This window comes from Pinus tabuliformis, chromosome 4_1 (genome assembly GCF_031772625.1).
Source record: "Pinus tabuliformis cultivar Carrire ecotype Pingquan chromosome 4_1, CPIR1, whole genome shotgun sequence".
Taxonomy (NCBI): Eukaryota; Viridiplantae; Streptophyta; class Pinopsida; order Pinales; family Pinaceae; genus Pinus; species Pinus tabuliformis.
In genome coordinates, this window is record NC_142303.1 from 401,969,235 (window position 1) to 402,041,323 (window position 72,089).

General features: G+C 37.9%; 2 protein-coding genes across 11 annotated transcripts; one reads left to right on the plus strand and one right to left on the minus strand.

Annotated features, from left to right (window-relative positions):
• Positions 1–35,294: 35,294 nt before the first annotated feature.
• On the plus strand, positions 35,295–44,127 carry LOC149176007 (uncharacterized). 9 transcript variants are annotated; one of them, XM_089419820.1, is made up of 6 exons: positions 37,077–37,783; positions 38,014–38,411; positions 41,800–42,011; positions 42,455–42,685; positions 42,785–42,999; positions 43,145–44,127. In XM_089419820.1, exons 2-4 carry the CDS (start codon positions 38,376–38,378, stop codon positions 42,537–42,539), a joined length of 333 nt encoding a protein of 110 aa, XP_089275946.1. In that variant the 5' UTR covers positions 37,077–37,783; positions 38,014–38,375; the 3' UTR covers positions 42,540–42,685; positions 42,785–42,999; positions 43,145–44,127. The 9 variants fall into 9 exon arrangements, with proteins under 9 accessions (XP_089275949.1, XP_089275946.1, XP_089275944.1 ...); XM_089419821.1 differs by lacking the exons at positions 37,077–37,783; positions 38,014–38,411 and adding exons at positions 38,432–40,617; positions 40,769–41,076; XM_089419823.1 differs by lacking the exons at positions 37,077–37,783; positions 38,014–38,411 and adding an exon at positions 35,295–37,069.
• Positions 44,128–48,566: 4,439 nt separating this feature from the next.
• LOC149176008 (17.4 kDa class III heat shock protein-like) lies at positions 48,567–50,057 on the minus strand. 2 transcript variants are annotated; one of them, XM_089423004.1, is made up of 3 exons: positions 49,906–50,057; positions 49,183–49,629; positions 48,567–49,093 (listed from the first exon to the last, which is right to left on the minus strand). In XM_089423004.1, the coding sequence occupies exons 2-3, from the start codon at positions 49,564–49,566 to the stop codon at positions 48,830–48,832; spliced, it is 648 nt and encodes a 215-aa protein (XP_089279130.1). In that variant the 5' UTR covers positions 49,567–49,629; positions 49,906–50,057; the 3' UTR covers positions 48,567–48,829. The 2 variants fall into 2 exon arrangements, with proteins under 2 accessions (XP_089279130.1, XP_089279129.1); XM_089423003.1 differs by lacking the exon at positions 49,906–50,057 and having other exon boundaries at positions 49,183–49,819.
• Between the last annotated feature and the right edge of the window lie 22,032 nt (positions 50,058–72,089).

Below are 72,089 nucleotides of genomic sequence, written 5' to 3' on the forward strand. Positions count from 1 at the left end.
CATTAGATAAATGAATAGTTTAACAACACGGTGTAATTAATAATGAAGCCTAATTTCTACCATATGTTGGGTAAAATTGACAAACAAAAAGTCTGGGAAAAGATTATTTCGTCTATTAATTAAACTTAGTTTCTTCCAAAGCAAAACTAGATGATTCAATTTGCCTATTAACCATTGTTAATTTCACATTGACCAATGCAAGTTATAATGTTTTATGTAACTTTTTCTAGAGCATAATTTCTAGCTTCTCACTAATGCGATACTTGTTTTATATGAATTGTTGATTTTACATTCAATACATTTACATATAATCAAAATTTTACCTCTTTCTTTCCAGTGCTTCCTTCCCCTGCTTAGGGGGTACGCTAGTTATCATTATGCATTAATTTTTGACAATGTGCTAGCTACTTTTTTCATGGTGAATTCATCCAAAATAAATGCCCAGGTGTGAATCTAATTTCAGTGTCATACTATGTTTTATTTTGGTTATGGGTCATTCTTTTTGTTCTCATTCAACATATACCTCAACATATTTTTTGTTTCTATCGGGAACCTGAAAACCATGTTTTTCATCTTATAACAGTTAGATTGAAACATGTTTTTCATCTTATAACAGATAGATTGAATTTTGGGGCTATGCAGATGTGGTTTTCAGAAAACCCTCCAGACAAAGCTACAATACATGAATGTTGAAAATGTCGATGATTACAAATGGCTAAACTCTTCCTATTGTCTAGTTCCTAGATAGCTTGATTTGTAGCAATGAAAGAATGTTATTTCAAGGGAGATCATCCAACCACTTTGGTAACAACTTTTCCAATTTGAAGTATCGAAATCCAAAATACTTATCTATTCTAAATCATTTTTGCTTTTATTTACCTCAATTTTACGCTAAGTTGGACAATATCCTCTCTTTTTAAATGATGATATTGTGGTACAAAAAACTTTGTTTGCACTTTGGTTTGTCAACCTCCAAGGAAAGTTAAATGGTAGTATCTCAATGCTTATGCTTGGGCATATACGATGAATGTTTTTACTTAAAAGAATGGAAGAAACGTGAGTTATTACAAGTGGCAAAGCACGGTTAGTTTTTATACAAATCTTTGTATCTCATTATCATTATATAAAATGTCTCTTTAAAAACAATAAATAATAATAAAATTCAATTATTCTTCTTTATGAGATTTCTTAATTGTAGTCATGTATACTGACTTGTGGATCTATTGCATTTTTCAAAACAAGGACATTGGTTTGTCAACCTCCAAGGAAAGTTAAATGGTAGTATCTCAATGCTTATGCTTGGGCATATACGATGAATGTTTTTTACTTAAAAGAATGGAAGAAACGTGAGTTATTACAAGTGGCAAAGCACGGTTAGTTTTTATACCAATCTTTGTATCTCATTATCATTATATAAAATGTCTCTTTAAAAACAATAAATAATAATAAAATTCAATTATTCTTCTTTATGAGCTTTCTTAATTGTAGTCATGTATACTGACTTGTGGATTTATTGCATTTTTCAAAACAAGGACATGGTATTGTTGATTTGTGGATCTATTGCATGTCTCAGAATGAAGACAGGGAGGATAGGGTATTGTGGAAGCTTGGAACATTGCCTCCCAATTTGATTACATTTTACAGCTTGACCTTCCTCTGAATAGCTCCTAGCATGTGTTCGGCCAAGGATACACAACCCAAGTGTGGAGTTTTTGGATATTGAAAATTCAATTGTTCGTCACAATAATGGGAACATGAAGCCTACCTTGGTTTGAAATAGAAATGAGAAAATATAGGTCTTATTGGACAAATTATGTAAAATTTGATCATCCATATCTATAACAATGCAATATCAATTAATTAATTAGTTGTTTATTTCCATCCCAATACCTGTTGCAGGAAGTAAATTTATATTCCTATTCATTGTGGTTTTTTATATATTTATATTCATTTATTTGTCCATTGAGTTTAGGAGATATGTATCTATTCATTTTTCCATGGAGTTTAGGATGGATCAAGTGATGGCAAAAACAATTTTTTTTTTTTTAATTGTAAAAGGAAAACACAATATGTAAAGTTCCTAGACATAGTTGCCAATATTTTCATAAATAAATTGAGATTCTATGATTTTTCTTGGATTGATGAGAGTTCCTCCTTTTTATCAAATGATTACTTAAAAGAGGAAATTTTATTTAGAGTTGCCAACATTTTGAGAAATAAATTAAGATTCTATGATTCTTCTCAAACTGATGAGAGTTCCACCTTTTAAAGTTGTAGAATTTTTTTCACAATATCATTCATAATATGTCTATTGGCAAATTTTTTCAATTTTTCTTGCAATTGTATATTTTATAAAAGTATCTAATATACTAATAAATCCTAACATTTAATTGACCCATTGAAATTCATAGGACCATCCATGCACCAATGACATTTCATTTTCACTACTAAATCTCAAATATATGTTTATTGGCAAAATTTCCTAGTTTTTCTTTCAATTATAGATTCTATAAAAAGTATCCAATATGCATGTTGGTTGGCACATATTCCTATTCACTTGTTCCTGGCATACTTCGGTATATCTTGAGAAATATAGTTGATGGTGACCTTGATTAGGATACAACATCTTTATAGGGAAAGAACTTTTGTAAATGCACCACATTGTTTAGTGAAAAAAACATTTGATTCTTTCACTACTTAAATACAAATGCATACTTTTTGACTCATAGTGTGGGGCAAGCATTAAAGGGCGAGGTTTTTTGTTTCATTTGAGGGATTTTTTAAAAGGACTTGGCCTGTGTAAATTTCTAACCTTCCACTCATGTTGAGCAAATATTTTCAAATTTTTAATATCGTTATGCAAGCTTTACACATTCTAATTAAAATTTCAGTTTACCTTGTAAAGGTTTGAAGTGTTTGAATATCATCACAAAATTGGGGCTCTCATTTACATTCATTATATATATGATCCGGGTGGATATTGGTGGCCACCTGCCAAGTCCACCTGGACCCCCACCATTGTCTTTCTCAGCATTTTCAGTTTCCTTAATTGCAGCACAACTTACTATTTTTAGCAGTTTTTCGGGTCCTGAACTTCCGGAGCCGTTTTGAGGCCCTAAACGACGTTTTTTGGGAAATCCAGGGGCAACACGAGTCCATAGAATGGACTGGTGTTTCCCGTTCCAACAATGATAGTGCTCGGATAGATCTTTCTAATGAGCTATTGTACGCGTCAAACGGAGATCATATGCCAAAGTTACGACCCCGGGAAGTTGATGTACCAACTTACCCCCAAACGGGGCCCACAGTTTGGCGTTTCATCTCCTAGGGTTAGGTTTTGGAATGTTAAGGGTTTTTCCATTGTTTCTCAACAATAAATAGGCCTTCGAGCCTCATTGTAACACAGTTCAGAGGCATGTAGCCATCACATCTCTTCTCAGAGATAAGCTACCATCGCCCTACCTAGTTTATTTCCATTTCTGTTTGTAAGCATATTTCAGTATTTTCCATTAATGAAATGAAGTATTATTTCCGCTGCATCTTTGTGTATATGGTTATCTTTGTAATTTGTTGCGTTCCTGTTTAAATCCGGATCAATATATATATATATATATATATATATATATATATATATATATATATATATGGATTAAAAGTTTAATGATATGTTTTGATAAATGATAAAACTATATTTTTTTAATAAGTAATATTGCCTTTAGTTGAATTGTAAGTTGATGGAACGTCAATATCATAAATAATATATAAATGGTAAAAGTATATCTTTTTCATGTAAATATTGGATAGTTCACAAATTGTTTAGATAATCTTCGGCAAAATCACATAATCAATCTTTTGTCAAAAGATTGATTATGTGATTTTGCCGAAGATTATCTAAACAATGTTATGGATCACAGAAGTCTAAACTCCTTAATAGTTCACAAATTAACAAGTAATATTGGTTTTGGTTGATATGTCTAAACAATGTTGTTCTCTATTTTGTTCTTTCTTTTTTAATAATTGTCTTCTTTTTCTTTTTCTTTTTCTTTTGTTATTTATTTCATTTTTGTCTTGTATTCACATTTATATTTTATTACAATGTTTCTTTGTTGATTTGAAAGAGGAAGCCACAAATGTAAATGAATTTATAATAATATATTTTTGGATTTACAATTTGTGTTTTATTAATCAAACGTTTTTTGAATATTTTTGTCTCTAATATTTGTATATCTAGACTCTTATACACCAATTTAAATTCATAATCTATGTATAGGTTTGAGGATTCCTCTCACGTCTTCCTTATCGTTCTTATGCTTCACCCCTTCTAACAAAAGTAGATTACAACCATAATAGACATTTTGTGGCCTCAACCTGCCCATCGGGAAACTAGGTATGTTTTCCATCGGAATGCATTATATGCCATCCAAAATTTGAAGTTCTTAAGTCTGTCAAACTTAGCTTTATAGGCCTAAATGTCTAGAACTGAGTTCACTATTAACCTACTAATAGCAGTGCTACTTAAAGACATATACAACATCAAAATTTAACAACAGTCACAAAAACAAAACAAAAAACATCTAGAGCTAGTCCTTTGAGGACTCCATTGGAGTTGGGTCCTTTGCACTGGAACCCAGAATATCTGTCTGAGGCGGGCACCTGATGTGTCGTTCAATACGACCCAACTGAACATTTTGTTGTTGAATTTGAAATTGGACAAGTTGGAATTCCTTTTGGATTTCTTGAAATCTTGGATCAGTTTTAATGAAACTTGTGTTCATAATTTCTCTGGCCACTATATTCCTCATCATCCAATAGAAATGAATTTATTTTTTATACTATGTAAGCTTGTTGCGGGTATTGTCGGGATGCAGAACCAACATCCTTCATTCTTCCTCCTGTATCTCCTGCTCGGCTCGTTGGTTGAGGTCTGCCTCCCAACCTGCAATCATCTGTCTCACCTGGGCAGGGTTGCCTGTGACATAAGCTTGAGTCGCAGCACTGATATGTCGAGCTTGTGATTTCTGGCCAGTTTGCCTTGGCAGTTGCGAGGAGGAAGCTCATCTTCCCTCCCTAGGTGTTGCATTTCGGAGACGTCTGCACCCTCTTGTATTATTTTGTTTTTTCATTGCGGTTGACCAAGCCATATTCACCAAACTCACACTAAACAACAGAACAATCTTTGATCCAAACTGCCAGTCGACCAGATGCCCATGACTCGCAAAATAGGCGGGCTTTCAACCTATTAACACTTGGTGCATTAACAAAGAACAAAAAGAGGGGACATATAAAATTAGGTTTATTTCTAATAAAAATACAACAGAACTGGGCGTCCCCCTTCCATTGGTACCCTTCTCCATCTGCTAGCACCTTGTGCCCTAGCACCACATTGAAACAATACAAACCATGGTGAGTCGATCTCCTTCCGAGGAAGGGATTGTCAGCACGCTACTCGGGCCATTTCCCACATCGAAATTCAGAGTAACAGTGAACCAAAACCGACATCCTACAGGTCCTAATTGTAACCCAATTCGACCAAATATAGAAACAATCATGTCAACCATGACAGATACAGTTCTCGCAAAGAGAGAAGGTCCGTACTATGCCATACATTCCTATGTGAAGTAATAAATACTATACAGGACTAAAACCGGTTTAAAAACAACGGATTCAACCATATTCCCATCTAACGAACATACCATATCGAATCTCAAAGTCACCCATTCGTGGGAGGGAACTAAGATTGTATGAAATATTGTCACATTTTCGATATGTCTCTGGAAAGGGTCAAAGGGAAGAGATACCACATACCCTATAACCATTTCCATGAAGCCTGCGCCGATACTCTTCCACAATTGAGGCATGTCGTCCAAACTTGTCGCAGGAAAGGAGCTCGATCAGTGATCATCAGCTCCCAGAACTGCAATACACCACAACCAAATTGCATGCAAAGAACTGGCGATATCCTCCACCACCTGGTTGTTTAATTCTCAGCACGAATTTACACCCAACTTGCTCTCTCCCATGCCTCCTCGCATCACCTCATATATGTCATACATGTCGCACACCTGCCACGACCGCCCTCCCACATTAATAACCATCAAATCATTCATGGCTTGGGTCCCAAGTGGACAATTCTCTTGCATGCACCCCGATCAGGGGATCACCAAAATTATGTTAATCAACATAGTACTTTAGAATATTGTTACCTATCTTTGTTCCTCTCATGCTTTCTATTATTGGTATGTGAGACCAATATCAAATCATTCCCTTGAATGGAGTTACCATGTTTTGACTTTTTAATTAGTCAAGGATTTTGAGTTGTTAGAATTTTTTTTTAATTGATGGCAAAGAATGGAAAAGGATGGAAAAGGTGTCAAAGGTTTTAATGATGATGACACTAGCGATCAGGATATAGGTATAAGGAGAAGAATGAAAAATAATAGGAAAGGTGAGAAGGTACAGTGACTTCGAAGCCATTTTTAGAGTAGAAGATCACTTAAATAGTAGGTGGAACCCACTTGGATGGAAAGATCCTTCCAATTATATGTGGAAGTCAGAAAATGGCCTCCTGGATCAGAAGATATGGGCAATGTAAGGCAAGACCGAAAAAAGTAAGTTTGTAGAGCTATTATTGGTAGTGATGTAGAGTAGGTCTATTTTGGTGCATTACCAATTTGGCGGAAGGACGACGGAGCATGACCATTAAAAGACAAGCATGTATGTGGGTGGATTTGTTGCCATGCGCCCCCATCCACATATCGTCAGTCATGTGCAAGCTCGAGCGCTTTTGAGCATTAATGTGCAGGGGGGTGTGCAATGTCCAATTTTCCCAAACTGTTGATCACAAGATTGACGATGGAGGATGACTGCACCCACCCGCCCTCTATGCCACAAACCACTTGAGGGGGGTCCGAAAACCACTAGTTGATTTTGTATGGTTGTGATTGTGATCGCGATGTGACTATGACATGTGATCACAAAAGTGGAACCATAAGAAAATGGGTGACTAACTAACAGGCGATAGGGGTCCAACGAGGAGAGGGCACGTGGCAGCATTTGGTTGATTGATGATGACGTCAGCATGATGCACAAGGTGACACGTGGAAGTCATTTTTGGACTTTTCAAGTCGTTAAGTGGACCATTTCTCGGTGACATGTGGACCAATCTAAAGACACTACGTGGCAGGGATGGCACAAGCATGACATCATCCCATAAGCTTGATCCTGGAAGACTTTGAACGGAACCTGTGGGATGATTGGGCATCGGGAGTATGTGGCAGTTGTTAGAGACAACTCAATGCAGTTGCATTTGATTGGTGTGCAGGTGTACCGGGCGGACCCTTCGGGACAACTCATCTTGATCCCTTGACCCTGAAAGGTTTTAAGAGTGTGAAAATAAGAACGGCGGGATGACAAGCACCAGGACACATTGGCATGTACATTTAAGTAGTGGCGACTAATGGGAGAAGTGGAAAGGTGGCCCCTTGCAACACACAATCCTACAAGGTAGACTCCGGAAGGAAATTGAAGGCACAATAGAGGAGTGTCGGGATAAAGGAGTCGGCGGCCAAACTTTAGTGCCAAGACATGGTTCGGTGCAGCAAAAAGATAGAGGACACAGGGGTAGTGTGCCAATAAAATAAAGTTTGTGAAATTCCTACAATATTGATTCACCCCCCTCTCTCAATATTGTCTTAGTTTATAACAATTGATATTAGAGAAAAGTTTCTTCAAATCAATTTAATAGCTAGAAGAAAGATTGAGGACCATGGAAAACTAGGAAGGAGGAGTTACTAATGGGGCACCTATGTTCAATGGAACAAACTATGTATTTTGGAAAGTAAGGATGAAGAGCTATATTCAATCACTTGGAGCTTATGTATGTGATGGTGTAGAAGAAGAATATCAAAAGGCTCTAGCAGTGATTACTAAAAATCATAATATTGAGTTCACATGCAATGCTAAAGCCATGAATGCCTTGCTTGTTGGCCTACCTGAATCAGAACTTGTAAAAGTAATGGACTACACATCTGCTACATCTGTATGGGATAAGATGAGTAGCTGCAATGAAGGTGATAGTAAGCTAAAACAAGCTAAACTTCAAGGATTTATAATGAAATTCGAGTCTTTGAAGATGCATGACAATGAAGATATTGCAAAGTACTTCTTAAGAGATGATGAGGTTATGAACAACATAGGAGACCTTGATGAGAAATTAGAAGAATATGTAGTAGTTCAAAAGTTGTTGAGATCTCTTCCTGAGAGATTTAATCCCAAGGTTTCAACCATTGAAGAAATGACTAATTTGAACACTTTCACTTTGGATTAGCTAATGCACACTTACTGCTTATGAGATGAGAATTTCCAATGGCAATCCTATAACAAAGAATTCATCCTTTAAAGCAGACAACAAGCCCAAGGAAGAGCTTGATGATTCATGTTGTGAATCAAATGAAGAAGAAGCCAAGTTTGTGAGGAAACTCAAGAGAGGCTCAGGAAAATATAAAGGTAAGTTACCTTTTAAGTGCTTTAATTGTGGCAAAGTTTGTCACTATGCTTCAAAATGTCCTAAAAAAGGACTATGATCTTAGAGAAAAATTTAGGAAAATACAAAAGGATAGGAAGAAGGCTAAGATGAGGAGTCTCTATATCCAAGAAGCCAACTCATCTGAAAGTGAAGTCAGTGAATCCTCAAATGAGGACAAAGATAATGAAAGTCCAAAAGAATTCATGCTTATGGCCATAGACAAACTGAAAGTGGAAGTTATTAATTATGATGAAGAAGACACTGAAGTGGATTTAGAACGAGCGTTGGTAAGTGTTCTTGAAGAGATTTACTTATGTTATTTGATAGCTTGCAGTACCTGTAATGTGCATTGATTTACTAATTGTTGTTTGGTGATAAATGTATCCATGATGCATATAGTTTGGTACCTTAATTAGCGCTCCATTATTTCTTCCATTCCACCTCTCCAGTCTTCCATACTTCTGTCAGAACATTGTTGCTTAGGATTACGCCTTGTTTCCAACCCTATGCATTGGATTCCCTCCTCTCTTTCCTCCTCTTCATTTTACTACAAATCCAATATTAGGTTGCCTATTGTTGTGTCGGCCACCAGACCAGACATTTCTCTTTGAGATTGGCCCGATTTAATCCCTATGCATTTAGATACTTGTATTGTCTTGCACTCACCTTGATGAAAGACTATTGAACCAAGACCCCTTTGTTATCTTTTCAAAGTACGTGACAATTGGAGTGTAGTATAAATCCCTACTCATAATATCCAAAAGCACTCCTCTCTTTAAGATGTCCTAGGCATTGGTCTATAATCAACCCAGAGGTTGTCTCTAGGAAGCTTTCTATATCTCCTGAAGCACTTGTGCTACATGTGCTAGAAAAAGTGACAACATATTTCTGTCGTCATTTCCAAGGAACGAATCAGAATATTTTTCCCTGGGTACGACAATTTTTACATTCCCCATATCAAGTGAGCAAGGGAAGCGTGGGTTGAATATCTCTCACCTTGGCAACTCCATTGTCTGAATTTCATTATAAACATCTTGGCGACTCCACTGTCTATATATTTATTTGATCATCTTGGATTTCAAGAGGCCTCATACTCGCTTTGATGCTAAACAGCTAAAAATTTTCCCTACTTTGAACTTGAGATCACTCACCTAAAGGGGTTTTCAAAATGGCCATTCCTGCATTCTTCGCTAACTAATTTTCCCCAATAGATTTTTCTTCTATTGTTGGTTATCCCAAACATGTCCCTTCATTTCATGAATGGAATACCTATTTTCCTAGATTAAGTGGAAACACAGATAGAAGGTCGGACCAACACCTTAAGAATTTTCATGAATGCACAAAACAACAGGGCATTGTTTTTTAAGATGCCCAAATGAAATTGTTCATGTACTCTTTAGAAGAATATGTTAGATTTTGGTACAGAACAATACCTCGTGGCATAATATCTCCCTTAAAAAGTTTTCATATAGCATTCAATCATTATTGCAAAAGATTATATCCACTGAATGCTCTGTTTGAAGATTGTTGCGTACATTTTAATGTTGAAAATATTCCTGAGGTTAATGACCCTAATGAAGATGTTTGTGAGACTACATTCCAAGAAGATATCTACTCACATCAAGAAGAATTTCCCAGTGATCAAGAAAGAAAAGAAGGAAACACCATTGAGCTACAAATAAACCCCCAGAGATCTTATTCAGCCAAATTTAATGACTCTCCTTCCTATGATGAGTATGAATCCGATGGGAAGTCGAGTGATGCAGAACTGCAAGAATCCCAATCATGGGAAGATGCCCAGAAAGAAGAGGCTCTAGTTTATGAGTCACATCCTTCACCTGGAGAACAAGTTAAAGAACCCCCTCCGATTTGTGATTCATATGATTCTCAGGAGCATGAGATGGTCGTGGATTGTCAAAGGGATCTACTTACAAACAAGTGGAGAGAGGGCTTTCAGAGACAAATTTTTCAAGAAGAGCCAAAAGTTGAAGAGCCAAGCAAAGTCTGTGGCTACCTGTTGCAGAAAGTTTCCTCCCTGAAAACTGTTCAAGAAATGGAGACAACTACAAATTTTCCTCATCAGTTCCATGATCCAGTAGCTGACTACATGGTATCTTTCATTGGCCTACAATAATATACATCTATTCCAACGTATGTGTCAAACCTTTGGTCTGAAGATCTTATAGGGTGTATGCACATGTTAACCAGTGATTATTAAGAACATAGCCCCATTAGAATGTTCATGGAGGAGATTAAAAGAGTTGAGCATCAACTACTGAAATTGGGGCACATATCAAAAATTTTGTCCAAAGCTTTTATGTGGTACATGCCTATTTTAATTGTTGAATTCCTAGAGAACGATGGCATAAGGTCCAGTGCCCTGATGTTGAGATGGTATCATTGGAAGGTTGACTTCACTTGGGTGAACTGAGCCTTGTACATAAGTAGGAGTTGTACATAAATAAGCTCACTAGCTGAGCATTTAATTTCCAGTTGTTAGAATTTATTTTTCTGCATTTTAGTTTGATGAGGAAATGACTCCCTACGAAAAATGTTCCATGGAGATTTTCTGGTTATATAAGTCTCTTATATTTTCAACTCCATTCCTAAGGGTGAAGGCTATTGGTCTGCAGGTTCTCAGCACCTTGCCAGCAATGAACTGTCCCCAATTGGAGCCAATGTTGTCACCTACTGCAAAATGTGTTTTCAGCTGCCCAAAGTGTGCAAAAGAGTAGAGATGTTTGCAGTCATATTCCAATCAACAGAAGCACTCAAAGCTAAATCGTACCCTCTCAATTGGATAGTGCTTGGAATAAGATTTCCAACAGTACGTGGAAGTCCAAATGTGGACTTCTGGATCAGAAGATATGATCCGTTGAAGTTAAGGGGTTTTGTTCCCTTTGAAAGGAAAGAAAGAAGAGCATATCGGAGGTCCAGGAGACATCGACAATCGCAATATCAGAGGTCTCACAAATCAGAGGTACCGACACAGTGGTGATCGCAATATCAGAGGTCATAGCATATCGATGCATCAAATATCAGAGCTTTGATATATTGGAGGTCCAACAGTGGAGCAAAGCCAATCAGCGATCAACGATTGTCGATATCGCAAATCAACAATCGAAGGTTCCAAAGCACATCGCAACATCAAATCAATATCGTCGATCAGCGACCAGTGATCAGTCATATCAGCAAATCGATGCGTTAGCGAGGTGACAACTCTAAAATGTTACAATATTGTGAGTTGTGATATGTTAGTGTTAAAGCGTCGGGGAGGGCCAATTATGACTAACAAAGAAATTCAACGCAAAACCAAGGGCAGATGACCTTTTCTCTCTCCTCTAGAGGGCCACATGGTGGAATACCATTGGTCCCGATAAATCCATGTGGCATCTGATGTCATCATGACATGGTTGTATGTAAGACACGTCGCTGGAAGGTTCAACTTTTTGAGGGTTCATAAGGGGCAAAAACAGGGTGAAACAAGTCACCATTCACAAGGCGCTACATGGCATTGATTACATCGCAGTCAAAGGTCACTAATTGACATTTTGTAACACTGGAAAAAGAAAAACCTATGATTGAAGACTTCCAATTAGGGGGCTTCGATAGTGGAGCTAGCCCCATAGTCACAAAGGGAACGAGGGACCAAGGGTGGAGCCAGAGGCCGAGTACCAAATGCCTATCACAATATAAGATTGCAAACATGTAGCGGCTCCAATGTAAAAGCCCTGACTGGAAACCTCTGATGTAGAGGAGCTCCGATATAGGGTGTGTGGTTGCTAGAGCAACGCAAAGGAATTGGACATTAATCTATTTACAAAGGAAAAAGGCCCCCTCGATAGGAGAAAAAGACCCTAGCGCCTTAGGACTATGCATCGAGTCATAGCCCACAGTCATATGATGAAGAAATAAAAGGGGGCTAAAACAAAGGGGGCTAAAGATCCCGAAACTTGCCTATTTTGTAAGGTTTCTAAGTATAATGTTCCAATAATGAGAACCTCTGAAATAAGAATTACAACAGTGTTACTGGGAATTTCATGGCTTTGATAGTGTTATATAGGAAGTATAGAGGGATGGATGAGTCAAAAGCTACGGTTCACGAGCAACACAGAGACCACCATTATTAATCGCTCCTAGCTCTAGAAAGTGGGAAGTTCATTGAATTCACATGGTTAAAGAGGAGAGTGACAGGCGGACAGCCTGAATCATTAAGGCAGAGAGATGGCTTAAGCAGAGGCCATAATAGGAATGACGTAGAGATATTTTCCTCCCATCATCATTTAGATTTTCCTTTTTCTTTCATTCTGCAATTTTTGTATTTCAAGAAGGGAATCAAATCTATTGTAATCAGTTGGTAAGTTGATCTATCACACCCCGAGATAGCTAGTCGATCAGATATTTGGAGCTCTAGTTGAGATATTTTGTAATATATTTTCAAAGTGGCTCCAATGTAAAAGCCCCTACTAGAAACCTCTGATGTAGAGGAGCTTCGATATAGGGCGTGTGGTCACTAGAGAAACTCAAAGGAATTGGACGTTAATCTATTTAAAAAGGAAAAGGCCCCCTCGATAGGAGAAAAAGGCCCTTGCACCTTAGGACTAAGCATCGGGTCATAGCCCCCGGTCATATGATGAAGAAATAAAAAAAGGGGATAAAATAAAGGGGGCTAAAGATCTTGAAACTTGCATATTTTTTAAGGTTTCTAAGTATAATGTTCCAATAATTAGAACCTCTAATATCAGCTTTACGATAGTGTTACTGGGCATTTCATGGCTCTGATAGTGTTATATAGGAAGTATAGAGGGATGGATGAGTCGATAGCTACGATTCACGAGCAACACAGAGTCCACCACTATTAATCGCTCCCAACTCTAGAAAGTGGGAAGTTCATTGAATTCACATGGTTAAAGAGGAAAGCAACGGGTGGACTGGCCGAATCATTAAGGCAGAGACATGGCTTGAGCAGAGTCCATAACAGGAATGACGTGGAGATATTTTCCTCCCATCATCATTCAGTTTTTCCTTTTTCATTTATTCTGCAATTTTTTGTATTTCAAGAAGGGAATCAAATCTATTGTAATCAGTTGGGTATCCGAGCTATCACACATCGAGATAGCTAGTCGATCAGATAGTTGGAGCTCTGGCTGAGATATTTTGTAATAGATTTTCAAAGCTCTCCCTCTCCTAATAAAAAGAGGGAAGAAACACTTAATAGTGGTTCTATAATTCTACACCTGTGGGGTCCAAATTCTGTGATTCCACTTTTGGTTCTATTTTCCTGTTCATGACGGACTTGACTATGTATTTCTAAATGTAATGGACTGTTGAATTGAACTCATTTTGAGGATTAATGGAACGCTTTGGTGATTCCAATCAGATCAACGCGCAATATGTTTTTCTCCTCGGTATATCACTTCATGTATGTTCTTTCTCCCTCTGAAATAGTGTAATGAAGTTGTCAGTTTCACTCTTATTCATGGTTGTATGTTTGTTGCTAAGTAGTGAGAAGTACCTTTGTAGTTACAAATTTACTTGTTTTATTTGATAGCCTACAGTACCTGTAATGTGCACTGATTTATTAATTATTATTTGGTGATAAATGTATCCATGATGCATATAGATTGGGACCTTAATTAGTGCTCCATTGTTTCTGTCATTCCACCTCTTCAGTCTTCCATACTTCTACCTAAACATTGTTTCTTAGGATTTTGTCTTGTTTCGAGCCCTATGCATCGAATTCCCTCCTCTCTTTCCTCTTCATTTTACTACAAATTCAAGACTAAGCTGCCTATTGTTGTGTGTCATCCACCAAAACCAGAAATTTCTCTTTGAGATTGGCCCGATTTACCCCCTATGCATTTAGATCCATGTATTGGCTTGAGCTCACCTTGATGAAAGATTATTAAACCAAACCCCCTTTATTATGTTTTCAAACTACGTGACAATTGGAGTGCAGCAGAAATCCCTACTAATAATATCCAAAATCACTCCTCTCTTTAAGATGTCCTAGGCACTAGTCTACAATCAACCCAGAGGTTATCTCTAGGAAGCTTTCTATATCTCCTAAGCACGTGTGCTACAGGTGCTAGAAAAAGCGACAACAGTAAGGTTCACCGATCATGAAGAAAAACAAGTAGTTATAAACTAATGGAATTCATAGGATCATGACATAATGAAACAACAAGGAAGCAGGTCAATAGAATAAGGCTCCTTCATTCGGAGGAATTTGTTGCAGAAATTCTGAGGAAAGATGGGGTATGTATGCTCACAAGTGATATGGTTATAGACATCATGAGTCAATGTTCTATCTTAAGAAGCATGATCAGAGAAAGGATCTCCTCCTAGGATGCATAAATGCATAGATCACATATTTAATAGATGAAATTGACATAATATGTCCTCATATGAAAAATGAGTTAATTGGATACAATTGAGGAACTCTAATTGGAATATCCTAGAAAGATAGGAAGAGATCGTGGAATGAGCAACAATGGTAAATGTAGTCAACATATGAGAGACCAAGAAGATTTGAATATGGTATCTCCCAAAAAGATATGAAGACTCTGATGGAAGTGTGGAAAAGATAGAGACCCTTGATAACACATATATTTAGGTGTTGTGTCAACATGTACGCTGGATGATGATGCCTACAAGAATATGTCATGGTGAAAAACCTTCACAAACGTAATTATAATTTAAGTGTTCATTACGTATTTATAGTATTTGGGGGGGCTTATGCAGGACTATCAAAGGGAATAACTATGGATACCTTCCACGAAGGATGAAACACCCTTGCAAAGAAGAAAGCATGATGAAGGTAGCGTAACATGAAGCAATGCCAGATGTAGACTGGAAGCTCACTTTCTGATGAGAGGGGTGATTACATGACTAACTCATGGATCAAAGTGATGGATGGTCTATGTCCTATGAAGAAGTCCCCAAAAGAAAAAGACTCCTTGACAAATAAAATACATGACATCGAAGGAAGGAATTTTGATATGGGGGCACATATCAAATTTTTTGTCCAAAGCTTTTATGTGGTACATGCCTGTTTTAATTGTTGAATTCCTAGAGAACGATGGCATAAGGTCCAGTACCCTGATGTTGAGATGGTATCACTGGAAGGTTCACTTCACTTGGGTGAATTGAGCCTTGTACATAAGTAGGAGTTGTATATAAATAAGCTCACTAGCTGAGCATTTAATTTCCAATTGTTATAATTTACTTTTCTGCATTTTAGTTTGATGAGGAAATGACTCCCTACGAATAAAGTTCCATGGATATTTTATGGTTATATAAGTTCATTATATTTTTAACTCCATGCCTAAGGGTGAAGGCTATTGGTCTGCAGGTTATCAGCAGCTTGCCAGAAAGGAACTGTCCCCAGTTGGAGTCAATGTTGTCACCTACTCCAAAATGTGTTTTCAACTGCCCAAAGTGTGCAAAAGAGTAGAGATGTTTGCAGCCAGTTCCAATCCATGGAAGCACTCAAAGCTAAATCGCACCCTTTGAATTGGATAGTAATCAGAATAAGATTTCCAACAGTATGTGGAAGTCCAAATATGGACTTCTGGGTCAGAAGATACCGTCCGTTGAAGTTAAGGGGTTTTGTTCCCTTTGAAAGTAAAGAAATAAGAGCACATCGTAGGTCTGGGAGACATCGACGATCGCAATATCAAAGGTCTCACAAATCGAAGGTCCCAGCACATCGGTGACCGCAATACCAGAGGTCATGGCATTTCGACGCATCAAATATCATAACTTCGATATATCAGAGGTCCAACAGTGGAGCAAAGCGAATCAGCGATCAACAATTTTCTATATCGCAAATCGACGATCGGAGGTTCCAAAGCACATCGCAACAACAAATCAATATTGTCGATTAGAGACCAACGATCAGTCATATCGGCAAATCAGAGCGACAGCGGGGTGACAACACTAAAATGTTGTGATATTGTGAGTTGTGATATGTTAGTGTTAAAGTGTCGGGGAGGGCCAATTACGAAAAACAAAGAAATTTAACGAAAAACCAAGGGCAGGCGAGCCTTTTCTCTCTCCTCTAGAGGGCCATGTGGTGGAATACCATTAGTCCCGATATAGCCATGTGGCATCTGATGTCATCATGATGTGGCGGTACGGAGGACACGTGGTCATAATGGGCCAAAACAGGGTGACACATGTCACTGTTCACAAGGCACTACATGGCATTGATTATGTCACAGTCGGAGGTCACTAATCGACATTTTGTAACACTGGAAAAAGAAAAACCTTTGATTGAAGACTTCCGATTAGGGGTCTCTGATAGTGGGGCTAGCCCCACTGTCACAAAGGGAATGAGGTACCAAGGGCGGAGCTAGAGTTCGAGTACCAAAGGCCTATCACAATCTAAGATTGCAAACATGTAGTGGCTCCAATGTAAAAGCCCCGACTGGAAACCTCTGATGTAGAGGAGCTCCGATATAGGGCATGTGGTAGCTAGAGCAACTCAAAGGAATTGGACGTTAATATATTTACAAACGAAAAATGGCCCCTCGATAGGATAAAAAGGCCCTAGCGCCTTAGGACTAAGAATCGGGTCATAGCCCCCGGTCATACGATGAAGAAATACAAAAGGGGCTGAAACAAATGGGGCTAAAGATCACGGAACTTGCCTGTTTTGTAAGACTTCTAAGTATAATGTTCCAATAATAAGAACCTCTTATATAAGCATTACGACAATGTTACTAGGTATTTCATGGCTCTGATAGTGTTATATAGGAAGTATAGAGAGATGGATCAGTCGACATCTATGATTCATGATAAACACAGAGTCCACCACTATTAATCGCTCCCAGCTCTAGAAAGTGGGAAGTTCATTGAATTCACATGGTTAAAGAGGAAAGCGACTCGCGGACTGGCCAAATCATTGAGGCAGAGACATGGCTTGAGCAGAGTCCGTAACAGGAATGACGAGGAGATATTTTCATCCCATCATCATTCAGTGTTTCCTTTTTCTTTTATTCTGCAATTTTTGTATTTCAAGAAGGGAATCAAATCTATTGCAATCAGTTGGGCAGCCAAGCTATCACACGCTAAGATAGCTAGTCGATCAAATAGTTGGAGCTTTGGCTGAGATATTTTGTCATGGATTTTCAAAGCTCTCCCTCTCCTTATGAAAAGAGGGAAGAAACACTTAATATTGGTTCTATAATTCTACACCTGTGGGGTCCAAATTCTATGATTCCACTTTTGGTTCTATTTGCCTATTCATGAGGGACTTTAGCTATGTATTTCTAAATGTAATGGACTGTTGAATTGAACTCATTTTGAGGATTAATGAAACTCTTTGGTGATTCCAATTAGATCAATGCACAATATGTTTTTTGCCTCTGTATATCAATTCATGTATGTTCTTTCTCCCTATGAAATAGTGTAATGAAGTTGTCGGTTTCACTCCTATTCATGATTGTATGTTTGTTGCTAAGTAGTGAGAAGTACCTTTGTAGTTACAGTTTTACTTGTGTTATTTGACTGCCTACAGTACCTGTAATGTGCACTGATTTACTAATTGTTATTTGATGATAAATGTGTCCATGATGCATATAGTTTGGGACCTTAATTAGCACTCCATTGTTTCTGCCATTCCACCTCTTCAGTCTTCCATACTTCTACATGAACATTGTTACTTAGGATTTTGTCTTGTATCGAATTTCCTCCTCTCTTTCCTCCTCTTCATTTTACTACAAATTCAAGATTAAGCTGCCTATTTTTGTGTGTCATCCACCAAAACCAGAGATTTCTCTTTCAGATTGGCCTGATTTGCCCCTTGTGCATTTAGATCCATGTATTGGCTTGAGCTCACCTTGATGAAAGATTATTGAACGAATCCCCCTTTATTATGTTTTCAAATTACGTGACAATTGGAGTGCAACAGAAAGCCCTAATAATAATATCCAAAAGCACTCCTCTCTTTAAGATGTCCTAGGCACTGGTCTACAATCAACCCAGAGGTTGTCTCTAGGAAGCTTTCTATATCTCCTAAGCACTTGTGCTACAGGTGCTAGAAAAAGAGACAACAGTAAGGTTCACCGATCATGAAGAAAAACAAGTAGTTATAAACTAATGGAACTCATAGGATGATGACATGATGAAACAAGAAGGAAGTAGGTCAATAGAATAAGGCTCCTTCATTCAGAGGAAAGATGGGGTATGTATCCTCACAGGTGATATGGTTATAGACATCATGAGTCAATGTTCTATCTTAAGAAGCATGATCAGAGAAAGGATCTCCTCCTAGGATGCATGAATGCATATATCACATATTTACTAGATGAAATCAACATAATATGTCCTCATGTGAAAAATGAGGTAATTGGATACAATTGAGGAACTCTAACTGGAATTTCCTATGAATGAAATATGTGAAGAAAGATAGGAAGAGATTGTGGAATGAGAAACAATGGTAAATGCACTCAACATCCGAGAGACCAAGACGATTCGAATATGATATCTCCCAAAAATATATGAATACTTTGATGGAAGTCTAGAAAAGATAGAGACCTTTGATAACACATATCTTTAGGAGTTGCGTCAATATGTACGCTGGATGATGATGCCTACGAGAAGATGTCATGGTGAAAATCCTTCACAAACGTAATTATGATTCGTGTTCATTACTTATTTATAGTATTCGGATGGGCTTATGCAAGACTACCAAAGGGAAGAACTATGGATATCTTCCAAGAAGAATGAAACACCCTTCCAAAGAAGAAAGCATGATGAAGGTAGCATAACATGAATCAATGCCATATGTAGACTGATAGCTCACTTTCTGATGAGAGGGATGATGACATGATTAACTCATGGATGAAAGTGATGGATGGTCTGTGCCCTATGAAGAAGTCCCCAAAAGAAAAAGACTCCTTGACAAAGAAAATACATGACATCGAAGGAAGGAATTTTGATATGGGGGCACATATCAAAATTTTTGTCCAAAGATTTTATGTGTTACATGCCTGTTTTAATTGTTGAATTCCTAGAGAACGATGGCATAAGGTCCAGTACCCTGATGTTGAGATGGTATCATTGGAAGGTTCACTTCACTTGGGTAAATTGAGCCTTGTACACAAGTAGGAGTTGTACATAAATAAGCTCACTAGCTGAGCATTTAATTTCCAGTTGTTAGAATTTATTTTTTTGCATTTTAGTTTGATGAGGAAATGACTCCTTACGAATAAAGTTCCATGGATATTTTCTGGTTATATAAGTTCATTATATTTTTAACTCCATGCCTAAGGGTGAAGGCTATTGGTCTGCAGGTTCTCAGCACCTTGCCAGCAAGGAACTATCCCCAGTTGGAGCCAATGTTGTCACCTACTGCAAAATGTGTTTTCAGCTGCCCAAAGTGTGCAAAAGAGTAAATATCTTTGAAGCCATATTTCAATCCACAGAAGCACTCAAAGCTAAATAGTACCCTGTGAATTGGATAGTAATCGGAATAATATTTCCAACAGTATGTGGAAGTCCAAATATGGACTTCTGGATCAGAAGATATGGTTTGTTGAAGTTAAGGGGATTTTTCCCTTTGAAAGTAAAGAAAGAAGAGCATATCGGAGGTCTGGGAGACATCGACGATCGCAATATAAGAGGTCATGTCATATTGGCACATTAAATATCAGAGCTTCAATATATCAGAGGTCCAGCAGCGGAGCAAAGCGAATCAGAAATCAACGATTTTCGATAGCGTAAATCGATGATTGAAGGTTCCAAAGCACATCGCAATAGCAAATCAATATCGTCGATTAGTGACTAGTGATCAGTGATATCGACAAATTACTACTAACAAAGAAATTCAATGCAAAACCAAGGGTAGGCGAGCCTTTTCTCTCTCCTCTAGAGGGCCTCATGGTGGAATACCATTGGTCTCGATAAAGCCATGTGGCGTCTGATGTCATCATGACATGGCGGTACGACGGACACATGGTTGGAAGATTCAGCTTTTTGAGGGGTCATAAGGGGCCAAAACAAGGTGACACATGTCACCATTCACAAGGCGCTACATGGCATTGATTACGTCACAGTCAGAGGTCACTAATCGACATTTTGTAACACTCAAAAAAGAAAAACCTATGATTGAAGACTTTTGATTAGGGGGCTTCGATAGTGAGGCTAGCCCCACGGTCACAAAGGGCATGAGGGACCAAGGGCGGAGCTAGAGGACGAGTACCAAAGGCCTATCACAATCTAAGATTGCAAACATGTAGCGGCTCCAATGTAAAATCCCTTACTAGAAACCTCTGATATAGAGGAGCTCTGATATAGGGCGTGTGGTCACTAGAGCAACTCAAAGGAATTGGACGTTAATCTATTTACAAAGGGAAAATGCCCCATCGATAGGAGAAAGAGGCCCTAGCACCTTAGGACTGAGCATCGGGTCACAACCCCTGGTCATATGATGAAGAAATAAAAAAGGGGCTAAAACAAACAGGGCTAAAGATCCCGAAACTTGCCTGTTTTGTAAGGTTTCTAAGTATAATGTTTCAATAATGAGAACCTCTGATATAAGCATTACGACAGTGTTACTGGGCATTTCATGGCTATGATAATGTTATATAGGAATTATAGAGGGATGGATGAGTCGACAGCTATGATTCACGAGCAACACAGAGCCCACCACTATTAATCGCTCCCAACTCTAGAAAGTGGGAAGTTCATTGAATTCACACGGTTAAGGAGGAAAGTGACAGGCGGACTGGCTAAATCATTAAGGCAGATACATGGCTTGAGAAGAGGCCATAACAGGAATGACATGGAGATATTTTCCTCCCATCATCATTCAGTTTTTCCTTTTTCTCTTATTCTGCATTTTTTGTATTTCAAGAAGGGAATCAAATCTATTGTAATCAGTTTGGCAGTCGAGCTATCACACGCTGAGATAGCTAGTCAATCAGATAGTTTATGCTTTGGCTGAGATATTTTGTAATAGATTTTCAAAGCTCTCCCTCTCCTTATAAAAAGAGGGAAGAAAGACTTAATAGTGGTTCTATAATTCTACACCCGTGGGGTCCAAATTCTGTGATTCCACTTTTGGTTATATTTGCCTGTTCATGAGGGGATCGAGCTATGTATTTCTAAATGTAATGGAATGTTGAATTGAAATCATTTTGAGGATTAATGTAACTCTTTGGTGGTTCGAATCAGATCAATGCGCAGTATGTTTTTCTCCTCTGTATATCACTTCATGTACGTTCTTTCTCCCTCTGAAATAGTGTAATGAAGTTTTCGGTTTCACTCTTATTCATGGTTCTATGTTTGTTGCTAAGTAGTGAGAAGTACCTTTGTAGTTACAGATTTACTTGTGTTATTTGATAGCCTACAATACCTATAATGTGCACTGATTTACTAATTGTTATTTGGTGATAAATGTATCCATGATGTATATAGTTTGGGACCTTAATTAGTGCTCCATTGTTTCTCCCATTCCACCTCTTCAGTCTTCCATACTTCTACCAGAACATTGTTTCTTAGGATTTTGTCTTGTTTCCAGCCCCATGCATCGAATTTCGTCCTCTATTTCCTCCTCTTCATTTTACTACAAATTCAAGATTAAGCTGCCTATTGTTGTATGTCATCCACCAAAACCAGACATTTCTCTTTGTGATTGGCCTAATTTACCCCCTGTGCATTTAGATCCATGTATTGGTTTGAACTCACCTTGATGAAATATTATTGAACCAAACCCCCTTTATTATGTTTTCAAACTACGTGACAATTGGAGTGAAGTAGAAATCCCTACTCATAATATACAAAAGCACTCCTCTCTTTAAGATGTCCTAGGCACTGGTCGACAATCAACCCAGAGGTTGTCTCTAGGAATCTTTCTATATCTCCTAAGAACTTGTTGTATAGGTGCTAGAAAAAGTGACAACAATAAGGTTCACCGATCATGAAGAAAGACAAGTAGTTCTAAACTAATGGAATTCATAGGATGATGACATGATGAAACAGCAAGGAAGCAGGTCAATAAAATAAGGCTCCTTCATTCTGAGGAAGTTGTTGCAGAAATTCTGAGGAAAGATGGGGTATGTATGCTCACAGGTGATATGGTTACAGACATCATGAGTCAATGTTCTATCTTAAGAAGCATGATCAGAGAAAGGATCTCCTCCTAGGATGGATGAATGCATATATCACATATTTACTAGATGAAATCAACATAATATGTCCTCATATGAAAAATCAGGTAATTGGATACAATTGAGGAACTCTAATTGGAATTTCCTAGGAATGAAATATGTGAAGAAATATAGGAATAGATCGTAGAATGAGAAACAATGGTATAGGCGGTCAACATCTGAGAGACTAAGAAGATTCGAATATGATATCTCCCAAAAAGATATGAAGACTCTGATAGAAGTCTAAAAAATATAGAGACCCTTGATAACACATATCTTTAGTAGTTTTGTCAACATGTATGCTAGATGATGATGCCTACAAGAAGATGTCATGGTGAAAAACATTCACAAACGTAATTATGATTTAAGTGTTCATTACTTATTTATAGTATTTGGATGGGCTTATGCAGGACTACCAAAGGGAAGAACTATGGATATCTTCCAAGAAGGATGAAAGACCCTTCCAAAGAAGAAAGCACGATGAAGGTAGCATAACATGAAGCAATGCCAGATGTAGGCTAATAGCTCACTTTCTGATGAGAGGGATGATGACATGACTAACTCATTGATTAAAGTGATGGATGGTATGTGCCCTATGAAGAAGTCCCCAAAAGAAAAAGACTCCTTGACAAAGAAAATGCATGGAATCGAAGGAAGGAGTTCTAGCAGTTGGTCGTCCCATAATCTCCAACTGAGGAGCTATTGTAAGTCCCTAATTAAGAGGGAGCTTGGAAACAAGTTTCGTACTTGGAATTAATTTGGAAATTCCTAAGCCAAGAGGGATCTTAGGTACATTTCGTCTGTAGGAATGAGTAAATTTGTCCTGCCTAACTGAGAGGGGGAGATAAACACATTATTCTTGTCTTCACTTGGGAAGACAGAATAAAGGATTGGGTAATGATTTAGAATCCGACACTCTTTGAGGATGAGATAAGGAATCCAAAATAAGAGGATTTGTGGAGGACCGATATTCTTTAAGGGTTGGGGAGTCCAAGATAAGAATATTCCTCATGGAGCACACCCTGAGAACCCAGGTGGGGTATGTTCCGAGAGAGAAAATGATGAGGGTGCCTATAAAACATTGGTATCACCAGCATTGAGCTCAGATCTTGTGGAGAGATAGAGTTGTTATTCAAGGCCTTTATATATAACAATGTTGGTTAATATGATACTAGGCAAATGGATTACCAATCTGATTCTTCTTATGAGAAGTTCTTCAGATTGAGAATGACCAAGTACCATTATGAATACCCCCATAGTTAAGAGGGATTGTTGTAAAGTGTAACTAGGTTCAGTCTTCATATTGACATGTAATTGCGATTTTATGTAAGAGATGTAAAGAAGATAAATAAAATTATTGTAATGCTTGCATCATGGGTTTCATGAGCAAGAGATTTTATTATAGTATAGGCTCCCATTGAGAGCCCTTGGGAACTTTGTCATCTAGTCATAAAAGTATAAAGAGTCATTGTCATGTAATGAAGACATGTTACACATTGTAAAGAGTCACACTCGTCTATGTAAATTCATCCTCCAAGACCTTGTCACTAGCCCTCATCAAGTCGACCTACAACGAAGGGAGAAATCCAGAAGATGATGATGGCCCTCCTTCAAGTGATCATCTCGCCCTAAAGGACATCAAAGTAAGAAAGCTCGATCAAGCAATTCTAAAAAGAAGTGCAAAAAACATACAAGAGAAAGCATCTATCTCAGCGAAGCAAAAGGAAGGAGAGCGAAGTTAGTTTGTTTACTGTTTTGGGAAGTATATCCTCCCATGTGTGAAGGAAGAAGATACGAAGGTGCCAAAATAAGGTCGAAGTCTTACATCTACGTCAAGGTTATCTTATTTGGGTAGAAGGCCTCGCTAGAAGGAGTCAAGTAGAAGTGCAATAGGTCTCTCTCTTGAGACTGAGATTCTCAAGGAAGCCGAGAAGAGGAAGACCGAGATTCTGAAGGAAGCCAAGAAGAGGAAGAAGAAGAAGCAGTGTCAGAAAAGAAGCTAGTGACTTGGTCTTGGGAGGACTCTAGTGTCAAGGGTCATTGTCATGGTCTTGGTGTTATCAATTGAAGATATATAAGAAGAATTTTGTTTGTGTTTTCCTCTCAAAGAGTGAGAGGTTTTTCCCCTGGTTGACAAGCCTATATATTGTCTCTTGTCTCTCTATTTTTTCATGATATGGTAATTGTCTTGATGAGAAGAACATAATAATAATTACAAGAAAGAGAAGATCATAATCAAGAAGCAAAAGTGTTAAAATTGGAAACTAGGGCCAAACTCCGTGTGGGTCATCTTATTTATGGCAGCTGATATTTTTCTTAGATCCCTCTCATCGAGAGGTGTAGGATTGATCTAAAGATCAGCCGATTTTGATAAGTATTCATGGAGTTATGAATTTATTTGTGTTATAAGACAATTCGTCAAGGTCAGAAAGCAACTAAATAACACCCACATGTGCTCAACGTTTTAGTATAAAAGGAGATGACTTGAGAGTCATTTCACACACACTCCTCTCTTGATTTCTCTCCACTCGCTTTGGGTTTTTAGTGGACGAGAAATCTAGGAGAGGAAGCCCTAGACGTTGGATGAAAGGAGGTTGCCCTAGCCGTAGCAAAGAAGACAGGACAGCGAAGCTATGGAAGCGATGACCTAAAGGAGCCCTTACCTTTGTCATGGAAGAAGTTTAACGCAACTATGAAGGAGGCCTTAACAAGCCCTAGTCGCGGTCCTAGAGGGGAGATCTAACCCTAGACGCAGTGAAAGAAAGAGCCCTGATTGCAGATACCTATACGCTGCCCTAATGAAATCAAACCGCAATCAGGGAAGAGATTTATTCACTGTCCCAAGGGTGATCCTAAGTTGTCTATAGGATGCCCTAACCATAGCAAAGAAGACAGGCCAGTGAAGCTATGGAAGCGATGACCTAAAGGAGCCCTTACCTTTGTCATGGAAGAATTTTAACGCAACTATGGAGGACGCCTTAACAAGCCCTAGTCGCGGTCCTAGAGGGGAGATCTAACCCTAGACGCAGTGAAAGAAAGAGCCCTGAATGCAGATACCTATACGCTGCCCTAATGAAATCAAACCACAGTCAAGGAAGAGAATTATTCACTGTCCCAAGGGTGATCCTAAGTTGTCTATAGGATGCCCTAACTGCAGTCAAACAGAAGGTCTTAGCTGCAACAATCATGGGTATTTTGGAGGACCGAATTGATGTAAGGGATACCAAGGTAGGGCAGACTATTTTCGGGTTGCGTAGAGGTGTCTTGGGTGCAAGAAATGGAAGCGTATGACGTTGTATGAAGAGGCCTAAACACAGGTCCTATGTTGTTGTTCTAAAGATCCCTAGCCGCAGTCAATAAGTATCTAGTCTCACCCTAACTGCTGGTCATGGAGCTGGACACAGTCCTTATGGGGTTGACTATGGGATAACATGGAGGATACAACAATGTGCTCTAACAAACAGACTTGGAGCAGCATGCCAATAGGTATAACTTTTGATGGCCTCACCTAAAGGATGCCCACCAATGAAGCAAACAAAAAATCATCTAAACAACACGGTGATGTAGTTTAGGAATGTACAACAATGTTACAATGATGGGACAACAACAATACAATTGGGACAACAGATATGGCATAGCACAATTGGGACAACAGCTGTGATAGGACAACAACAATACAATTGGGACAACATCTATGGCATGGCACAATTGGGACAGCAGCTGTGATATGACAGCAAGCAATACAATTGGGACAACAGCTGTGATGGGACAACAACAAAAGAAAATTAGGACAACAGTACAATAAGCAAGCTACAACAAGCACATGGCGGCAATAAGTGAGGTATAGTATGAGGTAGCATTGGTGAGTGCAGCAAGATGATAAGGTACATCAAGATGTTGTAGTACAAGAAGGTGCAACATAAGGTGAAGCACTATGGTAATGAGGTCCAACATAGTGATGAAGGGTGCAGCACAGTGAGGTGGAGCGTGATGATGAGGTACAACACAATGCATGGCGATGGAGTCACCTGGGAGAATCAGTTGAAGCAGCATGTCTTCAACTACGTTCAACTACCTCATGTATCATCTACTTAGAGATGATCTATGCTCTTACTTAGATAAGTCAAAGTGTTGACTTATGTTGTACATGTACTATCTCTCTCTCTCTCTCTCTTTCTGCTGAACTATTGAAGAACATATAACAAGAATTGATCAAGGAGTTCCCCACATTGGTGTTTGTCCCTGGCTAGTGCCACATCTTATGTCCTCTTGTCTTGGCTTGTCTTCTGCGATCTATGTTTATGTTCTATCTATAATTTACTTTAATGCTAATGTGATTGCTAATCGGGAAAATATATTGAGCTAACTGTGAAAATTGAAATAAATTGCTCTAAGCATAGAAGACAAATCCCAAGCAAGAGTGAATGAGCAATCACCGAAGACAGTTGGGAAAGGAAAAAAGGATCAATGGATTACTCATCCCTCTTCTAATTCACCAAGGTTGAAGTCGAAGCAGAGAATATTATCAGAATGGCGCAACAGAAGCTTCTGATGGCCTACCTAAAGATCACTTCAATGGGAAGTTCAAATCTAAGGGTGGAAGGAAAAGAAAATGCCTTGGTTGTAATAATTCCGACCATTATGTGAAGGAGTGTCTGAATGGTAGGGACACATCACTTGATGATGATAACAATCATTCCATGGACATCTTCAATGATCGGAGGAATGCCAGTTAATGCAAGTCATCAAGGAAACGACCAACTCTTTAAAGAAAGCAAGGAACCCAAGTATGAAGAATCAAATGTTGTCTTTGGTAAGATAAAGCAACATTATCTTATATTGGTCCTCTCCCCCAGACTCTTTGGGAATCTGGCTTATTAATTTTAGTGCTTCAAGGCACTTCACCAGATAGAAGGGTGCTCTCTCTAATTTGGTAGAGATGGAAACAATCGTGGGATTATACTTGGAGTCGATGCCACCTATCCCAGAAAGGGTGTGGGGAATGTTACCCCTTAATTGAATGAGAGTAACTCAATTCATTTACAAGAATCTCTTTATGTACCTGATCTCGAGAAGAACCTGGTGTCCATTTCGGCAATGGAAGTCAAAATTTTCAGCGTGGCATTGATCGATGGAAAGGTACGTGTTTGAAAATAGAATTTTCAAATATGCTTTTGCTCATGGGTTTAGGGTTGGAAATTTGTATCAAGTTGCAGGAAGTCCTTTGGGGACCATGTCAGTTAACACATCTCGTCTATAGCACCGGAGGTCTACTTTATAGGGCCCTACTCGATGTGAGTTAGATGGTGACAGGTATGCCTGAATTCAAAAGGAGCTTGAAGGTACATTTTCGAGATGTACCGAAGGAAAATATTACAAGGGGACCATTCCCCTCATGTAGCAGGTCCACAGGTTTGGAACAACTCAAGGGGTTTGAGATTCATGATCGGGAATCTCATGTATGCAGGTGGAAGAAAGCCCTCTATGGCTTGAAGCAAAACACCTCGGGCTTAATATGAGAGGATTGATAGTTGTCTGATGAAGCTGAGATTCACTAGGAGTGAAGCCGATCCAAACCATTGCTTAAAGGTTGTGGATGATAGACCTCTCATACCGACACCTTATGAGGACGACCTATTTCTGACAGGTGCATACCCTCTCATTTGTAAAAGTAAGAGGGAGTTGGATTCCGGATTTAAAATGATGAACTGCAAGCCCGTGACTACCTCAATGGATCTTAACTTTCAGAAGTTATGTGGTAGGGATGTCGGACCTGTTTTGGAAAATGCCTCTAAGTTTCACAAACTCATACTAGCATTGATGTTCTTGGTGAACTCCTGTCTAGATATATGTTTTGGAGTTAGCATGTTGGACTCATATTTGGTTGAGCCTCATTGGATTGCTGCCAAGAATCACTTGAGATATCTTCAGGGCACAATCTCTCATGAATTGAGATACACTGTCGCAAATATGAAGTTGCATGATTATTCTGATGATGATTAGGTAGGCAGTGTGGAGGATCACAAGAGCACTTTTGAGTCTTGGTTCTCTTTGGGCTTTTCTTCGATATCTTGGATGAGCAGGAAGCAGAAGTCGATTACTATAAGCACCGCTGAGACTGAATACACAGCTACGAGTATGATCTCGTGTGAATATGCTTGGTTGTGGAAGCTCTTCAGTGAGTTGTTTATACACATGATGGATACCACCGTGATCTTCTGTGTCAACCAGGGGGGGATCTGATTGTTGAGAAATCTTGTATTCTATGATTTCTCCAGCATATAGACATCAAATACTACCTTATCTGGGATATGGTACATCGATGAGCGAGAAGGCTCCATCACATTGAGACTGATGTACAGGTCGTAGACATTCTGTTGAAGCCCCGAGGAAAGGTCAAATTTGTGACTTTCCCGAACGACTTGGAGTCATTGAGAGACCCTCTTATGAGGGTCCTACATGATGCATGCATTGAGCTCTAGGAGATCCGGGGGGCTTGGGGTACTTCTTGGAGCAACAAGCGACCATAGGGCAACTCACCCTCCCCTAATGGTGCACTGTGTACAAGGTGAATGGTTCAGCCTTCCCCTGTGATACCCCGTGGCGACTTATGGACAGGATGAGTGGTTCTCCTGTCAAAGCATCCTACCCATGCAGTCTGGGACTCATGGGAAGTACCTCTCATCTGACCAATGAGTAGGGAAATGGGGTTAGGGACCATAGTAGTACTATCGATGTGTGCATCGTTGTATCTACTGTACTCCCTATGCTAGGATGACCTCCATTGATCTAGGATCAATGAAATTGATCTGGGATGAGTATGAGTGGTTTGAGACACTCCCTTTTGATATTGATCTAGGATCAATTGGAACTGACTTTGGGTTAGTAAGAGTGACATAACTCACTCTCTTGGAACTGATCTAGGGTCAGTAAGAGTGGTATGACACACTCTCTTCATATGGAATTGAATTCGGGTCCATAGAGAATGGTATGAGACATTCTCGAGCAATTCTTCTTCTTCATGGTTCAGCATAGTAGAACACAATAGAGCAGAGTAGAGCAGTGCAGGGCACTGATGGCAGAGATAGTACAGTTTGGCAGATGGATCAGCGGATGGAGTTCTCCCTAGTTGAGAGGGAGTGTTAAAATTGGAAACTAGGGACAAACTCCATGTGGGTCATCTTATTTATGGCAGATGATATTTTTCTTGGATCCCTCTCATCGAGAGGTGTAGGATTGATCTAAAGATCATCTGATTCCGATAAGTATTCATGGAGTTATGAATTTATTTGTGTTATAAGACAATTCGTCAAGGTCGTCCAGCAACTAAATAACACCCACATGTGCTCAACGTTTTAGTATAAAAGGAGATGACTTGAGAGTCATTTTGCACACACACCTCTCTTGATTTCTCTCCACTCGCTTTTGGTTTTTAGTGGAAGAGAAATCTAGGAGAGGAAGCCCTAGACGTTGGAGGAAAGGAGGTTGCCCTAGCCGTAGCAAAGAAGACAGACCAACGAAGCTACGGAAGGGATGACCTAAAGGAGCCCTTACCTTTGTCATGGAAGAAGTTTAACGCAGCCATGGAGGAGGCCTTTCTTAGCCCTAGCTGCAATCCTTGAGGGGAGATCTAACCCTAGACGCAGTGAAAGAAAGAGCCCTAATTGTAGACACCTATACGCTGCCCTAATGAAATCAAACCGCAGTCAGGGAAGAGATTTATACACTGTCCCAAGGGTGATCCTAAGCTGTCTATAGGATGCCCTAACCACAGTCAAACAGAAGGTCTTAGCCGCAGCATTCATGGGTCTTTTGGAGGTTCAAATTTTTGTAAGGGAGGCCGAGGTAGGGAAGATTATTTTAGGGCTACATAGAGGTGTCTTGGGTGCAAGAAAGGGTAGTGTATTACGCTATATGTAGAGGCCTAAACACAGGTCCTATGATGTTGTTCTAAAGATCCCTAGCCGCAATCAATAAGTATCGAGTCTCACCCTAACTGATGTCATGAAGCTGGTTGCAGTCCTTATGGGGTTGGCTGTGGGATAACATGGAGGATACAACAGTGTGCTCTAACAAACAGATTTGGAGCAGCATGCCAGTAGGTAGGATTGTTGATGGCCTCACCTAAAGGCTGCCCACCAATGCAGCAAATAGAAAATCATCTAAACAACATGGTGATGCGGTTTAGGAATGTATAGCAATGTTACAATGATGGGACACCAACAATACAATTGGGACAACAACTATGGCATGGAACAATTGGGACAACAACTGTGATAGGACAACAACAATACAATTGGGACAACAGCTATGGCATGACACAATTGGGACAACAGTTGTGATAGGACAACAGTAATACAATTGGGACAGTAGCTATGGCATGGCACAATTTGGATAACAGTTGTGATGGGACAACAACAATAGAAAATTGGGACAGCAATACTGTAAGCAAGGTACAACAAGCACATGGTGGCAAGCAGTGAGGTACAGTATGAGGTAGCACTGGTTAGTGCAGCAAGATGATAAGGTACAACAAGATGTTGCAGTACATGAAGATGCAACATAAGGTGCAACACTATGGTAATGAGGTCCAACATAGTGATGATGGGTGCAGCATGGTGCAACACAGTGAGGTGGAGCATGATGACGAGGTGCAGCACAATGCATGGTGATGGAGTCACCTAGGAGAATTAGTTAAAGCAACATGTCTTCAATTGAGTTCAGCTACCTCATGTATCATCTAGTTAGAGATGATCTATGCTCTTAGTTAGATAAGTCAAAGTGTTGACTTTTGTTGTATATGTATTATCTCTCTCTCTCTCCCTCTCTCTCTCTATTTAACTATTGAAGAACATATAAGAATAATAGCAAACTTCTTGTGAGCAATGCAACCATACTCAATTTCTTGATTGCTTACAATTAATTTACATATCACTATTGGATCTCAATTCAACATCTATATATATAGATATAGATCATTACAAGGCATAAAGAAAAATGAATGTAATTTATAAGATTACTATTGAATCTCAATTCAACATCTATTCACAGATAATTACAGCACAGAATGAAAAAATTTAAAGCTTCCTCTTCACACAATAACGATTTATAAGCCAATCCATATAAACGACATTACCCATTAAATCCTTCTAAGAACTTATTTCAGCAAGAACTTCGGGAGCCAATATTTCAGCAAGAACTTATTGAAACCCTACGAGTGGCCCGAACCCTTCCTGCTGCTTCTTCTGTTTCTGCTATGAGCATTAATGTACTCCAGATTACTCCTGAAGATTCCCAACCTCTTGGATGTCTCGTGCCAGCTATGGTAAAGCTTGCCATATCTGCTCTGCCGTGATTCAAATAGTTTTAAAACTTTCTCTTTAGAAAGGAGGTCCTCCGCCTCGAATCCCACAGTTGAAAATGAATAACATGCACCCACTGCCCAAGAAGATGCCAAGAGGAGGAACACCACAGTGCACAAATAACAACTATAGCCCCTGATAAATTATGTGTGTCCAATGAAGAATACATGATGAATTAGAGGGAATTAAGCAGATGGCCACAACGAGGGAAGTGAAATTAGCATGCGTTTCCATGAATTGAAACGGACTTTCATGTAAACCAGGCTTAATGGAAATATCATTTTTATGGTCCAATAACTTTCCCCGGTATATAGTAGAGGGAAGGGAGGCCCACTTAAGTGAGTCCAATTTGTTCCAATTAAAGAAACATTTCCTTATATATATTTATTAGAATTTTATAATGAGTAAAACTTTATAATTATGTTTTTACTTTTATTTCTTTCTTTTTGAAATTAGAAAAGTTAAAGATTTTAGTTTATCTAAACCCTACTTGTTACTAAGGAAAAAAAAAAACATTTCTTTATAAGTGTTTTAGTTAATAGATGAAATAAACCATTTAAAATGATGGAGATTTCATAAGGAAAAGTTAAAGATTTTAGTTTATCTAAACCCTACTATAAATATTTGTCACTAAGGAAAAAAAAACATTTCCTTATAGTGTTTTAGTTAATAGATGAAATAAACCATTTAAAATGATGGAGATTTCATAACGAAAATATTATATAGTTATAATAGGAATTTTATAAGGTATAATTCTTATATATTTTTTTTATTAATATGGAAGTAAATATATATATATATATATAATGATAGAGATTACATAACAATATAATTTTATAATTATCTTTTTACTTTTATTTCTTCCTTTCTGAAATTAGTCAACTCATTTAAACTTGTGATAAGTTTATTTCATCTAAATTTATTATAAATAGGAAAAAAATATTTTTTATAAGTTTTTATTAATATGTGAAGTAAACTATATAAAAATGATGGAGATTTCATCACGAATATAATTTTATAATTATGCTTTTATTTTTATTTCTTCTTTTCTTGAAATTAGTTATCTCATGTAAAACTTGAGATAAGTTTATGGTATAAGTGAAATCTTATGATTTCATTATTGAATTTTTTTTTCAATAATTTTTTTTTTTAATTGTAATTTGATTGAAATAATTATAATGATAGACTTCTCACTTGCCCATGTGCAAAATTTGAGGAATAGAGAGTTTGTTTTTTCCTTAATCATCCTCAAAAATTGAAAACCTAAATCTCAAACCTAAGGGTAAGTTAGTTTATTTTCCCTAATTTGTTTGCACTTGGAATCATTCCAAAGAAACCCTAAAATGGTATCTAAGACTAAATGACACTGCGATAATATTAAGTACAAGACGCAAGATGGCCAACACATAATCAGAGAGAATGTGGTAAGATAAAACAAAGTATCACGCATCCCTACAACATAAAATTATCTAAATATGGAGGCAGGTTCATGAGTATAAAGGAGGACAGAAAGAATATGTAAGGGACTTCAATATTCTCAAGTAATTACAACAAATATTGAAATATAGATATACTTGAGAATAATATATTCTCAGATGGTTACAACTCATAAATAGTTCATGTGGAAATAAGTCTTGTGGGTTTTAATAACATGGTCAAATTATGTTCAAAAATATCTATTAATGGTGTTGGGGCACCTAGAGTCATGGTATATACATGGGGTACTTTCAATCTATAGTAAAAAAGAATATGCACACATGGGCACATAGAAATTCGTCTTCCAATAATTAAAACCATGAAATATATGTTTTTTTGTCTTCCTCAAGTGGCTATCTGGTAGTGGTCGATTTCCTCTTTTGTGGCATGCTAATTCTGCAACACATGGATCTACAAATGCTCCACACCATCATTTCAAATTTTCTTCAACCAAGGTAGCTTGTGGACCCAACGCATAAGAACTTGAAGTAATATCTTGGAACAACTTGTCCACGCATGAGCCTTTACTTCAAAAGTAAATACATAATACACTAATGCTCCCTGATGTTAATCATAATTCAATGAATAATAAGAAATGTAATGGAAAATATTTTGTGCCTAGATCCTGCATATGAGCATTAAAATGAACTAATATAAGCTTTCAAGTAAATGAAAAGGGATTAAAAAATAAGGAAAAGAGCATAACAAAAGTTGGTAAATAATAACTCATCAAGGACCCCTTCTATTAGGCTTCACCTTTGTTGATAATCTTAATTAGATGAGATATTATTCTTCCCCTCGGGTTCTAGTCCCTTATTCCTAATCCTTAGATGAAATAAAACCAATTTTAAAGAGAGGTTTTCTCCTTAACTATGTAAGCCCCCTTTGATCTTTGTAGAAGCACAAATTTGTCACAAAGAAGAGACTAGGATTGAGGTTGCCAAAACCGCTCCCTATGTTTTTATGTAATCTTTAATTATTGAAGGATCTTGTTGTTGACATTTCTATTGTTTGAAGAGGTTGTTCTTGCCTCCTTTATTAATTTCATCATTGTGTTGATGCATCTTGTTTAACAACTCACACTTTATTCCTGCATATTTGAAAATTTGTTTTGGGCTAATTATGGCATAAGCTTAATTTTATCTTCTCTATAAAATCCAATCTCTATTGTTCTAAATCTAACAAAACTACATAGCCCAATTGGATCACCGCTACTCTTGGTAAATTCTACCACCATCTTATGAAAACTACCCAAAACATTTTATTACAAGGGCTTTCCCCTTTTGTCGAAAAGAAATTGGCCTTTAGATTAACAAACTTACACAAAATTATAAAAATTATTTACTTCAAAAATATAAAAATACATACATATATATATATATATATAACAAATGGCATATAAAATTTAAAATACATATGAAAACATTTCATATATTCACATCCACCAATACTAACTAATGTCCAAAAATAAAAATAAAAATAAAAAACATATATTATAATATATGTATAATTTAAAGAACAATGTAATTTTGACAGTTAAAAATAAATAAATGATTTCCAGCATTACACAATAATGTCCCTCATCTAAATCACATAATCCATAATCCATAATCATAATCATGTGCGTAAACAGAAAATCATATCATAATGTATTTGTATTGGGAAAAAGATATTCTACCCTTCTAATTAGGCCGATAGGCCTTCCTTTGAAAGGGACTTTCGCCGTCCTTTTCTTTCTGATGTTGACACCTGGCATCTATGCCGTTCAGCGAATTCAGCGTCTTCTTCAATTACTTGTCATGCTGTCCGTTTTCTGCTCTGCCTGTTTTGCGTTCGGAGATTTGTTCGCGGTTTTCTCCGCCTGCTTGTTCTGCGTTCAGAGATTGGTTCGCGATTTTCTCCGCCTACCACTGCCGTCGGAGACAACTCTGTATGTCTCAGCTTCGAAGGTATTTTGCAGAGGAGTTGTCTCAGCTTCGAAGGTATTTTGCAGAGGAAATCGTCGCTGTAGGCGCTTGGGCGGGTTACCGCCTACTCTGGCTCTCAAGAATGGGGAGGCGGTGGTTTTTGGGCACGGGGATGCCAAGAAGAAGAAAAGTCCCTTGAGATTGAAAGTCCTCAGCATAATGATCGAGTTTCGCCTGTTAATAGTGGCGGGATTTGGTCATGGTGTTTGACGATCTGAAGCCCACTTAAGAGTTCATAGCTTTTTCTTGATAGTTATTGGTGGACTATTCGAATTAGGATTCTTGTTTATATTTTATTGGCAGATATCTAGGTAGCGAGGAACACAAACCCTATAGCGAGGAACACAACTTAGGGTTTGAAAGACACTGGACTTGGTTTGAAGGACACTGAACTTGTAAAAGAAAGTAATGGTTGCTTGATGTTTGTATGTTCTGTGAGCGAATAATGTCTTTCCTTTTTGGTTGCTCCTCTTCCGGATGGTATTCTACCACTGAAATTATTGTTCGAAATAACACCTGCAATACATGGATGTATACCGCCGTGGTATGGTATCCTACAGTGTATCGCCAATCTAACCTATTTGCAGGGTTGCAATACATGGCATGGCGGAGGATCTATTGGGAAATAACCAAGTTGCATGGGTGGATTTATCGAACAATAATTTCAGTGGAAGACTACTATCGATCTGGAAGACTCATGGATTTCGAATCAACAGGTTATGGCTATATCGTGCTTGATTTTGTGTGTTAAAAGATTTTGTGTATTAAAATGGAAGAAGTTGAGTATTTTTCTGAATTATGAGCTGGAAAAAGAAGGGTTCGGTTTTTTGCGCATTGAAATGTCCGAAGGCCTTACCATTTGCAAATGGGGTTGCAACGTTTTTCTTTGAGGGAATCAGACCTTTGATTTGCTCCATTTCCCTCTTCTTTGGCATTTGATAAGTACTCTTAATTTATTTTTGCAATTTCATTTTCTAATCATTGTTGTGTTCTTTGTAGGTTGAGGAATTCTTACCAGTGGCTTTAACAATATTTGCATCTTCATCTTTGAGAGTTCCAAAAACCCTGCATATGTAATTTAGCTCTTTTATAATTCTTCTACATAGAGTCGTTTATAACTTTGAAGCATTGATCATTGATGAAGCCCTAGACCTTTTGTTGCAGATTTTTTATGCTCGATATGTTGGAGAGCTTACAAAAATCTCTTAATGTTATAAGGAGGGTTTCCAAAGTCCCTCTTACTTTGTCGTTTAAGACTTCCGTTTGATCTTGTTTCCATGAACAACCATATATATCTGTGAAAAGCAAAAGCAAACCTATAAGGTCCCGGAAGAGGGTAGACTTCGATTTTTCTGCTTTGAAGAGGGTTACTGATGACAGCGGTTTTATTAGCGATGGTAACGACTTCCAGTTATTTTTGTAGACTCTCACGCGGCTTCTGTTTCTCTTTTATGGTTTTGGAGCATTTTTTACAACGATAGAATTTGTGTTTTCAATTCTCTGTGCTGCCTACAATAAGGACATCCCTATAGCTCTTACTGATATGCACGATTGTGGCGTTGATGAAGATCAACATGAATTTTGGTATGTTTTCTGGTTGTTTTTAATGCTTGTTTGATTGTCAAATTTGGTATCGGTTAAGGTTTTACAAGCTGTTCTATTTTGCATAAATTCAAGTTTAATCAGAGGTTCCTGAAGTGAAAATGTCCTCTGAAAGGTAAAAATCTTAGATCCTTCACATTTCAACTTTTTGTGTGGTTTGTTTGTGAGTTTATGTAGAAGAGTTCATTAAATCAATATTTAATGATTTATGTAGAAGATTTAATGCCTCAAACATTGATCATTGATGAAGCCCTAGACATTTTGTTGCAGATTTTTTATGCTCGATATGTTGGAGAGCTTACAGAAATCTCTTAATGTTATAAGGAGGGTTTACAAAGTCCCTCTTACTTTGTCGTTTAAGACTTCCTTTTGATCTTGTTTCCATGAACAACTATATATATCTGTGAAAAGCAAAAGCAAACCTCTAAGGTCCCGGAAGAGGGTAGACTTCGATTTTTCTGCTTTGAAGAGGGTTACTGATGACAGAGGTTTTATTAGCGATGGTAACGAGTTTCAGTTATTTTTGTAGACTCTCACGCGTCTTTTGTTTCTCTTCTATTGTTTTGGAGCATTTTTTACAACAATAGAATTTATGTTTTCAATGTAATCTCTGTGCTGCCTACAATAAGGACATCCCTATAGCTGTTACTGATATGCACGATTGTGGCGTTGATGCGAAGATCAACATGAATTTCGGTATGTTTTCTGGTTGTTTAATGCTTGTTTGTCTCATCTTCCATGAACATCATTGACATGGCAAAGGTGGTTAGACTAAATTTGGGCATTATTCAAGTAGAAAAGTAGTTGTTGGCAATTTTGGCATGAACAAAAAAGGTGTAGTTTTTGCCTGCCGTTGTGGATTTAAGAGACAATTTGGGTCATGGCCTCTTCTTTCAGCTTCATACTTATATTCAGCAGTATTGCAGGCCTCCTACTTGCAGTAAAAAATGGATATGCCTACCCTACTTTAGACGAAAATATGGATATGCCTGCTCTACTTTAGACGAAAATATGGATATGCCTAATACCAATGTTAATGATGAGGACATAAGAGGAAACGTTATGGAAACTGTGTCAAGCGTTGAAGATACTTGACATGGAGAAATAGCTGCAGAGATGATTGACAGTGTCCCCTCAATCTCGAAACAAGTGCAACGACATGTGATCTGTTCATAGGGACATGAGTTCGAGATGACTCCTATCCTCTTTTTCAGGCTGGCCAGTGCCCTTATGATGATGACAGATATAACTGCAAGGGTAATGGAAGACTGGATTCCGATTATGAGAAATGGAGATGGCAGCCCAGCGGGTGTTCAATTACGAGGTAAAAATAGCCATCCTTATTTTTATAGTCTATTTCCAAGAATTTTTTGGAATAATATGGATAGGAGTGAGATAAAATTTTCATTTCACTCTTAATTTCAAGAATTACCAACAGGCCATAGCTTGTTCATCTCACAGTTAAATTTCTGCAGATTTTAAGTTGGTGAGGCTGTGGCATGCTTAGGTATGGGGCAGGGATGGGACATGATTTATAGAAGCAGATTTAAAGCTGGTGAGGCTTTGGCATGCTTAAGTATGGGGCGGGGATGAAATGTCATGATTTATTGAAGCCGATTTTAAGTTGGTGAGCCTGGCTTCGGTATGGGGCAGTGATGAGACATGATTAATAGAAGCAGATTTTAAGCTGGTGAGGCTGTGGCATGCTTAGGTATGGGGCAGGGATGAAATGCTATGATATATTGAAGCAGCCTTTAAGTTGGTGAGGCTGTGGCATGCTTAGGTATATGGCAGGGATGAGATGTTATGATTTATGGAAATATTTGTATATATAGATTTTTGTTCCATAGGTATTTATAAGATAGTAAACAGAAAAGTTAAAATGGGTCAGTGAATAAAAGTCTCAATTATTTATGAGGTGTAGATTAGCTCAAATTTTATTAAAAAAGATTACAAAGGCCGATCCATTTCTACAACGAAGAACAACCTGAACAAATAAAGAGAATTCATTTTCCTCTGTTTTGAAAAAAAAAGGACTCTCTTCCGCCAATATAGCAGAATATATATATATATATATCTATATATATATATATGTGCGCACTATTTGAACAATCCATCTCCATAGAATTACCAGCATGGCTAATTGCATCTTTATTGTTTGCATGGCGAAGTTATGTTGGGAAAGATGACTAGAAAGGATAATCCATTTAACAATTTAGCCAAAAATATCACTGCGAAAGAATTTCAAATTCTGATTGTGATTTAAGGATGTGATCTGAAGTGCTTGATTTCTCTTTTGTTAGGGAAATTTTATGTTGAAAATTGAAAAGTAATATCATATGACTGTCATTGTAAATCTTGTATAACCTTTATCGGCCGTTTGCATTTTGCATTTTAGGATTTTGATATCTTCTGTTATGAACCCTGTATTTTTAACAACACAATGTTTTCTAGCTGTTCTGTCATTGTTGCAGATTTTTTATGCTCGATATGTTGGAGAGCTTACAGAAATCTCTTAATGTTATAAGGAGGGTTTACAAAGTCCCTCTTACTTTGTCGTTTAAGACTTCCTTTTGATCTTGTTTCCATGAACAACTATATATATCTGTGAAAAGCAAAAGCAAACCTCTAAGGTCCCGGAAGAGGGTAGACTTCGATTTTTCTGCTTTGAAGAGGGTTACTGATGACAGAGGTTTTATTAGCGATGGTAACGAGTTTCAGTTATTTTTGTAGACTGTCACACGTCTTCTGTTTCTCTTCTATTGTTTTGGAGCATTTTTTACAACAATAGAATTTATGTTTTCAATGTAATCTCTGTGCTGCCTACAATAAGGACATCCCTATAGCTGTTAGGGATATGCACGATTGTGGCGTTGATGCGAAGATCAACATGAATTTCGGTATGTTTTCTGGTTGTTTTTAATGCTTGTTTGTCTCATCTTCCATGAACATCATTGACATGGCAAAGGTGGTTAGACTAAATTTGGGCATTATTCAAGTAGAAAAGTAGTTGTTGGCAATTTTGGCATGAACAAAAAAGGTGTAGTTTTTGCCTGCCGTTGTGGATTTAAGAGACCATTTGGGTCATGGCCTCTTCTTTCAGCTTCATACTTATATTCAGCAGTATTGCAGGCCTCCTACTTGCAGTAAAAAATGGATATGCCTACTCTACTTTAGACGAAAATATGGATATGCCTGCTCTACTTTAGACGAAAATATGGATATGCCTAATACCAATGTTAATGATGAGGACATAAGAGGAAACGTTATGGAAACTGTGTCAAGCGTTGAAGATACTTGACATGGATAAATAGCTGCAGAGATGATTGACAGTGTCCCCTCAATCTCGAAACAAGTGCAACGACATGTGATCTGTTCATAGGGACATGGGTTCGAGATGACTCCTATCCTCTTTTTCAGGCTGGCCAGTGCCCTTATGATGATGCCAGATATAACTGCAAGGGTAATGGAAGACCGGATTCCGATTATGAGAAATGGAGATGGCAGCCCAGCAGGTGTTCAATTCCGAGGTTAAAATAGCCATCCTTATTTTGATAGTCTATTTCCAAGAATTTTTTGGAATAATATGGATAGGAGTGAGATAAAATTTTCATTTCACTCTTAATTTCAAGAATTACCAACAGGCCATAGCTTGTTCATCTCACAGTTAAATTTCTGCAGATTTTAAGTTGGTGAGGCTGTGGCATGCTTAGGTATGGGGCAGGGATGGGACATGATTTATAGAAGCAGATTTAAAGCTGGTGAGGCTTTGGCATGCTTAAGTATGGGGCGGGGATGAAATGTCATGATTTATTGAAGCCGATTTTAAGTTGGTGAGCCTGGCTTCGGTATGGGGCAGTGATGAGACATGATTAATAGAAGCAGATTTTAAGCTGGTGAGGCTATGGCATGCTTAGGTATGGGGCAGGGATGAAATGCTATGATATATTGAAGCCGCCTTTAAGTTGGTGAGGCTGTGGCATGCTTAGGTATATGGCAGGGATGAGATGTTATGATTTATGGAAATATTTGTATATATAGATTTTTGTTCCATAGGTATTTATAAGATAGTAAACAGAAAAGTTAAAATGGGTCAGTGAATAAAAGTCTCAATTATTTATGAGGTGTAGATTAGCTCAAATTTTATTAAAAAAGATTACAAAGGCCGATCCATTTCTACAATGAAGAACAACCTGAACAAATAAAGAGAATTCATTTTCCTCTGTTTTGAAAAAAAAAAAAGGACTCTCTTCCGCCAATATAGCAGAATATATATATATATATATATATATATATATGCGCGCACTATTTGAACAATCCATCTCCATAGAATTACCAGCATGGCTAATTGCATCTTTATTGTTTGCATGGCGAAGTGATGTTGGAAAAGATGACTAGAAAGGATAATCCATTTAACAATTTAGCCAAAAATATCACTGCGAAAGAATTTCAAATTCTGATTGTGATTTAAGGATGTGATCTGAAGTGCTTGATTTCTCTTTTGTTAGGGAAATTTTATGTTGAAAATTGAAAAGTAATATCATATGACTGTCATTGTAAATCTTGTATAACCTTTATCGGCAGTTTGCATTTTTCATTTTAGGATTTTGATATCTTCTCTTATGAACCCTGTATTTTTAACAACACAATGTTTTCTAGCTGTTCTGTCATTGGCTCTTCATTGATAATAGGAATAATTCTTGGTTTCACAGACATTCATGAAAGGATGGAGGGATTCTGAAGCCAAATCCATGCCCTTCTTCAGTCTTGGTGATCTGTGGGAGTCATTCAATGAGTGGAGTGCATATGGTGCTGGAGTACAGATAGTGTTGAATAGAAGCGACACTGGTATGCAGTATTATGTACCGTCTCTTTCTGCCATTCAACTTTACACTCACCTTTCTGGACCTAATATTGGCACCAGGTAGATTATCCAATTCACCAGTTATTTTCATAGCAAGTCATGTCAAAGGGAGGTTCCTTAAATTTTTCGTAAATCTGACCACAGCCGAATGCTTTTGTATAATAATAATATGGTAAATAAGGCATAATATACACCGTAGCTCCTGTTGTTTTAACTGTAACAATTTATCTCCTGTTGTTTAACAATTTTTTTTTTTTTTTGGAGAAATCTATCTTTGCAAACGATTCTGCTCTAATGTTGCTCCAGACGATGAAAATATTGCATGCTTCAGCGGCTCTCTATATCAGTTGTGTCATATCTGAGACAAGATTTTTCCTGTCACAATTCAGTGTTAATGCACATGTCTTTAATTGGAGCAATATCATTTAAAACTTGATAACATTTGGACACGTGATTCATGCTGGCTCAGTTGAGTCCTGAACATGCTCTGTTTTTTTTTGCAGGTCCCCTGGTGAGGAGAGTGATGCAAGTGATGATTATAGAGATACAGGTAGTGAAGGTAGTAGTAGTAGTGATGAAGGAGAGTGAGACTCAAAATATGGTGGGGCAATAGAAGTCACTCTAAAGCTGCACAAAAAGGCTTTTCTAGTGATGATGGTGAAGGAAGCAGTTGCCCTTCATTTCAATATTTTGAGCGAGCAACTCCATATAGTCGTGAACCTCTGGCTGACAAGGTAAGATTCAGTTATGCATTTATTTTGAGGAATGTTTTATTTCATGGTGTAGTTTCAATTGCGAGGTTAAAATTAATATCTGTTAACTGGATGTTGCAGAGTGGAGGCCAGTTAGTTATTAAGCATTCCTGTTCTATTGGATTTTGTTCAATGCGATCAGTAACGTCTAGATGAATTTTCATTATCTACCGCTATCTAATTAAAACAAGAATTTCCTTACAAGTACCCGATATACAGGATACCAACAGGTCCAACCTTGCGAGACCTGGCTGCCTGCTTCCTAACTTTTCATTCCCTTTCAACTCCACTAAAAGGTTTGATTCATCTGTTTTCTATTTTCTTTCCCTCCATCTTGTTGCTACTTTGTTCACATAGTTTTCATATCAGTAAAGCATGTTGATGCTTTTTGAATTCTGATTTTCTCACTCCGCATTTGATCTCTAACTGATGTTTTGGCAGATGGTGGCAGTATTCATTTAAGTACTGGAGGGAAAAGTGTTCCTGTCACTCCGATAAGCAATTCTGGGGGTTCTCCAAAGATAGCTTTACCAGTATTTGGTCTAGCTTCTTACAAGTTGAAGGGGACAGTGTGGAGTACTAATGGCAACTGTGAACGACAGCAGGCTAACTCTTTGTTTCAGTCAGCTGATTATGATTTTTTTTTCCTTTCACATGCTTCTTCATATGGAGGATAAACTAGGAACATCCATAACAATGGGGTTTTTGTTGAAACGAAAGAATCAGTTGGGTTATGAATGGCTTTTTTTTATTATAGCCATTAGTAAGGCAAAATACCAGGAGTCAGTGGAGTGTGTCAACAAGCAAGTTGAGGGTTGTTCACAAATCTTCGTCTATGATCTCCTCAATATAGTCAAAAGATAAAAATATAAACATTCTCAAAAAGTTCTGCAATAGAAATTGAAAAAATGCGAGTCAAAACTCGTACCAAAAGGGTATATTTAAGAGAGAATGGGTTTTTGGGTAAACCTTTGGCTTGTCTGCTCTAAGAGAATTGATGGAAAAAAAAGTGAAAAGAAAAGAAGAATTGCCATTTGTTAAATAGGAGGAAGAGGAAATGCTGAAGGAGATGAAGTGTCCTGCATTCCAAACTCTATGTCAGCACGACAATGCCATAAACCATTGCAGGTTGAATTTTAAGTCGTGCAGTTTTTTCTCTTCCTTTGATTTCAATTCAGGTACTCTCGTTCTCTGGGACGAAAGTTCATGGATGTGGTTGCAGACGACTATCATCCAATTTAGACTGCCTGAGTAGATATTTAATTTAAATCCAAACTTTTGACATGAAAACACTGATTTGTGATGATGGGCTGACAATGGATATTGTCTAGAGTGGTTTCTGAAAAGCTGCGTGCCCAGTGGTGGCAATTGCTATTACTGTGAGAGCATTCGTTGGTTTTTGAGTAATTGTTGAGAGCATTTGAGTATTTTCTCCAAGGGATTTTCGCTACATTAAAACAAATTGTGGCTAGTGTAGGATCAACTTTTGTCCTATCAGGTTCTCTTTGGAGATGACGGATTAAGAAAATAAGAAAAAAATGAAAAGAAAACCTTTGATTCTGAGTCAATATTAAGATATTTTGTGTCAATTTGCTTCCAATGTTTGATGAATGATTTGATTTTCTTCAGCGTGATTAGAAAAGTAGTTTTTTTAATAGTGATCAAAGCATGACGTGAGTTATCTAATTATTTTTTCAAAATTTCCAGTAGTTAATTATTGGGGATGACTAAGTTGCAAAGAGAGCTTTATGTCGATCATATGATTGTTATTGTGTTATACGTCAAGGTGGGAGAAAAAGAAAAGTAAAAGATCAAAATTATGAGAATTTAGCATGAACATTATTTTCATTTTTTGAGTTGTATGATCAACTATTGTTAAGTGAGTGTTCTCATAGTTGACTGTAAAGATGGTTGAAGTACTGGGCTTAGTGGCTTGCTATGTTTGTATTGCTTTGATATATATTTGAAATTATTTAGTGCTGTTCATTTGTCATACTTTGGACATACGTTGGGCGGATATATCTTTTCATTCAAGGAAATGTTTAGGAAAAGTATTATGTTGCTGGAGTTGTGAATTGAGATTTTAAAAAGTTGCTTGGGGCTATTGTGGATATAATAAATTATACTGATAGTTTGGAATGTGCATGAATTTTGCTTTAGAAACATAGGATAGATGTGGTATCTCAAACTCAGAGTGATGCCCGTGGATTCTTGATCTATAACCAATTTCATTCTTTCTCATCTCAGGGATACCGTAGGCATAGAGTAGGTGGAACTTTCTAATTGGGTCTGTAATTACATTTTAATTAAACCGTGGTCACCCCTCTTGGCATGATCTGGTTCTTCTTTCACTAGATGATCACGTTGTCACTATCAAAGTGGCCGTGTTAAATCAAGACTTTCTGTTCTAAAGATCACCTTCGTTGTCCATCGCTGGATGCCATGTGCATGATGGTGTCGCCCAGTGTAAAGACCCCTACAACCCTCTAGACTACGCTTCAAATAAACTTGTGACCAATCTTACAAGTTAATGATTATGAAACTTGCATTTGTCCTATTCTGGGGAGTTTTTAACAAAAAGTAAAAGATAAAAATTATGAGAATTTAGCATGAACATTATTTTCATTTTTTTGAGTTGTATGATCAACTACTGTTAGGTTAGTGTTCTCATAGTTTACTGTAAAGATGGCTAAAGTGATGGCCCTAGTGGCTTGCTATGTTTGTATTGCTTTGACATATATTTGAGATACATCCATATTCATAGCTCCCTTTATGAGCTTATTGTATTTTCACTGAGTATAAATGACTATTCTCAATATAAGGTACTGGTCTTGACATCTTCTCAGACAAGGTCCCAAAAGGGCTTATCTGGGCTCAGATTATGTCCTGGTCTTAACTGAGAAAACTAGCTCTGCTGATTTAAAAGTCCCAAACTTATCTTCCTTTCCCTTGAGGGGAATAACGAAAACCATTATGATGATTGTGAGAGGAGGTCTGATTCATTTAGCCATGAAGGGCTTTTACGTTCTCCAAGGGTGGGCATCTTGGTCTTGATATCTTCTCAGACAAGGTCCCAAAAGGGGTTATCTGTGCTCAGATTATGTCCTGGTCTTAACTGAGAAAACCAGCTCTGCTCATTTAAGGTCCCAAACTTATCTTCCTTTCTCTTGAGAGGAACAATGAAAACCATTATGATCATTGTGAGAGGAGGTCTGCTCCATTTAGCCATGAAGGGCTTTTAGCTCTCCAAGGGTGGGCAAGTGATCACATTTGGATACAAATCCAAATCTCTGTAATTTATATTTAAGTAATTTTATTATTACAAATACGAAAAGGATATATTTTTAATCTCTCTTTCCAGTTATTGAGGTTTAAGACAAAGGTATCAAATCTAACTTTGTGCTTATGCGCATTCTTAACATGGTTGTGATTATGTTGCTTTGGTAGGTAGACATGATTCGGATATGGTTTACAATGGTTGTTTTGGTAGGTACATATGATTGGGTTCTTGGTCAGTATTGGCTATGAATGAGTGAATATGGGATTGGCTATGAAGTTTCTCCATGCTGTCATCATTCTTAAAGAGAATCAGAATTATGCTTTCATCATTGATGGTTCTATGTTTGTGTCTGTGAGAGAGTTCTTGAACTTCAATATCCAGGTGGGAAAAAAATTAATATATGAGTAACATTGTGTCCATAATGTTTTCTAAAGAGCACGCTTTCATCATTCTTACACAATGATGATTTATGTTTTCATCATAGATGGTTCTATGTTCGTGTCTATGAGAATATTTGATTATCCAAAAGATAGAGAACCCATCACTTGACACTCTAATGAAAAGCAAAGCCTATTACTTGTCACTGTAAATTGGTTCTTGCACGATTGAGTTCATCTTTGGTTGTGTTCTTACCAAGTGTGGTAAGTTACATTCTGAGTGGATCCTAAGTATGATATCATTGAAAACATGAATTCCAGTCAAATATATTTAAGGGTATATATACCATCCAAAAAGATGTAAAACTTACAATACAATGCAATTGAAATATATATATATATATATATATATATATATATATATATATCACAAAGTGGGTATATATATATATATATATCACAAAGTGGGTTTATATATTTGTGTGAGAGGCACAATTTTGTTGCGAAGAAATTTGCACTTTTTGGAGTCACTATATGGCAGGGATACATTAATTAAATATTTGTTGATGCATTACATTATGTCACTATATGTGTAACTCGGTTTATAAAAACCTCAACTTTAAAAACTATGTACTTTTCTTGATCCCCGTTTTAGATATATTATTTCACTTGGTCAAATGTAAAGTGATATTCATTTTAAACTTTGAAGTTTTAAGAGAGCTTCGAACTCATTGTAACGTTTCTTTGTAAAAGACTCTGCTTTACTTACTAGTTTGGATGTGAAAGATGCATGTACATGAGGGTAACGGAATGTTGTAAAGGTTACCTAAATTGCCATTGAGTAGGTAGTGGTGTACAAGTACTTGAGCTCTGAACAGTTTAGGGTTGTTGCTAGTTTTGGGTTGTTACAAGTGGGGACATTGTTTAGTTTTGGCATGCTATTGAAGGGTTCTTGCCATATTGTGTGGATATTGAATGGAGCATTGTTCTAAATGTTTGATAACCTACTCTGTTCCATCAGGATTCTTGTAGTTGCTGTGTAAATGTTAATAAGCATTACATCTTTGTTCGTTACACTTTGATGAATATGGATGGTGATGATGTACTTCCCTGTTATGGTTTATGGCATGCTTTTTTATGGTCGCACATCACCGTTGATTCTGGTGTAAAGTCAATAGTGAGTGTTCTTGATTAGATGATTAGCTATGGCCATTAGCTGAGTTAGACCTGCGGTAACGAGATGGCCAATATTATGGGGCATTACGCTTTAAATTTGTAGTTGTTATTGTTGGTGTCATTCTTGCAAATTCCAAAGCCTTAGTTTTTGGTTCTGGTGCTGGAAACATGGGGCACTAGACTCTAGAGCATTTCTTATGCTTGTAAGAAAGGTGTCCTAGTTGGAAGATTAGTGTGGGTGTGATGAACAAGCGACATGTCAAGAAAAACAAATGTCAAGAAAATGGGGGATTAAGCTTTTTGAAGCAAAATTTATCATTATGATTTTGACAAAGTTTACGGACTCCATATTTTTAATCTTTTAGGCAATTTTGAAAGATGAGCGTTTCTTCACTTGTGTTCTTTATTTATTAACTTTATTTATTAAGATTATGGCATCTTCAAAGGCATCATGGGCATGTAGGGCTTCATTGATATATGCGTACATTGCATCATTATAGGGCAAACCATGAACCTAAGAAAATTAACTTCATACTAGGTTAGAGTTTTTCATTATTATGCATCAATGTTCCTAGGAGGGTTTCATGGTATAAGTCATTTCTGATGCAAACCCTAGCTATATCCATATCTATATGATGACAAGCCAAAAATAGTTGATGCGTAATCTAATGTGAGATGAAGTATTCTCATAATAACTCTGGGTTGGAGATACTGCCATAATTCGACAGCAAGAAATCAATCAGCAATATATTCATGTTTCAATACTTTACTTTGTGTATCTTTATATATGTGTTAGAGCTGTGATGGAATCGTAGAAACTAAAAATAATAATTTGTATAATTTTGATTAAGGATTTATTTTATTTTGGGCAATTTATTGACTAAGTTTAGTTTGAATGATTGAATTATTATAATATTTATTATTTTGAACCAAAATACAATTCTTTCAATTTAACATTTCTATCGGCCTCTATTTGCACCTTTTGGGGCAATTGCTAGTTTACTCATTTACGCATCCCAAAACAGAGTACTCATTGCGATCAATTCTTTGTTCCAAATTCAAAAAATAAATTACATCTGACTGACACCAGTGGAAAACTAGACTTCCCACACAGACAGATATCAATTCTTTGTTCCAATTTCAAACAAGAAATCACGTGTGACACCAGTGGAAAACCAGACTTCTCCAAACAAAAAACCGCTTCCATTCCATTGAACAAAAATGGAACAGCACCTGGTTACAGTTGAAGAACAAAGAAACAAAAATGGTTAAGCAAAACGCCTTCCTCTATCGTCAGTTTACGGAAATCTGAATTGTTTTGAACTCCATGGCAGGTGGAATCCTGGGCACAGTAACAGTCAAAACCCCATCCACACACGATGCAGAAATGCCCTCGACATTGGCATCCCCAGGCAGCGTGAATTTCCTGGCAAACTTAGGGCTTCTATTTCTTTCCACTCGCAGATATTTACAGCCCTCCTCATCCTCGACCGCGTCGCGCTTCCGCTTGACTCCCTGGCATTCTATCACCAGCAACGTCTCCTCTTCCACATACACCTTCAAAAAAATAAACCCTCCCTGTCACTAAAATGAAACCCTAATCAAGAAACCCACCCTGCTCACTGGATTTAATTTTCGCCATTTACCTGAATGTCGGACTTGGTAAGGCCCGGAACGTCAGCGCAGAACACATACTCCTTGGGCGTTTCTTCAATGTCCACCGCTACGCCCTTGTTCTCCTCATGGTGATGGCCATCTAACCGCCTGCATTGACTTTTGAGCATCTGCAGCTTACTTTTGAGCATCTGCAGCTTGTCATATAACAGAGGGAGCATCTGCATATCCAGCTTTTCCGGGAAGTACAGACCACGATCCATGTAACTCTTCTCCAGCTTTTCTAGAGTACGATCCAGGTAACTCTTCTCCACGTCTTCTAGAGCACGATCCATGTAACTCTTCTGCAGTTTTTCTATAGCACGATCCATGTAACTCTTCTCCAGCTTTTCCGGGAAGTGCAGACCACGATCCATGTAACTCTTCTCCAGCTTTTCCAGAGCACGATCCAGGTAACTCTTTATCGCTCAAATCTCAATCTGAATTACCAAATTCCATAGAAAATACATTACACTCAACTAATTTCCCAAAAAAAAAACGCCATAAAATTATTCAAACCCTCCTTAAAAGATTCTGCAGACGAAAAATTGCCATAAAGTTATTCAAACCCCCCTAGCTGCCATTAAAAGACTCTACAGAAGCTTAAACCCTGCAACCAAAAATGTTAAACCTTACTAACCAAAAAGGCAAAACCGTGTATATTAGATTTACCTTCTGAAAAGAATAAAATGGATAACAGTGTATATTAGACTTACCCTCTGAAAAGAAATAAAATGGATTACAGGCAGTCACAGTGGATGGGTGAGATTCTTTGCAAATCGATTCCAAACACCAAAACTCTAGAAGCCGGACATCGATCAAGCAAATTCAATTGACAGTTCTGATCCCATCCCTCGTGATATATAGGCACATAGAAACTTCGAGAGGAAAAATTGGAAGAGAGTGGAACGTTCTCGAGCTTTACAATTGGGACGTTTAACTTTTAAGCCATCAATTGAGTTTTGGTTCACCAAAATGTTAAAATTTTAAAAAGTTTTATTATTAAGTTTTTCGGCAATTATAATTTTAAGAAAAGTAATTTAAAAATAAAGTTTGGTAAAAATAATTTATGCTTTTACATGGCGCTGAACAAAATCCAATTTACAATACAAACATTTAACTTTTAAGCCATCAATTTAGCTTTGATTCATCAAAATGTTAAAATTTTAAAAAGCAAAGTTTTATTATTAAGTTTTTAGGCAATTATAATTTTAAGAAAAATGATTTAAAAATAGAGTCTGGTAAAATTAATTTAAATGTGTACAATTGTCTTAAAACTGTTTAGTTTGACTAAAAAAAATTTAAAGAAAAAAAATTAAAGATAAAAGTTTTAGTAAAAATTATTTAAATTGTATAGTTGTCTTAAAAGTGTTTTTGTTTGACTAAGAACTTGTTTCTTTAAATGTAATGGCCCAAGACCCACAGGGAAAAAACTGGACAAGCACCTGCAGCTGGAATAGTTCAATTTAGTTTTGGTTTACCAAATTGTTAAAATTTTAAAAAGGAAAGCTTTATTATTAAGTTTTTCCGCAAGTATAATTTTAAGAAAAATAATTTAAAAATAAAGTTTGGTAAAAATAATCTAAATGTGTATAGTTGTCTTAAAAATGCTTTGTTTGACAATTAACAAAGAAATTTTAAGAAAAAATAAAGTTTGGTAAAAATAATTTAAATTTGTATAGTTGTCTTAAAACTGTTTTTGTTTGACTAAGAATTGGGTTTCTTTAAACGTAATGGCTCAAGACCTAGAGACATCTAGTAGGAGTGAAAGTTTACCCCTTACGAACAACTAGTTGGTTGTCACAACCCTTCACGCATAAATATACTTAGTAAAAAAAAATTTAACTATGGTCTGCATGCTAGCACTCATACTCCTTTATAAGTGGACACACTAAACATTATCATAGGCAACCATATATATATATATATTACGCATTGTCACCATGTACAAACTTATGCGCTTAATCTAATGAACATTTATCAACCTTATACTATATAGGGTTCACCATAATACTGTTATAAATTCGCATACAAGTAATGGCTTTTACTGTTGCATAGTGGTGTTAAGCTGTGTTAAACTTCAAAGTACCATGAGCGTTGACATCTGGACCTAATCCCCTAAACCCTCCCCAGCATACGGAGCATTAGCTGGTCTCGGTTTTCGAAGATCCAGATGCAGGTTTTGGCAGGCTTCTCCACCTACCGCACCGTTTACTATGGTTCTCCGCTGGACAGGTGGAATGGCCGGTACACAAGGCCATGTGACACCTCGGCCTTGGGGCCCTCGGCCTTCCCGCCTCTTCTTCCCGCTTCATTTGGATGTCCCAGATTTCGTTTGGCGATCGAAGGGTGGATATGACTCTAAGGGTTTCACTTCATTACTTAAACCCCGTGAATCAAGGGCAAGGTTCATTCGTTTGCGTTTGCTCCGTCAGTTCGGCTCTCTGCCGCGACTATGGTTTGGTCTTCCCCAGTTTACAGTTTCTCCTACTATCGCTCTAGAGGCCGCAAGGGACCAGCACCGGATTGCTCAGCTCAGGTAATCTCGCATACTGTTACACTGCTAAAGTCCTGCTATTCCATTGAAAGATGCGTTTTGATTATGTTTTTGCTCTTCTTTGCAGGCAAGCACCGGTGGGGTTGCTCAACCCGATCACTGAGTCGAGGTAATGGTTCTCAACAGCTCACTTTCCGGCGGTTACAGGTTGGTTCCCTTACTAATTACTGGTTTAGTTAAAAGGGCTCGGAACCTATCGTTCTGAGCTATACCTACATGCTTATTTCAGACCGTCGAGGCTGCTGGCTTGCACTTGGGTCCGTCGAGGTATTCTCCATGAGAGCCCTCGAGGTTTCATTATGAATGATACATTATTTGTTTGAAGTTCTCTGGAAGTTCGACTTGCAGATGGAAAACAGTGTTCCGACTCTTATTTCCTCATTGGTCATGATAGTTTTCTATAACTGTCGAACTAGGTCTTTAGATCTTTATATAGCTTCCAGCTTTGGCCTGGCCGGAGGCTTACCTTGTAAATGACGGCATCAGGTCCTTGTTATATGCTACTTCTATTTTGCTGTAAATGTATATGGTTTCATAACAGGGTATAATACTTGTTCTTAAAATGGATGACAGACAAGAATTTGTTGTTTTGTTCGTTTTCCCAGAAGGCATAAGCCTTTCATTTAGATATATGTTATATTATTCCTTTTTAATATATGCCCGCTTGGCTTAATGGTGTTCGACTGTCTGTACATTTGTTTATCCTGTACATATGGACGTTGTATAACTCAGCGCTACCGAACTCGTGTTTTTCTTTCGGTTGATATGCAAAAATGGTAGATCTTTATACACAGATCCATATAGGTTGCATGTGCTCCTGTTTTTATCATTTTACTATGGATGCTCTCGGTACCTCGGTACAATGCTATTTCCATTGATTTCTTTAATTTATGCAAGTAATACTGCCCAGAAATATGGGTCTCACGGGTGTGAGGGTTTATACGAGGTTTAGGGTCTACCCTCCAACCTTCGTTCCTCATCCAGGGAATAACTTCACTGTGAGTTTTTATGGAAGAACTGCGACTAAGTCGCATAGGTTCACCTTCAGGGACAAAGTCCCAGGTAGCTATGAGATGTTTTTCTTTTCTTAACTGGTTTTCAGTTTCGTGTTTTATATATCATGAATATGTGTATCTACATGTCGACATGCGCTTTCCTATTCTGTTTCATTAGAGTATTCCGGCTACAGCCGTGACCTTTCTCCGAGATCTGGGTTGGTCCAGACTCGTATCTCAAGGTTTTCCAAAATATACTAATAGTTGTGATTCGGATATTTTCAGTTACATGTTCCTTTACACATAACTATTGTTTATATACTCCATGGTTATTTCTGCCTGTTCATGCTATACACTGCACCTTCGACAGACCTTTAATAAATCATTCAGTCAGTGAATAAACTAACTTAATATTTACAGAGATCTCTCAGATATTCCGTAATTCTAACCCTTCATGTATTTATCAACTGTCAGTCAGTTCCTATACCCGATCTATCAGCAGGTAGCCTTTATCTTACACATTTATGCGATTCCAGGTACACTGGAACAGTACTAAAGAACCATAGCAAGTCTAGTTTAGATACCGTGGTCTTTCTTAAGTCTTACACTTTAATACAAAAGGATTCTGAAGTTAGAAAACCGTACCTGGTTTGACAGAATCACAATCAGATACTCAAGCAGTCACCTGTGCTTCGAGTCTGCTCGTCCACCCAGCCATGAGATCCATCTTCTGACAGAATTCTCTCCCCGGAGCTATCTTGCAGGCCTCAAGCCCTCAACAAGATCTGAGCACCTAGTGCCTAGTTATCTGGTCTCTACCAGACTTAACCAATCTTCTCAGTATGTCCTCTTTTCCTCCTTTTTTGGTCTCTGGAAAAGAATCCTCTTCTGTTTGTCCCAACAGCACAGAACCTCCTCCCTACACCCCAGGAATTTTCCTGTTTGGGAGGGCAGTTCAAATCAGTTATGACAACTGACTTCCTTTCTTTGAAATACACCTCCCAGAGGCTGCCAGCATTTCAAGAAAATATTCCATTTATTTAATAATGTAGTTTATCACAGTTTTTGTTTCTTTTAAAACATAAACAACAACTACTATCATATTGTCTTTTTACTACAGTAAAATCCACATTTACAATCTGCTGGGGGCATTACATCTCCCCCCCCTAAGATTGGACATCGTCCCGATGTCCGTTTCTCTTAAACAAATTCGGGTAAGCCTTTTCAAGGAGTTCCTCATCCTCCCAAGTGGCCTCTTCAGGCCCGTAATGCTGCCACTGCATCTTAGCTTGGATAATAGCCCGTTTTCGCAGCTGCACTTCTCTCCGGTCGAGAATGGTCAGTGGTTCGACCAGAACCTCGCCTTCCGGCTCGACCTGCGAAAGCAACAGATTTAGTTATTCACTGTTTAAGAATAGAACTTATTCATAATGACCAACTTTACTCTTACCCGAATTCCTTGCCATTGAATCACATGTTTGGGATCGTAGACGTATTGTTTTAATACGGAAACATGAAAAACGTTGTGAATCTTAATATGGCTTGGTAGGGCAAGCTGATAGGCTACTGGCCCTACTCTAGCGAGAATTTGGAAAGGTCCAAAATAGCGTGGTGCCAGCTTGGCACACCCACTCCACTGCAAGGCACTTCTTCTGGTTTGAATCCTTACGAAAACGTGGTCTCCGACCTGGAATTCCTTGAACCTTCTCTTTCGGTTGGCGAAACTTTTTTTGTCTGTCCTGAGCAGCCTTTAAATTATTGCGCACCTTTTTCACCATGTCTTCCATCTCTTTGAGCATATCTGGGCCCAATCTTAATCTATCTTCAGGTCCACCCCAACTTGAGGGTGTGCGGCACTTCCGCCCGTACAGTACCTCAAAAGGACTCAACTGTGTTGATGAATGATACCCGTTATTATATGCGAATTCAACCAGATGGAGATAGTCCTCCCACTGGTTTGGCCGCAACATAACACATGCCCTCAGCATATCTTCCACCACCTGGTTTACCCGCTCCGTCTGCCCATCGGTCTGGGGATGATAGGCGGTACTAAAGTTCAGCTGTGTCCCCAGTTCTGCAAACAATGTCCTCCAAAAAGCTGATGTGAACTTAACATCACGGTCCGAGATTATCACCTTCGGAAGTCCATGCAACTTAAACACATTTTGCATGAAGATATGAGCAATTTGCACAACTTTATACGTGGATTGAATCGGTATGAAATGTGCTGCCTTACTTAATTTATCCACTACTACCATAATAGAATCATTGTTTTTCTTTGTTCGGGGCAACCCGGTTATAAAGTCCATGGAAATGATCTCCCATTTCCATTCCGGAATGGGTAAGGGTTGTAGCAACCCTGCTGGATGCATATGTTCTGCCTTAATCTGCTGGCATTCTAGACACCGTGCTAGATATTCAGCCACCTCTTTTTTCATTTTTTGGCCAATAGTATTCTTTCCGAAGTGCGACAACCATTTTCTGGTACCCTGGATGTCCGGTGTAATGGCTGGTATGGAATTCATCCAGAATCAATCTCCGAAGATCATTCCCATTGGGCACATACAACGCCTTATGAAAATACAGCAATCTGGCATCATCTAACTCGTATCCTTGTTGTATTTCCTTGTCAGAAAGCTGTTGTATTTGCTGTTTAATTTGCTGGTATTCAGCATCTTGATCAGCTGCTAATTGTATCTTTTCAAGTAAGGAACTCTGCCATTTACTGACTGAAATTCTGCACACACATTGCACCTTTCGGCTCAAAGCATCAACCACTCTATCCTCGTTTCCCTTCAAATGCTTAATTTCGAAGTCAAACCCACTTAAGAAATCTGCCCAACGAGCTTGTCTCCTATTTAAGGTGGGTTGACTGAAATAGTTCGTCAGGCTGTGATGGTCTGTCAGCAACAGAAATTTTCTCCCTAACAGGTAATGCCTCCACATTTTCAACGCATGAATAACAGCTGTCAATTCCAAGTCGTAAGCAGAGTATTTCTGTTCATGTTCCTTCAATTTCCTTGATTCATATGCAATCACTCTTCCTTCTTGCATTAACACTCCCCCCACACCTTCTTTACTTGCATCAGTACAGACCACGTAATCCTTATTAGGATCAGCTATACTCAAAATAGGTGCGGTGGTGAGTAAGTGTTTGAGCTGCTCAAAACTTCACTGACACTCTGATGTCCACTTAAATATCTTCCCTTTCTTTTGTAAGGAGGTGATAGAGTATACTACCCTTGAAAAGCCTTCCACAAACCTTCTATAATAACCTGCTAGCCCCATGAAGGATCTGATATCTGCCACGTCCTTTGGTATAGGCCACTCCATTATAGTTCTGATTTTTTCAGGGTCCACTGCAATTCCTTCCTTTGAGATCACATGACCCAAATATTGTATTTCCTCCTTGAAGAAATCACACTTACTAAACTTTGCATATAACTGATGTTCCCGCAAAGTTTGCAACACCACTCTAAGATGTTCTTCATGCTCCTCTCTTGATCGGGAGTAAATCAGAATGTCGTCTATGAAGATTAACACAAACTTATCTAAGAACTTGTGAAACACACTGTTCATCAAACACATAAATGTAGCAGGTGCATTGGTCAGACCAAAAGGTAGCACCACGAACTCGTAATGCCCGTACCGCGTTCTAAAAGCTGTTTTTGCGATATCATCCTCCTTAATTCTGATATGATGATAACCAGATCGCAAATCGATCTTAGAGAATACCGTTGCTGCCTTTACCTAGTCGAAAAGTTCATCGATCCGAGGTAAGGGATATTTATTTTTGATCGTGAGCTTATTCAGCTGACGATAATCAATACACATCCGGAAGGTTCCATCCTTCTTTTTGACAGATAACACTGGGGCTCCCCAGGGTGATACGTTGGGACGGATGTAATTCTTGTCTAACAGCTCCTGCAGTTGCTTTTTTAATTCTGTTAGCTCTGGTACGCTCATTCGGTAAGGCGCCCGTGACACAGGTGCCGCTCCCGGAATTAGTTCAATGGTGAAGTCCACATCTCTTTTAGGTGGCAGTCCTGGTACTTCCTCAAGAAATACATCTACAAACTCTTGTACTACTGGAATGTTGTCCAGCACAGCTGTTTTATCCTTCTGATTTGCGTAACCCACCTGAATAGCATAAATTTGACACTTCTTCTTGATGCATTTAGCTAACTGAGATGCTGTAATGGGTCGAATCTGTACGGGATGCTTGATCCCTTGCAGCTCCTGCTGCTCCCCATGGTCGTCCTTATAATAGATGGTTTTCGTCTTGCAATTCACTAGTGACCAGTGTTTTTCCAGCCAATCCATCCCAATCTGGACGTCATATGAACCCAGCAGTAGTATGTTTAAGTCTGCCACTATTGGCTGCCCTGCTATGGTTAAGGAGCATTTATTTATTTTGGCCAAGACTCGCCTCTTGGCTCCCGTAGCTAATTAAACCAGCCACGGATTTCTGAATTTCTCAGATTGTAATTTACGCTGTTCTACTATCTTAGGGCTAACATAACTTAAAGTAGCTCCTGGATCAATAAGAACAGCTAAAGAAATGTTTGAAATTTTACCTTCAAACTCAACCATAGATGGCTGGTACTCTGCTTGGCGGTCCTCCAGGGCTGCATTAATTCTGGGTATGCTACGTGCCACGTCCCCAACGGTTGATGCTTCATGAATTTGGGAGATCTGATATGTCCCCTTTCGCTACGGGTAGTTTTTGACATAGTGAGGTCCTCCACAGCCCCAGCATTGCACTGGAGGTCTGGTTACCCCTTCACTTTCTGACCTAGCAGGCTGTTCATTTACTCTAGATTCACTTGCTAGCCTTGCTCGGGATGCACCTCTTGCTGCAGATCTACTGTTAAATCCTTTACCAGCTCCCTTACCTCCATTGCTGCGCCCTCCCTTGTTGTTTCCAGCCATCCGACTGTTCTTTTTCTCATTCCATCTTTTGTTTGAAGTATCCCCATTCTGCCTATTCTGCTGGTAACAGATCCTTGCCTTTCGAATGGCTTCATCCATGGTTCTAGGATTGTCAAACTCAATCCGTTCTCTTATATATGAAGGTAAACTGCTCACAAACCTTTGAACCTTGGCTTTCTCTTCCTTGATATAAGGTACGTAACGTAGCAGAGAGGTAAAGTGATTAATGAACTCGTCCATAGTCTGCTGCCCCAGTCTTAAATCATGGAACTCTCTTGCTTTCTCATCGTAAAAATGCTCAGTTAGGTACCTTTCTTTGAAGTATTTCTGAAACTTTTCCCAAGTAATGGTTTGTTCACTGACCCCTTTAACGATCTTGATTTCCTCCCACCACAAGGTTGCCTTACCTTGTAGCTGGAAAATGGCCAGCCTTGCTTTCAAGTTGTGGTCATATTCATACAACTGGAAGTATTTATTCATATTTATTAACCATGCCTCTGCTGCCTCTTCCTGTTCGCCATCGAAATGCGGGGGTTTAATCTTCCGGAATTCTCCCTGCAGCTCCAATTTCTAACGTTTTGAGGTTTGCTGTTGTGGCACATTGTCAGAATGATCCTCCTTGTCTTCTGAATTTTCAGGTGCATGCTGAAAGTCTTGCTCCTCTGTTACTCTGTGCTGTTCCGCGCTGGGGTTAGTTGAGGGTGGGTTCTGCCTGTCTGACAAACTCTTCAGGATTCTTTCTTGTTCTACTGTTAAACATGCATTGTCTTCTTGTAAGCGTGCCATCTCATTTTTCAACTCCTGAACAGTTTCAATTATTGCCAGGTTGGTACTTCGTGTTGCCTCACCCAACTGTACCCACAGTTCTGGATTTTCCTGAGGGTTACTGCCATCTCCCTGCATTTTGTTACTTTGCTTTTCTCTTTGGCTTGTCTGCTAGCTTGTTATAATTCTGTGTGTCACCCCTTCATAACAGAACAATAGTTAAGTACTTTTATCAGTTTTTTTTTTTTAAATATACATGGTGTATGCTGCTGCACAGTGAAACATGTCAGATTGAGGCCACAATGTTGTAACTGGGCTCTGATACCAATTTGTCACAACCCTTCACGCATAAATATACTTAGTAAAAAAAAAGTTAACTATGGTCTGCATGCTAGCACTCATACTCCTTTATAAGTGGACACACTAAACATTATCATAGGCAACCATATATATATTACGCATTGTCACCATGTACAAACTTATGCGCTTAATCTAATGAACATTTATCAACCTTATACTATATAGGGTTCACCATAATACTGTTATAAATTCGCATACAAGTATTGGCTTTTACTATTGCATAGTGGTGTTAAGCTGTGTTAAACTTCAAAGTACCATGAGCATTGACATCTGGACCTAATCCCCTAAACCCTCCCCAGCATACGGAGCATTAGCTGGTCTCGGTTTTCGAAGATCCAGATGCAGGTTTTGGCAGGCTTCTCCACCTACCGCACCGTTTACTATGGTTCTCCGCTGGACAGGTGGAATGGCCGGTACACAAGGCCTTGTGACACCTCAGCCTTGGGGCCCTCGGCCTTCCCGCCTCTTCTTCCCGCTTCATTTGGACGTCCCAGATTTTGTTTGGCGATCGAAGGGTGGATATGACTCTAATGGTTTCACTTCATTACTTAAACCCCGTGAATCAAGGGCAAGGTTCATTCGTTTGCGTTTACTCCGTCAGTTCGGCTCTCTGCCGCGACTATGGTTTGGTCTTCCCCAGTTTACAGTTTCACCTGCTACCGCTCTAGAGGCCGCAAGGGACCAGCACCGGATTGCTCAGCTCAGGTAATCTCGCATACTGTTACACTGCTAAAGTCCTGCTATTCCACTAAAAGATGCGTTTTGATTATGTTTTTGCTCTTCTTTGCAGGCAAGCACTGGTGGGGTTGCTCAACCCGATCACTGAGTCGAGGTAATGGTTCTCAACAGCTCACTTTCCGGCGGTTACAGGTTGGTTCCCTTACTAATTACTGGTTTAGTTAAAAGGGCTCGGAACCTATCGTTCTGAGCTATACCTACATGCTTATTTCAGACCGTCGAGGCTGCTGGCTTGCACTTGGGTCCGTCGAGGTATTCTCCATGAGAGCCCTCGAGGTTTCATTATGAATGATACATTATTTGTTTGAAGTTCTCTGGAAGTTCGACTTGCAGATGGAAAACAGTGTTCCGACTCTTATTTCCTCATTGGTCATGATAGTTTTCTATAACTGTCGAACTAGGTCTTTAGATCTTTATATAGCTTCCAGCTTTGGCCTAGCTGGAGGCTTACCTTGTAAATGACGGCATCAGGTCCTTGTTATATGCTACTTCTATTTTGCTGTAAATGTATATGGTTTCATAACAGGGTATAATACTTGTTCTTAAAATGGATGACAGACAGGAACTTGTTGTTTTGTTCGTTTTCCCAGAAGGCATAAGCCTTTCATTTAGATATATGTTATATTATTCCTTTTTAATATATGCCCGCTTGGCTTAATGGTGTTCGACTGTCTATACATTTGTTTATCCTGTACATATGGACGTTGTATAACTCAGCGCTACCGAACTCGTGTTTTTCTTTTGGTTGATATGCAAAAATGGTAGATCTTTATACACAGATTCATATAGGTTGCATGTGGTCCTGTTTTTATCATTTTACTATGGATGCTCTCGGTACCTCGGTACAATGCTATTTCCGTTGATTTCTTTAATTTATGCAAGTAATACTGCCCAGAAATATGGGTCTCACGGGTGTGAGGGTTTATACGAGGTTTAGGGTCTACCCTCCAACCTTCGTTCCTCATCCAGGGAATAACTTCACTGTGAGTTTTTATGGAAGAACTGCGACTAAGTCGCATAGGTTCACCTTCAGGGACAAAGTCCCAGGTAGCTGTGAGATGTTTTTCTTTTCTTAACTGGTTTTCAGTTTCGTGTTTTATATATCATGAATATGTGTATCTACATGTCGACATGCGCTTTCCTATTCTGTTTCATTAGAGTATTCCGGCTACAGCCGTGACCTTTCTCCGAGATCTGGGTTGGTCCAGACTCGTATCTCAAGGTTTTCCAAAATATACTAATAGTTGTGATTCGGATATTTTCAGTTACATGTTCCTTTACACATAACTATTGTTTATATACTCCATGGTTATTTCTGCCTGTTCATGCTATACACTGCACCTTCGACAGACCTTTAATAAATCATTCAGTCAGTGAATAAACTAACTTAATATTTACAGAGATCTCTCAGATATTCCGTAATTCTAACCCTTCATGTATTTATCAACTGTCAGTCAGTTCCTATACCCGATCTATCAGCAGGTAGCCTTTATCTTACACATTTATGCGATTCCAGGTACACTGGAACAGTACTAAAGAACCATAGCAAGTCTAGTTTAGATACTATGGTCTTTCTTAAGTCTTACACTTTAATACAAAAGGATTCTGAAGTTAGAAAACCATACCTGGTTTGACAGAATCACAATCAGATACTCAAGCAGTCACCTGTGCTTCGAGTCTGCTCGTCCACCCAGCCATGAGATCCATCTTCTGACAGAATTCTCTCCCCCGAGCTATCTTGCAGGCCTCAAGCCCTCAACAAGATCTGAGCACCTAGTGCTTGGTTATCTGGTCTCTACCAGACTTAACCAATCTTCTCAGTATGTCCTCTTTTCCTCCTTTTTTGGTATCTGGAAAAGAATCCTCTTCTGTCTGTCCCAACAGCACAGAACCTCCTCCCTACACCCCAGGACTTTTCCTGTTTGGGAGGGAAGTTCAAATCAGTTATGACAACTGACTTCCTTTCTTTGAAATACGCCTCCCAGAGGCTGCCAGCATTTCAAGAAAATATTCCATTTATTTAATAATGTAGTTTATCACAGTTTTTGTTTCTTTTAAAACATAAACAACAACTACTATCATATTGTCTTTTTACTACAGTAAAATCCACATTTACAATCTGCTGGGGGCATTACATTGGTTATTCTAGGTGGTGTGATTTTCCTTGAATAACAGTGATGAATCCACCTAGAGACTTCGAGTAGGAGTGAAAGTTTGCCCCTTACGAACAGCTAGTTGGTTATTCTAGGTGGTGTGGTTTTTCTTGAATAACAGTGATGATTCAGCAACTAGTGATGAGTGTCCTCACAACTAGTTTCACAACTGACAAATAAATTATAATAGATTATAGATTTTCTTACCATTTATAAAAAACTTAAATTTGCATAGTGTTTAATTAATCTATTATAAGAAAATAATTTCAAATTGATCAAAACACATTGTCGTAAACTTAAATTTGTAGTGTTTAATTAATCTACTCTAAAAAAATAATTTCAAATTGACCAAAATACTTGGATGCAGCGATATAACAAATGGTTTAGTAAATAGGGTACTTGCTTGGGGTATAAAAGTATAGGAAGAGGCTTTAGGGTCAGCTGGAGAACACACTAGAGTGATGAGTCGTTCAATTTTCTAGAGTGAGGTTTGCTAAGAGAAATCGAATCAATGATCAATAGCTAGTGGCAGTGAGTACATAACAGAGAGGCAGAGTTGGTACTAGTGAGACAACGCAGATCCTGGAGAGGTTGATGCAGACGCAGTTGGGTGTTATGCAGAGGTAGCTACGAGCTGCACAGAGCCAGGAGAGGCCAGTGTGTGTGACTCAGAGGGTCTAATGGCTGACGTAGAAGCTTCAAAAGGTCAGAGAGGTTAGTAGAGATGACACAGGGCCAAAAGGTAGCGTTGGGAGGATTTCGTGGGACAGACTGGGAGCTGGTGAGCTGGGTAGGGTGATGCAGTCCCTATCAGAGTGATGCAGAGCAGTGGAAGATGCAATTGTTGTTGTACGATTGTTCATCTGGTGATTAATCAACCGAAATATCTATCTCCGAGGAGAGGTACCACTGCTAAGGGAATTGTATGTTGGTTGAGCCATTTCTGGCACCTTAGTTGTATTATGAAAACTGTATAATAATAAAACCCTCTGAATAGCTGCACTGATTTTTCCACATTGGGTTTTTCTGGGGACATTGGTCCAAAAGTAACGGTGTCACTTGTGTGCTTGTTTTCTTTTAGTTGATGATCTGTAGATGTTAACACTGTACTTGTGTTTATTTTCAGTGTTTACATGGTAAGATAACTTGTTAAGTAATTAAACACGTAGGAAGCAATAAACCAGATAGTACATGAAGAATTTCTAACGAGTTAAACTTAGAAATTCCAACAAGGTATCAGAGTGTGGTTGCAGATCATAAGAAAATTGTAGGCATTAACCAAGCAGAGCATTTGCAACAGATTCAGTGGTCCCCAGTGACAGAGCTGATCCTTGCAGAAGGCGACAGAGAAAGGAGTGGTGCAGAGGCACTCTGTCATTGTTCTAGGCCAGAGAAAGGCAACGCAGAGGCTAAGGGAGGCAGAATCAATCTCACGCAGAGCCTAGGAGGGTTAACGCAGTTGGCTAGGGGAGTTGATTTGATGGTGTCGAGATTGCGCAGAGTCAAGTGGATTAATCCTTCACTTATTGGGGCATAGGAGGCTGTGGGTAATTTGTGGAGCGAAGCTAGTGCGGTACTATGGTCAGAACAATACCTAAAAGGGCAAGACCAAGGAGCAGGGAGTTGCTGCTGAGACGGTTTTCTAGTGTAGGAATCCAGATCAATGTTATAGTTACACAAATGATCGGAGTGGGGAAACTTGACGTTGGCAGAAGGATTTCCAGGAGGGAAATCGGGACTTAGAGGGAGTCCAAAGGAGAAATTCTAGATGATAAGTAAAGAGACTCAGGAGGAGTCAAACTGAGAACTTCCAAACAGGAAGAAGAGAGACTCGACAAGAGTCGAACAGAGGACTTCCAGGAGGGAAGTAGAAACACTTGGAAGAGTTGAAAGGAGAGCAGTGAAATGGCCATGAATTAGACGAGAGATCAGGACACGCTAGACATAGAGTCCAACTTTGTAGTCTAGAAGGCCAGGATCTTGTCCGTTCTAGAAAAAACATCGCATCAAAGGCTTCGCCTTGAGAACGATGGCTATCCTGGTCGACCTAGTAGTGAATGGTATGTATGATGAGACAATGGCTAAGACAAAGTGAATCATCCTTGATGGGGTCAAGGATCATGTGGTACCGCATTTTTGCTTAGAAGGAAATGACAAAGGAGATGTGGGACACTTTGAAGACATTGTACCAGCATACTTCTGTGTAGAGGAATATGCCCTTGGAGAATCACCCAAGGGCATACCAGATGCAGAAGTGAGAGAAGATAGATGTCTTCCTCGATCGGTTGAAGGAGATCCATGACCAACTAACATCCATAGGTGGCTATGTGTCTCAAAAAAGCTTTCCCTTTACTAAAAATAACATCATAGTCTCTATCCTCCAAATTGCAACAAATACCAAATTATGTAACTCACTCCTGGAGAAGAGTTACATGATTCGATTTCTCTTAGCAAACCTCACTCTAGAAAATTGAACGACTCATCACTCTAGTGTGTTCTCCAGCTGACCCTAAAGCCTCTTCCTATACTTTTATACCCCAAGCAAGTACCCTATTTACTAAACCATTTGTTATATCTCTGCATCCAAGTATTTTGGTCAATTTGAAATTATTTTTTTAGAGTAGATTAATTAAACACTACAAATTTAAGTTTACCACAATGTGTTTTGATCAATTTGAAATTATTTTCTTATAATAGATTAATTAAACATGCAAATTTAAGCTTTTTATAAATGGTGAGAAAATCTATAATCTATTATAATTTATTTGTCAGTTGTGAAACTAGTTGTGAGGACACTCATCACTAGTTGTTGAATCATCACTGTTATTCAAGAAAAACCACACCACCTAGAATAACCAACTAGTTGTTCGTAAGGGGCAAAATTTCACTCCTACTCGAAGTCTCTAGGTCGATTCATCACTGTTATTCAAGGAAAATCACACCACCTAGAATAACCAACTAGTTGTTCGTAAGGGGCAAACTTTCACTCCTACTAGATGTCTCTAGGTCTTGAGCCATTACGTTTAAAGAAACCCAATTCTTAGTCAAACAAAAACAGTTTTAAGACAACTATACAAATTTAAATTATTTTTACCAAACTTTATTTTTTCTTAAAATTTCTTTGTTAATTGTCAAACAAAGCATTTTTAAGACAACTATACACATTTAGATTATTTTTACCAAACTTTATTTTTAAATTATTTTTCTTAAAATTATACTTGCGGAAAAACTTAATAATAAAGCTTTCCTTTTTAAAATTTTAACAATTTGGTAAACCAAAACTAAATTGAACTATTCCAGCTGTAGGTGCTTGTCCAGTTTTTTCCCTGTGGGTCTTGGGCCATTACATTTAAAGAAACAAGTTCTTAGTCAAACAAAAACACTTTTAAGACAACTATACAATTTAAATAATTTTTACTAAAACTTTTATCTTTAATTTTTTTCTTTAAATTTTTTTTAGTCAAACTAAAGAGTTTTAAGACAATTGTACACATTTAAATTAATTTTACCAGACTCTATTTTTAAATCATTTTTCTTAAAATTATAATTGCCTAAAAACTTAATAATAAAACTTTGCTTTTTAAAATTTTAACATTTTGATGAATCAAAACTAAATTGATGGCTTAAAAGTTAAATGTTTGTATTGTAAATTGGATTTTGTTCAGCGCCATGTAAAGCATAAATTATTTTTACCAAACTTTATTTTTAAATTACTTTTCTTAAAATTATAATTGCCGAAAAACTTAATAATAAAACTTTTTAAAATTTTAACATTTTGGTGAACCAAAACTCAATTGATGGCTTAAAAGTTAAACGTCTCAATTGTAAAGCTCGAGAACGTTCCACTCTCTTCCAATTTTTCCTCTCGAAGTTTCTATGTGCCTATATATCACGAGGGATGGGATCAGAACTGTCAATTGAATTTGCTTGATCGATGTCCGGCTTCTAGAGTTTTGGTGTTTGGAATGGATTTGCAAAGAATCTCACCCATCCACTGTGACTGCCTGTAATCCATTTTATTTCTTTTCAGAGGGTAAGTCTAATATACACTGTTATCCATTTTATTCTTTTCAGAAGGTAAATCTAATATACACGGTTTTGCCTTTTTGGTTGGTAGGGTTTAACATTTTTGGTTGCAGGGTTTAAGCTTCTGTAGAGTCTTTTAATGGCAACTACGGGGGTTTGAATAACTTTATGGCAATTTTTCGTCTGCAGAATCTTTTAAGGAGGGTTTGAATAATTTTATGGCGTTTTTTTTGGGGAAATTAGTTGAGTGTAACGTATTTTCTATGGAATTTGGTAATTCAGATTGAGATTTGAGCGATAAAGAGTTACCTGGATCGTGCTCTGGAAAAGCTGGAGAAGAGTTACATGGATCGTGGTCTGCACTTCCCGGATGCAGATGCTCAAAAGTAAGCTGCACTTCCCGGAAAAGCTGGATATGCAGATGCTCAAGCTGCGGATGCTCAAAAGTCAAAAGTCAATGGAGAAGAGTCACATGGATCGTGGTCTGCACTTCCCGGAAAAGCTGGATATGCAGATGCTCCCTCTGTTATATGACAAGCTGCAGATGCTCAAAAGTAAGCTGCAGATGCTCAAAAGTCAATGCAGGCAGTTAGATGGCCATCACCATGAGGAGAACAAGGGCGTAGCGGTGGACATCGAAGAAACGCCCAAGGAGTATGTGTTCTGCGCTGACGTTCCGGGCCTTACCAAGTCCGACATTCAGGTAAATGGCGAAAATTAAATCCAGTGAGCAGGGTGGGTTTCTTGATTAGGGTTTCATTTTAGTGACAGGGAGGATTTATTTTTTTGAAGGTGTATGTGGAAGAGGAGACGTTGCTGGTGATAGAATGCCAGGGAGTCAAGCGGAAGCGCGACGCGGTCGAGGATGAGGAGGGCTGTAAATATCTGCGAGTGGAAAGAAAGAGAAGCCCTAAGTTTTATTTTTATTTTTATTTTTGGACATTAGTTAGTATTGGTGGATGTGAATATATGAAATGTTTTCATCTGTATTTTAAATTTTATATGCCATTTGTATATATATATATATATATATATATATGTATGTATATGTATTTTTATATTTTTGAAGTAAATAATTTTTATAATTTTGTGTAAGTTTGTGTCGTTTCGATTGGGATTTAGATTAGAATTTCCATGAAACTTTTGTAAGATATTAGGATGAAAATGGGTTGTCTCATTCTTATTTCAAACATTGGATAAATCATTCATGTAGAATTTCACATTAATGTTAGTGTGATCTCCATTTTATATTATATTAGGAGTTCCCTACATTTCTGTTGCAAAGTGACCAATGCTCAAGATTATTTTGTTAGATATTTGATGTAACATTATTTTGGTTTAGTACCACACACAAGGGAAGATGTGACAATTGCATTGGTTGTTTGGTTTCACTTATCATTACATCTTCCTATTATAGAGTGGGGTAGGAAGAATAATCTCAATGTTTGTAAGTAGTAGATTTCTTTTATGTTATGCTCTATTTGGCATTTTGGACTCATGCCTTATCTATAAAAACTCATGGGAATGATTAGTTAGATAATCATTTCCAATTTTTTTGGAACATAATGGGATTGAAGACGCTTTGTAGCATGTGAAGTTTTTGACCCATTCCATCATGAACAACAATGACTTTGATTCACCTTGCAAGTACATAATATAGATATTGCCTATTTCTCTTGCACCTTGCAAGAGAGTGCAACCCCTACATGGAGTTAGTGTTATCCATGGAAAATGCACAATTTATTTCAAATTTTCATTGCACATTTTTGTTGCTGACATAGTGCAAATCAGTGGGAGCCTAAGTGATAGTTATAAGTTGTGAGGAGACACCTAGAAGCTATCATACATTATTCTATCTTTCATAAGCATCATTATACTCATCATCCTTGGTAAGAATAGAGGTGTAAAGGGGTGATCTTGGCTTGATGGAGGCATTGTTCAAGATTTGTTTAAGATATTTGGAGGAGAGTTTCATTTTGAGGCCTTTAGGGTCAAGGGCACATAGTTTGAGGCTTTTGCTACATATTTGAAGATATCCTTGCATGAGGAGATGTCATGTAGCATTGTTGACATGGTCAAACCTTCAAATGAATAATAAATGCATTCTCTAATTTATTTATTTTTTCTTTTGAAGAATGCAAGTGGACTTGATACCTCATCCAAAACCCTTCTAATAATATTTTATGAAGGGTTGAATCATCTTAAATTAATGGAGGAAAAGGTGGATAATGATATTCTCGATCTTTATTAATAATATTTTGATGCAAATCAGTTGGAAGGGAAATCCATAAAAAGAGATCCATTCTCATTGTTAAAAGGCCTAGGTGGAAGATAAGAATTTATCTCCCAAGTACTTCATTGAATATCTTTTAGGAAATTTGGAAGAAGGGAATTGGTTCAAGTTTTGGTTTCCTCATCCTTTATTCATTTCATGGATTATTAGGGTTTTGCAAGAATTTCCATTAGTTTGTTGTTGAAATATTATCTATGTGATGTTTTGATAATGATAGTAGGAAATACATGACGTGTTTATTTGGATTGTTGGAATCCACAATGCTGAGGGTCAACAATAAACACCTTGAAGGTTGTAGGAAACTTTACTAAAATGAGAGTGGGGGTGAATCAATTTAGTACATTCATGGACATAAAATTTATGTTTACTTTTCCTTCAAATATTTATCTGAACTTATTAACTAATAAGAAGAGCATCATATGAACAAAAAATTTAACTTATAACCAATATTTAACATGTAAATCACAACATAAAAATCAACAAATAAAAGAAATCACATGTGGACACCATATATAAATGGAAACCCATAAAGGGAGAAAACCACGAATTTGTTGTTGTGATGGAAAATCAAACTCATACTTCCTCTATTACATCAACTTTTGGAGGTTCCAACCTCTCTGCTATTTTGAAAGCTATAACTTGTTGGGAAGCTCCTACTCCAACTTACATAATTTTTTTGCAGGCTAATGTTAGAGAATGTAACTAGTGTCAGTCTTCATAATGAGAGATATTAATTAATAAATTTATTTTTATTATTTTATCAAGCATGTTCTTAATTCTTTTGAAGTCAAAAGAATTCAAATTAATATATATTTGAGTCATGGCATTTGAGATTTGAAAATATGGATTTTTTTTTGGGTCAATTATAGCTAGTCAAAAGGTTCAAGTCGTCCCTCTCTTAGTCAAGTCATCGTGTGTGGGTAATTAACACCTCATGATCAACTATTAATAGACACCTACTCGAGCTCTTTTAAGGAGAAGAAAATAATATTGAAATAGTTTGATCTATGTAGCAGATAAAAAGTAAGACAAGTCAAGTTTTCAAGAACAAGAAAAAAACAAAAATATGAGGAAGACCAAAGTTTTGTACTTTATGTTTCACAGGTGCGAGTTTCCTGTAATCCTTTGACAGGGCCGAGGAAATCTGAAGCATCTTGTAGTTTCGTTAAAGGAAAAAATCCGAGTTGACTTGAAGTTGGTAACAATATTGAGACTCTTGTAGCTAAAGTGAAGTTTGAGGAAGGTTGAATATATCTTGAGAAAATAGATTCAAGGAAGTTGACCATATTTTACTTTGACTTGAGAGGATGGCTGACGTGGAACTTTTAAGGGAGTATTTAGTCTTAGGTTGGATATCTATTTTTCATATGATTCTATAAGAAGTGGATTGTTCGGGTTTTCCCCAGTTGCAGAGTTTTGACCTGGCATGGAGACTATATCTTGTGTTCTTTGTGTTTTGTGATCTTAATTTTTTTATAATTGCTTGATGAAGAAGTAAAAACAAAATAATAAAATGGCAACAAATATCACGACTAATTATTCAGTAAGGAGAATCAACATAAATCTATAAATACCTTGATTTTCCAACATGGTATTAGAGTTAAGGCCGGTAAAAGTAGGAATCTTGAATATCACCATTATTGGCATAGTTGATACCTCTACAACAATCTCCTTCACCAAATACTATGATAAGGCAGTTTTGTTTAAGTGTATTCTTGAAGATCAAAATTTTTGTTCTTCTACCATCAAGAAGGATGAAGAAAGGTTGAATTTGAAGGAGGATTACAAGATCAGAATTTTCGTGATACAAGAATTCTGAGAAAGATCAAAATCCTGAAGCGTGAAGGACAGTTAGAAGATATGTAAGGTATGGGATGTCACTAAAGTCATGCTACAATATATGAAAATACAATCATGTGAGGCTCTACTGTCTAAATACAAAGTTCTATGATCCAAGTTGTCGACTGCAAGGCGAAATACATCTTTCGTAATGACAAGAAGGCATGACTATATGATCCAAGTTCCCGTTCATCTGAGTTAAGACTTTGAGATATGACATAAAGCCATATCCTCTTAGACAATTATATATTTGAAAAAATGACAGCAATCTGAAGTCATACAAGCTATGAAGTTGTTTTATGATTCAAAGAGGGCATAAGTTGATAGTAGTACGAGTTACACCATTGATTTGTAACACCTCCTCCAAGATATGATGAAGATACAAATTTCTGGAGCAATTATTCGATTCAATCCAAAAGCAGTGACTTATATCCGAGCCTATGGCAAGACACTACACCTTATCTATACTACACCTATACAATGATATGAGTTAATATAAGATCTAAAGGTCTTTTAATGCAAGGTTTAAAGATCCAAGCTTTCTCCAAAAGCGAATTAATTCTCGCGAAGATGTAAAAAAAAGTCGAGATGTAGTCTATGCATAGGGTGAACTTGCAGGATTAGATGGGATTCTAAAAAAGGCTATGATCTTATCCATTCAAAGAGCAACGAAACATAAGGAAGACATCTCTTAATTATGCCACAAACATTTGAATCCTAGAAAATAAGAAAAGGAGACCTTGTTTGATGAATTTTTTTGTGATTGCTTGGGCAGATTCAAATAAAGGAGTAGGCTAAGTATTTAAATGAAGTTGTGGGTAAATTTGTGTGAACTTTTGGGAGGCATATTTCTCTAAAATCATACCACACTCTCTGTGATTTTTGGAGGGAGGGTCTAGCGTTGAACTTCATACTTGAAGAGGAAAGAAGGGCCTTATAGTGGGCTAAAAGCATCTGTAGAAGCCAGGGCATGATAAGGTCTTGTAGGAAGAGGAGGAATGCAACTTGAGGAGGGTTTTTGGGAAAAGGAAGATAGGGTTTAAGTAGACCGATAAAATCCCTAACCAAGCCAAGAACCTACAATAGATGCACAAACCTAGAAAAGTATTGAAAGGTATGTAGCATGGTGTTTTCAAGTTGATTTTGTTGCTAGTGGATGAGGTCCAAGTTAGGACAATTTGTTTGGGCATCTAAAAGACTATTTGAGGGAAGAAAAACGTGTCTTTGAAGCCCTAGAACATTTTTCCAAATTCTGGAGGGATAGTTTTGAGAAAAAGGAGGATTCTCATAGTCAAGAGGGAATAAGGCTTATGTGTAATTGCAAATTGAAAGAAGGATCTGTTTTGGGGACCAAGCTTCTTAGTAGGCCTTCCCAAACAAGGTCACATCTCCCTGTAGCAACTATCAGGAAGAGTTCCTTTTGTGAGGGTTCTTTTTTTTTGCAAGTACAATGAAGCCCTAGGCATGACTAAATGGTGTATGCCCAAATTTGAAATTGTTCAGAAAGAAGACTTGAAGAAGCACTTTGTACAATGAGTGCAAGAGTTGGTTCACCATTATGTGGCTAGAATTGTGAAAAAACCATAAGGGCAATGAAGCAACGGAGATTCACTATCAAGTGGGTTGATCCAAAATTAAAATGAAGGTTTCATATTGTTTTTTGCAAGATAGCTTGTCTTTTAAGCAATGGATCGTGATTGCAAAAGCACACAAACTAAAGTAAATTTTGCAAATTTTTAATAGTTAAAATGGACAATAAGCAGCATCAAAACACAACAAATTAATGATGAATTTCACCCCTCCTGGGCTACATATCTAGGTCCAGCGTCCAATGGTGGCCTTTTTTATTATAATCTCAAATGTTCAAATACATCAACATACAAGTCTTAGCTTGTAAAAATAACACTGCCATTGCATCCAGAATGCCCAAAATACCCTATGTAGGCTCTTCTTGGGCTCAAAAAGGCTGAAAATAGCCAAAATAGGCCTCCTTCAAACTACCTGCAAATAGCTTGTTAAATTTTCTTAGGGCTATATTTGTCTTTGCTTTGATAATTGCATTTATTCATTAACACATTACATTCACCCCATAACATCATAACATTATTCATATTTACATCATTATTCAACAACATATGAAATTATATAGAAAGAACAATATCATCATCATCAATGTAGCAGAACATAAAGGAACAATAGAAGAAAAGTAGTCACACATAGAGACACCAGGATTGGTCGGAGA

Bases quoted from the DNA above. Each gene is read 5' to 3' on its own strand.
- LOC149176008 (XM_089423004.1), bottom strand. From the start codon at position 49,566: ATGGATCGTGGTCTGCACTTCCCGGAAAAGCTGGAGAAGAGTTACATG. The intron at 49,094-49,182 runs GTAAATGGCGAA...ATTTTTTTGAAG, and splicing joins TTACCAAGTCCGACATTCAG to GTGTATGTGGAAGAGGAGAC.
- LOC149176007 (XM_089419816.1), top strand. From the start codon at position 42,603: ATGATGGTGAAGGAAGCAGTTGCCCTTCATTTCAATATTTTGAGCGAG. The intron at 42,686-42,922 runs GTAAGATTCAGT...CCCGATATACAG, and splicing joins GTGAACCTCTGGCTGACAAG to GATACCAACAGGTCCAACCT. The intron at 43,000-43,144 runs GTTTGATTCATC...ATGTTTTGGCAG, and splicing joins CCTTTCAACTCCACTAAAAG to ATGGTGGCAGTATTCATTTA.